A 72,089-nucleotide genomic window follows, 5' to 3' on the forward strand; every position below is an offset into this window, starting at 1 on the left:
AAAAAATATATATAGAACGAAAGAAAACGAAAAAAAAAATTTGTTTTTTTTTTTTTCATTTTATATACGTAATGTACGAATAAGGCCTTACATATAGTCTCTCTTTAGATCTTAAGCATATACAATATATATGTATATATATATATATGTGTGTGTATTGTCACGACTTTTTCACTCCCGGAGCGGTCCGGGACGTGTGCCGGATCAAAAGGGGAAAGGAGAGCGGGATGATAGGCCTCTCCGGTGATTCTCTCGCACCCCCGACACTTCACGAAGCGATTCTCTTGTTGGGCGCCAGACGCGTAAATTCGCGTCCGCGAAATCGCGAGAAACCAAAAACGAGACGCAAAACGAATAAGTCGGTGTGCGAGGGAATGGCTGGCTCGACCTAATAGCAGGGCGGGGTTGATGAAGGGCAGCGCAGTATTCGGCGGGGTGACGCCTAATTAATAACGAATGTCGTAACTCAAGCCATTAACAAATAAAGAATAACATTTATTCTGTAATGATCCCCGGATGAACAGTAAATGCCAATGGGGCTTTCAAAACAAAAGCAAATAGCAGGTGGTAGATAACGCGGGCGTCAAATTTCGAATACAAAATATGATAACGCGGACGCCAGAAATAAACGGAAAATTACGTTAACTCAGTATACGCGCGGAAGGCGCAGCAAGAGAACGTGTGAGGAAAACTAAACTTACAAAATCATCGAGATCATATAATTTCACAGCTAACAATAGTAGAAAAGTTCGCGGGCAAATAACATAGAATATCGGTACAAATTACGACTGACTACGACATAACGGAAATAAACGCGAAATAATAGCGCGCAATACCGCGAAATTATAATGCGCCACGCTTGGAGCGCGTGAACGCAAGTTTCCAAACCCGTGCCGGGATTCTGTCGCCAAATAATCTTAACCTAACGCAAATCATAATCTTAATCTACCGCAAGTAATAATCTTAAACTAACGCAAAGAATAATCTTAAACTAACGCAACGAACGCGACGCGAGTAACGTCCCAACGCAAGAAGGAACGAACGCAACATGTGATATCGCCAGGGATATCCTCACGCGAAGAATAAAGGCGCCGGGGCGCTCGACGAAACGCGAAATACTAAACTAACGCGAGAAAATATACGGAAGTACCGCGAGCAATATTATAACTAACGCGAAATGACCGATTTATCCTAACGCAAGAACTGAGATTACGCCAGTGATTCTGATCGAACGCAACACACGCGATCGTCAGCGATCGTCCAACGCGAAAAATGATGCGCCGAGACACTCGGCATAACGCGAAATACTCGACTTAACGCGAGAAAGATACGGAATTACCGCGAGGGATAACGAGACGCAACATTAGGTCGACGCGAATGGTATCTTAAGGCGAACCACAACCTTCCGCGAATAATCTCTCAACGTAGCCGATATCGCGAGGATAGTCTAAATGTCCGAACGCGAATCGTGAGTAACGCGATTACACCAACGCGAATATCCCTCTGACGCCATTAATTACGCGTACAGAATCTAAGGTTCGACCGGGCGAAATACTACGCCTAACGAGACACGCGGTCGTGGACGTGAAGGGCGCGAGAAATGGCGTATTCGCGATATCGAACGTCGTCATCGACGCGCCTACCGCGATCTCCAGAGGTTCGTATATTTCGATCGCGATCCCACGGCCACGAGACCATTCCGGTGCCCCTCGCTCTCGCTATCGATCGCTAAATACGCCTTGTCGGCGAATACGCTAATTATCGCGAATTTTCCCGAGCGAGAGCGCGACCCGGGGAGCGGTGTCGTGGCTTTACATAATATGTTACCGAGGCAACCTCACCGTAGGCAGATCCTCTCCCGAGGGTCCTCGCCGTCGTCCCAAGGGTCGCGACGATAGCAGCCGGACGTCGTACTCAGCTCCGGAATGCGACTTAGTGCGGAGACAATGCCGAGACTTGATTTTCGACGTGCGTCGATTACCGAGGACGATTTACGAATGCTCCCGAAATTTCGCTCGATGGCGGAATCGATAGCGCACCCCACCCCGGGCGTACGCGGCCCCGCGACGTTGGAGCGCGGACCAATGAGGGGTGAGCTCGCAGGCTCGCGGCGGATTCGTGCGTAGGGCCGTGAATTACGGCTTTCCGCAGGGCGCTAAACGGCCCTTCGCTCGCGCGGCAACTTTTCCGGGATTCTTCCCGGCGGCGGACGGGACGTGTCTGCTTCCGTGTTCCTTCCCGCACCGGTTCGGGAATGGTGGCCATCCATCCCGGAATCCGGTCAGCAGTGTGAGGAGGACAGATGGGCTGATTTTTGCCCCGGCGTCCCGGGGCCCTGCCATTATGGGTCCGCCCGCCGCTGTTTCACGCGCCGCGCGCGTGTTCCTGCGCTCCGTCGCTTTCGGCGGCCCGCGGGTCGCTTCGATCCGCTTTCCGTCGTCCGAGCTCTCGCCGTTATCCTTCTCGTCGACTCCGCGTCCGCTTCCTCTGTATCCTCTCAGGAACTCCAGTCTCAGCTCGGTGAGGCGCCACGCAATAATACAAAATAAAAGGGATCAGTATATCGTAACGCAATGACTAATATGCCCCTGGAGATCTCGCATCGATTCGTTGAACCGTCCTCGGGCGTGAAAAGGTCGCGAAACCCGCGCCTTGTGACGGCGGCGGGGCGCTGCAACGATGCAGCGAAACTGCAACGTCACAGTATATAAATATATTCCTTTTCCTTTCTTTCTATAATCTTAAGTCACATTCATACTCTTGTTTAACGTATTATACTCACATTTCTTGTAATATTACACATTCTTCTTTTAGTAACTATACACGCACATAAGTATATATACATATATACACCCACACATACATATATATATACGAATATGTATATATTTTTTTTCTTTTGGGGGTAATTATAACTTTACCTCCGTACGATATTCACATCCAAAACTTATATGTATGTATACTTTACTATCTTAGCATTTCTAGTAATAGAATCATAGACATTAAGAGTTACCTTTATAAGTATACGCTCCAAAAATAAGTAACACAAATTAGAGGCTAAAACCATTTTCCCTGTTTTACTCTCTCCTCTAGAAATAAAAAAAATAACAATAATAATAATAAAAAAAATAATAATAATAATAAAACAAAAAAATATTATATATGTATACAATTATACATATTTGTTATGCAAGTACTGCCTGGCCGTCGACTACGAAAAATAATCCCAATCAATTACCTGATCAAACTCCTCTAAAAGAATAATATCTCGAACGGGCGGCGCACAGTGGGTCGAAGCGTAGGAAATAGCGGACATAGAACCAAAAAATTGAATTATCGAAATATTTATTTTTTTTGCAAATTCTTATAGTAAATTTGTTGTAGATTACTGAAATAACGTCATTCACTCTGAATATTTACGTATTTTCCGTACAGATGTACGATAACACAGGTCATCCTTACATATGTAACTTCTGCGACTTTTCCGCGCTAATGTTTCAGGTTGCCCTATCTGTAAACGGTGTTGATGATCGAATGCACGTTTTTTCTACGTTATTGTTCATGTTTTAAGTAAACAAAAATGATATAAAAGACAGTTTATCGCATTACTTGAATATTTTCCGGGACAATATCTGATCCATGAGAAAAAGTACGTGTTATACAATTTGTAATTAAGTTATAAAAAAATGTTTAACATTGTTAGGATTCTCCATAATTTTATCGTATACAATAAGCCTTGTACTACATACCTATGGCGATATCAAGTGCCGCTAGGTGCCGCTTAGCAAAATATATAAAATTTTCTGAGCGAAAGTCGCAAGATTGCAAGTATCGATAGCGAATACTTGCAATCCCATGCCGTGTAATGAAAATGTAAAAGTTGTGGGTACTTTTTTTTATAAAAAGATAAATTTTCTATGACAATAATGATGATTTCATGATAATAAAATTACTCTATAGTCCCAGCGAAGGTTTTCAAGAAATAATTTTGTTAAAAATGGTAAGTATTACCGCTGGCATTTGCTAGGTATTTCTTACCTGCCCAAGATGCACCACGTGGAGGTTGCACAGTCGGATTTGCATCTCGTGTGTGTGTGTGTGTGTGTGTGTGTGTGTGTGTGTGTGTGTGTGTGTGTGTGTGTGTGTGTAAATCAAAGATTGCAGACTGTAGTGTTAAATTAAAAGTTGCAGTGCCTCAGGAAACAACTTGTCTTTCTTTTTTAAATTATCCCGTGATCGAAGACTCAAAATAAGAGGATCAGAAGTAACTAATAACTGATGTAAAACATCTTCATTTGTCGCTACTCTATTTATCTTGCGTTAGTGTCCTTCTCTGTATTTTCTGAATTCTTTATTCCGAGCTTCGCTTGCCTCTTCTGATAGGGCGCCTATAGGAATAGAGAAGTTGGATATAATTTCTTCTCCATGCATTAATAATTTATGGACGGATGAAGGCATATTGTACCAGCCATAATGATGGACAAACAATCTTGCTGTTTCTATGGCATATTTTCTGAATTTCTTCGCGTCTATTGCTTCCCCGCATGAAATTGTTTGGAGAATTATTGCAAATCGTTTGATTAATTCTTTATCTAATCCTGTAATTTCTGCAGTAATATCAATTTCAGAAAAGAAACGTCTAGCCGTGTTCCATATCGAATTTTTGCTTCATGTGTCATACAATTTAACATTCAAAAAAAAGCATATTTCATGATTTTTTTCCGGCGAAAGTATAAAAGATACGAAGATCGGGTTTTTCGCAAATAAAAGTACGTATTTTGGAGTGCATTTTCTGATTTTTGTTTTTTATTTGCGATGGAAAGTACTTCCCCTACAGCCCCTCGCCCTAGGCCCTGCATGTTTTTGCGGTACCGGCGGAATCTCCGAGCTGGTTCATCTGAAGACAAAGAAACAAAAAAGGTTTTAAAATTTATGATATTTTCTAGTTTTATCGGATGCTTTTTGCAATTTTTTAATTATTTCTATTTTTAAGAAACAAAATAAGAATCACAAAGGAACTGGAATCACTTCCAGTCCGCCATTTTGTTAAAAATCAAAATTTCGGAAATCCCATCCGATGGGAACTAGAAAATGTCATAAATTTTAAGACCTTTTTTTATTTTTTGTCTACAGATGAATCAGCTCGGAGATTCCGCCGGTACCGCAAAACCCTACATGACATGCAGGGCCTAGAGCGAGGGGCTGTAGGGGAAGTACTTTCCATCGCAAATAAAAAACAAATATCAGAAAATGCACTCTAAAATACGTACTTTTATTTGCGAAAAACCCGATCTTCGTACCTTTATACTTTCGCCGGAAAAAAATTATGAAGTATGCTATTTTTTTGGTCCGAGAAAGGTATATGCCCTCTTAAACATTGTATTATTATTTACCTCTTCATATAATTAGACATTACAAATTTATATTTTAATTAAGATAGAATACGGATATACAGTTATTTATTACATCTAATAAAACATGAATTATTATACCTGTAAACAAGAAGTTCGCCCATCCGATGAACGGTTTCTCGATACTGCTGCTGGAAATCACCAAGCCTAGGCCTCGTAGAGAAGTGCCCATGGCAGTTTCTGCAAACGCATTTTTAAAAATATCGTGATAATGTATTATCATATATATTTCAAAAGTATCTGGGGCTGTAAAAATTATATACGAATCAGTATTTATATGTTGTAATTTTGATACTTACAATTTAAAGAATTTGATTTTGGTCTAAATTTTATTTATCAATAGGAATAACATTTATATTTAAAATGTACAGTTCTAAACACATCATACCACATATTGCATTCAGCGTATGTTTACTAAAAAATGGCATTAAATCTTTTACAACTGTGCTTTCTGCATTTTTCAAAGATTTGGTCATGTTTTCACCTTCCTCGATCAAAATCTGAATAAAGAGCTGTAATATATTAAAATGAAATGTGGGGGTTAATATCTTTCGTCGTGAATGCCACTTGGCGCCTGAAACATAAATAACATATTGCATAATTGTGTGATAACGATGTGCAGTGAGACATATATATATTTTTTATTTAATTTAAAATTTATTGATTTTTAATAACCATTGAATGTTACACATGTATTCTTTTTGTGATATGCGTTTAAATTTTTGCGACAACACATCGTGTAATAAAACGTGTAAGAAAGAAATTTTTCGTAATGCGCTTATTATCTTTTTTTATAATATTTATATTTAATGTGATTATATCATTTAATAATTTATTTTTTTCTATTTAATAATACAATTATTTTTTTCATGATTGATATGAGATGTTGTGAACATATATGTATGTAAATCTAATTACTATTAATATTAATCTAATTCAAGATAATCGATTTGGAAGAAATAAAGTAAAATTTTTTTAAGATTGAATTCTCTTGCGTAATAGAATATATCTATTTATATTTAATTACATAGAATTTTTCTGTTATCAACAAAATTGAAACTTAAAACAAAATTTAAGAAGAAGCCAAAGCAAACTTTAATAAAGCCTATACCATTATTTACATTAATATCGGTATGTTACCTCCATTAGTGAGAAGACCAGTACCGAACCAAGGTTGTAAATTATCGTAAATAAAAGTTTTTTCGATGTGTTTTGTGCTGTTTAATATTGTCTGAAATTGCAGAAGAGATATTAAGTTAAACGTTATTTAATTCAGACGCCATTTAAATAATTAATTAATTGATTTCAAGAGTTTAAATATTCAATCATTTCTGAGAGATGAATGAAGAGATAATCATCTTTAATTTTAAATACCCTATTAAATTATATTTTAGACTTTTGACGAATAAACATATTTTTTCAAAATAAGAAAACATAAAAAAGTAAACATCGCCAATATATCAATAATTAAAATAAAACAGAATAAAATTTCTTTCATATTTCACCTCTAAATCATTCGGATGACTGACGGATGCAGGAAAAAAGAATAACCATATTTTTATAATGGGATAAAACTCGTCAGTTAATGGTAACCAGTAACTTCCATTTTTCTTCTATAAAATATATGTATATGTTTATTATGTAAATTCACGGAAATATTATAAATATTGATCAAAATATGTATGGTTGACTTTATCGTTATATTTAATGTACCTAGATATTTCATTGTTCCTCAAATAACTTCAATAATCAGAAAATGAATGTTATTGCTTAAAAATATTTATAAACATAAATAATTTTTAAAAGTAATCAACGTGCAATAATATCAATAATTATATATCTCAAAGAAATATATTTGCAAATATTATATCTGAAAATTTGTATGCACAGGCGAATATTTATTTACGGGAATATATTGTATATAAAATTATAACTTACCTCGTGAACCAAAATATTGAAATGCATTTCCAACAATTGGATAACCTGATGGTCCTGGTATAAGATTGATAAGTCGCCCCTTTTTTCCATGATAATGCACATAATAATTAGATATCAGCAGAATAAGGATAAGTAATAGTAATATAATAGTGATCACTATTGGCCGACGAACTAATTAGCCAGTTTAAGGAAATTGCGATTCCTTCTGATGTCTTTTTTTAATATCTAAAAACTCAATTGATTAGAAATCAACACATAAAAAGGAGGGCATGGAGCCACAATAGGGTGTTCTCGTGCCGTGACTTTTAATTAAAATAATATTTTAACAAATGTTTTGGTCTATTATCAGACCATCTTTAATGTGATAAGTTAAGGTAACACAAAGACCGGTAAATAAAAAGATAAGATAAACGAATTAATCGCATTAGTTCTTATCGCTATATAAAATTCGAATCAAACGCATATCCTATTTCTTCAATGTATAAAGATCGAGGAGTAAACTGAAATGAATTACGGCTTCACAAATAATAACATGTCATCGAAATAAACGTGTAAGAAAAATGTTTTCTGAATATGTGCATAAGTGATGAGATGATTAGATATAATGTTCTATGTAGAGGGTTATGTTGTAAAATTTTTACTAATGTTATTAGTTCATTGTGACATGTTGTTATTTGTGAATCCGTTATTTATTTCAATTTGTTTCTCGACTTTTATACTATGAAGAAATAGGATGCATTCGATTCAAATTTTATATTGTAATAAGAACTAATGCGATTAATGCAATGTTTTGCGGTTTTCATTTACATCCCCTTATGTTTACTCGTCTTTACGTATTATCTTAACTGATTAGACTATAAAAGATGATCTGATAACAGACCGAAACGTTTGTTAAAGTATTATTTGAAATAAAGGTTACGAGCACCCTGTTGTGGCACTATGTCCTCTTACTTTATTGATACTTTATCACTAACAATTTTAAAGAGATATAATGTAGGGGAGACCGGGGCGAAGTCGTCACTATTTTTTCGGTGCCGATTTTTAACAACAAAACAAATAATTTTAGTAAAATACCGTTGAAAAGAGTGAACCCTTAGGATACATTTTATTAATTATTTTTTGATAGAAAAATGGAAACATTAATTAAAAACACAATGGCGAAAATAATTACAAGAAAAGCGCACACGCTTATGTGCCCTACGCTAGCACGAAATGCACTGTTTTTCGTCAGCTCTATTCTGTCATCTCTGAGCACACGCAGCACATATTATCCAAGTTCTCGCCGGAATCCGACCACTGCTGCTTCTTTGACTTTGATTTTCGCTGGAAGCCTCCATGATATGGCTTGGTGACGACTTTGCCTCGGACACAGAGTTTAATCGCTCATAAAATATTAGAAATCAACGAAAATAAAGAAATTTCACTGGATTCGTGTTCAGCATGCATTACTCTTCAGAATCACTTATCTCGAGATTCGGAGAGAAAATAATATTTAAAATATTTAAAATTTTCGACGCGAAAAAAATTTTATTTTTGACCTCCGAAAACACGTTTGTCTTAATGAAAATCACGACATGGCATATAATCTCACTAAACTTCGTTGGTCACATGGGCGTTTACCATAAGTAGCGTTTACAATATTAATGGCGAGTTCACACAACATACAGATTTCGAGATAATTGTAGTGACGACTCCGCCCCGGTCTCCCTATTATTTATTTTATTAAAAAATGCATGTGCATAACAACGTATAAATTTAGTAAAAATTGATTTAATTTTTAAATATTTTAGAGATATTACATTATTAAAATTGTTTTCGTTACTATAAAGTATGTCACGATAAACTGATGTTCTTATATTAAACGCTTGCGAGTGACTGATTAGTTCTGGTACTGATCTGTTGACTATTTCAACTATTTGCTTTTATGATGTTTTGTTTGATTTGTTAAATGACTTGAACAGTTTTAGATAATAACAAACGTCTAAAATTTTTTATTAGTGAGCTTTTTATAAATTGTTTAAATAATTGCTTATACAAGCAATATCTATAAATAATATCATAATATCACCAATACAAAGGTTATCGGTAGCGAAATGGTTAGAACCATTACGCGGTGTTACATATGATTTGCATGATTGATATTAAAAGGAATGAAGAGATTAATATGGGATAATAAATGTTCCGTATCTATTTATACAACGATCTGAAAACTTCTTCAACTTTTTTCGATTCCTTTTCTTAGTGCTGCAATGTCAGCACAAGCAGTAATATAATACACTTTATAATAAAAAAAAAATAGTTTTAATATTGCATAAATTGTGGTGATTGCATCGTCACCTCTTCAACCGCCGGATATGCTTTAGAGTCTAGAGTCTAGAATCTAGACACTCATACATGAAAATTTCAAGAGACACGTAAGTGTCTCGCGTTAAGTTCATGCGCAGCGCGAGACACTTCCGCACGGAAAAAAAGGAATCGTAAAATATGGATGACTAACATTTTTTGCTGCAAGAGCTATATTTTTCGCAATATAGTATCAAAAAGTTTTGCTACTATTGCTAAAAATATAACTCTCGCAGCAAAAAAAATATTAGTTCATATTTTCTCTGTGGGCAAGTGGTCTGGGTCAGAAACCAAAGAGGTCCAGTCAATAGATTCTAATATCTGAAAACAACATGAAAAATATTATTTGTGATGTTAAAAGTAACAATACTGGAAAAACTTAGTTTATTCTCATAAAATATACGTTACCTGCATTTTCGTAAAAAAATAGGTGTACAAATATGACACAAAATCATGAGTCGTTACACTTTTGTACGCAAATTGACCCAAATAACATTTAATAAATTTTTCGAAAAGATCTTTCGATCTTCCTCCACCCAAGGCTTTTAGTAAAGCCTTGGCTCGACCAAGAATATGTACCCCTTTTCGTAAGGTACATATTTGGTGGCCTCATCGGGCAACCTACCGATCAAATTAGTTGGTCGTAAGCACTCTAGCGGACCAGTATCGGCAATTGATTGAATCTGTATAAATAATATAGTTTTAGAAAATAATGCAGTAGAAATACTGGTGTGTGTGTGTGTGTGTGTGTGTGTGTGTGTGTGTGTGTGTGCGCGCGCGCGCGCGCGCGTGTGTGTAAAATATTATTTTAAATATTATTATCTAGCAACATGCTTATTTATTTCTGCAACTTTATCTAATCAAAATTAATAATTTACCATGGCTCTCAAATTGTCCATATCTCTCATGACAATAAACTGCCTCATATGTTCAAGAATTACATCGTTTAATATTGTTTTATAAATGAACATACTAAAACATTTATTCAGCCACAAATCTTTATAATTTGCAGACGTAACTGAAATTCCTGCCCAATGTTGAGAAATGCTCCGAGCGATCGGAGTACTGATCAAAGAAATATCTCCACTAAGTAAAGTCGGCGACAGGAAAATTAAGCACGGACATTCTATGTCGAAATGTGAGACACTTGGTGGAAGCACGCATATATCAAGGGTATCTACAAATATTGTACTACATGTGTAAAATAATAGTAAAAAAGAACAAGATAATTCACAAAGTTAAAGTACGTTATATACAAATGTATATAAATTTGAATTAATAATTTAATTTATATTTTACCCCAGTGATAAATTCCACAAAAATCTCTGGCAATCTGTAGAATTTTTTAGTTTTTAGATATACAGAGTGAAAGAACTCAGTTAAAGAAATATGCTCATTTTCGGTCCATAAACCGATTTTTATCATTCGAACGAAGTTATTACTTGAACCAAGTCTTTTGTACCCCGTAAGTTACCCACAACTATATTTAATTACCGCGTAAGAAGGTATTGGTGTCTTTTGAGAATATTCGTATACGCATTCTTTTGAAATCAATGTACGTTTTAAAGACGCAGACATTAAAACTTTAAAACCTAGTGGTGCTATAATCAGTTAAACACATTTCAATAAAAATTAAATAGAGAACATTTATTTCAATTAAGATAATACATAAGAAAATACAGACATATTTTAAAATATATATAGGGGAGACCGGGGCTAGACCGTTAGTTTTTTTTCGGTGCCGAAATTTTCGATTTTTTAACAACAAAATAAATAATTGTAGTTAAACGTGGTATACCACTGTAAAGAGTGAACCTTTAGCTACAAAATTTATATAGGAAATTTTTATCTACGTCGCTTTGTTTAACCGGTATAGAGCAAAAACGACAACGGTGCAAAAATTGAAATCTCAAAAATGCCGGGGTTTAACCGTTACACTGCATTTTCAATACATATACGTACATCTAATCCTGAAAAATGATAGGATACATCTTAATAATTGTTTTTTAAAAGAAAAATATAAAAATTTATTTAAAATTTTTATGCGAAACGTTATTAAAAAATAGTTACGAGGGTTCCTCTTTCCGCAGAAGTCACTCGCCCGACTTGTTTCACTCCTCGACGTCCGATGACTCTATTCGGTGTCTGAATGGTTGTAATTCCCGTCTCATCCATATTCCATATGCAGTGAGCCCGAAAATGCCTTGGAAATGCACCCGGACTGCTTACTGACGGATTAACCCCAAACACAAGTTTCAGGTTTGATCGCCCACGAAATATTAGACATCAACGATAATGAAAAAACTACACTGGATTCGTGTTCAGCATGCATTACTCTTTATAATCACGTACCTCGAGATTTGGAGAGCAAATATTATAGCAGATATTACAAAATTTCCACGCGCAGAAAATGTAACTTTCACCTTCCGAAAACACGTTTGCCCTCGTAAAAATCATAACACGGCAGGTAACCTGCCGAAACTCCGTTGGTCACATGGGTACCATAAGCAGCGTTTACAATGTTAATAGCGAGTTCGCACAATATACAGGTTCCGAGATATTTGATTTTTCGGATTTACCCCGTTAGCGGTCTAGCCCCGGTCTCCCCTACTGTTACCGTTGTCTTTGCTTACGCGTTTTATTTTATTTACTAATTTTTTTTAATACTCTTATTAATAACAAAACTATGGGTAAGGACTTTCGATAAATTCAAAAAAGGTTAATGTGGCTATAAGAGTCGACGCGGATGTTTGTGCGTATAAATTAAATTATTATTCTTCTTCAACGATGTCGTTTTATAAACAAAATTTAAGGAATCTTATTCTTATTTTGTTCTTAATAAGCGTTCTTCTGACTTTAATTAATTGCTTCATAAGTTTCACGATAAAAAATCCAAAAATAGATTAAATAAATTTAAAATACAAAAACTGTTGACGCATCATTTTAGCCAGCGTATTCAAAACAATTGGTAAGGACTTTCGATAAATTCAAAAAAAGTTAATGTGGCTATAAGAGTCGACGCGGATGTTTGTGCGTATAAATTAATTTATTATTCTTCTTCAACAATGTCGTTTTAATTTATACGCACAAATATCCGACTCTTATAGCCACATTAATTTTATTAATAATATCAAAAATATTTAGTCAGAAATTAAGAGAAGAGTTTTTGGATTTTTACGTATATAAATAAATACAAAAAATTTAAAACCCTGTTCCCGCTACAAAGATTTTTTGTGTTCCCTGTTCCTGTTCTTCAGCTCTTTTAATTTAAAGGTAAATAATAATTTTATTTAAGTATATATATATGTATATATATATATATATATGTGTGTGTGTGTGTGTGTGTGTGTGTGTGTGTGTGTGTGTGTGTGTGTGTGTGTGTGTGTGTGTGTGTGCGTGTGTGTGTGTGTGTGTGTGTGTGTGTGGTGTGTGTGTGTGTGTGTGTGTGTGTGTGTGTGTGTGTGTGTGTGTGTGTGCGTGTGTGTGTGTGTGTATGTGTGTTTGTGTGTGTTTGTGGTGTATGTATAAAAAATAAACAATATTTTATACAATATTTATATATTGTACAAATTGCATCTATGCATACGAGAAAATATTTTTAAAAATTTGACTTACACCACTGTGGTTCTTTTACCCCTCCATATATATAATATATATATATAGAAGTTGACCAAAAAATTGCTATTTCGTCAAAATTCAATCAAAAAGAGTTATTTTGAATTTTTGCATACTGGATTTCTTGTTAAAATTCTAATCTCGTTGTTGAAATTCTAATCGTAATTGCAACGGGAATTTTTCGGTGCACCACTACGTTCATTATCGTCGGCTTGCGAGAGATCTTCTAGAGCAGCCATATAGAACCACGGTTTAATTTGCATAGGAACGTATAATCTCATCGTTCGATTGGTTTTTACGTCCATCGGATGCTGATATCAACCGCGACGTTTCCGTTCATCCTCGACATTCAAGCCGACGAGGCGCACAGTGTAAAAAATCGATAGCCGCCTCGATTTACTATGACACACCGCCGCTACGTGCGTCTTTCCACGCTCGCCGAAGCGGAATCCGACTTCCTCGTCCGGCTCGCCATGCGCCAGTAGAAATTGCCTCGTTGAAGCTTCGGGAAGACCAACGACTACCGTTAATCTGTTAGAATATCGTAAACCAGCTAGCAGTCTAGCTGGTGCAATATAAATTCAGAATCAACGCCAACTGGTCTGAATTAATTAGATTATTAATTTTAGTAAATCGCACACAGATTATCCCAAGAATTATTCTCCATTAGCTTACAGAGATTAGTAGATGGTCGACCTAAAGCCATCGTCAACTAATGTGAACTGAATAAATCATCCGTTACTGTTGCCGATTAATTGTTCGATAATAAGAATATTATCATTACCGTTTGGGTCAGTTTGCCAATGGCTGTCATCACCACTACACGACGACGATCCGATAATCCGACACGATTTCACGGTACGCGTCTTGACACGACAGTTATTGCGTTTTAGAGATCGCGAAGGCGGGCCGCACGGTGATGCGAACTCCTGGCCGACCGAGAAGCTTCCTGCGCGTACGAGTTTTTTTTGCGGCGTGTTATTGAGAAATAAATTATAAACCAGACGCAATTACGCTATATGTAAATATTCGGTTCACAACGATAATATTGTACAAGCAATAGATTTTGTAAAATAAACAGTTAAAGGCATTATATATAAGTTCAGAAATACAGAAGTTATATTACTTATACATATACATATATTGTTAAATTAAAACTTTGCATCTGCATTATTAATTAAAACTTTATACATGATTATATATGTACAAAAAAAATATTATAAATTCTAACTCTTACATTTTTTTAACGATAAAACTTACATATATATGCCTCTTCTACATATTTTTGCATTTGCTCATTTATAATGTAGAACATTGATACTTTCTACGACATATTGGCATGTTAAGACATTACAGCCTTAAAATAAGATCTATAAATAATACTATAAATACGGGTTTATGAAATATCTTAGACAGAATCTGAATAATTAGAAATAAATTGTTGTATCCTTAGTGCGCTGTTTGAATTGATTCCCAGGTATACCAACCTATAAATAACGATGTCTAATGACATTATATTACCTTGAAGATGATTGCGCATTTATGATGATTATTATTCACGACGATAGCATCGCGCCGTACACATTACCGCTAATTAAACGGAAACATTTTACAACAACAAAATACGCCGCTAATTCTACGTGTTTATGTATAAATTTTATATGTGCAATTGTTTCTTTCCGTAAGAAACATATAATAGAAAAATCATAATTACTGATATAAGACAAAAGTCAGATCTTTTCAGATTTTATTCATTCTGATATTATCAAACAAAAATGATAAGATTGTAACGGAAAATTTTACATGGAATGTTCTAATTCGTGATCAAACTGCGAATTAAACAGAAATCCGTGAAAGCGGTTTACAGCCTAAAATGTTAATTTTATATTGTTTATAAATCAGGAATGAAAACAAATGCAAAGTCGTATGATAAAAATAACAGTATTCCTCTCAAAGAACATTTAACAATTTATTTAACATTACTAAATTTATCATTACAAGACTAATTATAAAAAGACTTAATAGTGCTTAAATAATAATTGAATGATAAATTTGGTAAATCTAAGTAATAATATTTTAGGAAAGAAAGAGAGAAAGAGAAAGAGAGACAGAACTTATTTTTATAATATTATTTTAATAGAAATATAAGTCCTCATACATACATATACATGCAATTATAATTTTTCGTAAACTATAATTTTCGTAAACTGAAATATTTAAAGCAATAATATTCTGGAGATCATATATTCAACTAGAATTAAATATTACAAAATAAAAATATCGAGGAATTATTATTGCGTACTTAAAATTGCATTCGTAATTATATTATGTATTATGCAGTTATGTATGTCAATCACTTATCAATTTCTGACATACATTTTTCAAATAATATATGTATGAATCACTAATATTAATATAAATTTAAATTAAATTTAAATGTCTAATTTGAGTTCTGTGTCAATACTACTATACTAAATTAAAAATTTCAAAACATTTTTCCTTAGGCAGATCTAAATTCGTAAAAAAACCGCAAAAAATAAATAATGATCTATACTTTTACACAGTTCTAATTAGATAAAACAATTTTTAGTTATTAAGCAGATATAGCCAGTCTAGTATTAATTTTTGAGTTCTAGAGACTACTATTATACACGAATCATACGATTGATTTGTCACGCTTACAACAAAGCCTTTTTTGTTAAAGCTGAACTGTCTTCTTACATACTATGATCGATATTAATAATAATTTTTGCGTCAGTTATTCTCGTATACCTATTACGTTTTTAATTGGATAACACTGTGTATTATTGTTTAATTGCGAATAGCAATTAAAAATTGATTGCGAGTTATAAAAACGTGCACGTTGATTAAACTAATCGTTAACAATGATCGTTACATAAAATCCCAAATTAATAATCCCCTTGTTTGATGTATAAATAAATTCTGCTTTTGAAAAATTAAAAATTAAACTTTTTGTATTAATCTCAAAAAGCGTTTTGTATTATAACGGCATACTTACACCTTTAATAACAATATAAAATAGTTTTATTAACTTTTAGAATAAGTAATCTTTATTAAAGTTAGATATAATCTAACTTTATAATATAGATTACATCTAACTTTATCAATATGATATATAATGTATTATGCATGATAATTATAAAGTATGTAGTATAATAGAAATATATTAATTATTATGGTAATTATAAAATATAATACAAATTACTATACTCTTTTAATTTACAAAATAAATGGATTGCACTAATACACCCTGTATATCGCATACACTTGTGTATATATACGGAGTAAGAATATCTATTTGAGGTAGTCCTAATAATAGCGTCTAAACAAGCAGACGTTCGATAGAAGATATAACTAACATACTTTTTAATTGTTAATTTAAATATTAATTTCGCTTATCATGAATAATGAACAAGATATAAAATATGAAACACCGATACAAAATTTTTACGCCGGACAATCGATCTTTATTACAGGTATTTATCAAGTGCAATGTATTTAATATAGTAAAATATTAATTTTACGAATTAAGGCTACTAAATGTCTTGTTACGTCAAACCCCGGAATTTTTGAAATATTAGGTTTTGAAGGATAGCAAGGGAAAGGCTATCTAAAGGAGGGGAGATAGGAAGACGTAACTAGATCTTATCGTATCTCGGGTGCACGCTGGAAAAGGCGCGTGCCTCGAGACGAATGCACGTTTCGGGAAACTCCAGTCATGGGTCAACGTCCAGAAGGGACGCTATTACGCCTACTGTGAGTTTCGTGCACTCGTGGTCCTATTTTTGGTCAAGGAATTTAATCCATATAACCAGGGATCGGACCGTGTACGATTTTCGAGAAAGCAAGGGAGCTGAGGACGAGGTCTTATTCTAATAAATGAATGATATTCATTTTACAATTAATATACATTTATTAATAACGAAGGTATTTAGACATTTATTATAAAAGAATAGAATTTATAAGCGGAGTATGATTATAACAGAGAAGTAGGCAAATCATTATATACGCATGTGTATGTATGTGAGGTGTATGTGTGTGGGAAAGGCGCGGGTGTTACAATGGTACGGAGGTCATCGAGCAGGATTTTGAGGGAAAAGAATCTAAATTAACTTGACATCCTGCTCGGATTATTAATGAAAAATTTACATGGAAAAGAAAGAGAAATTAAATAGTGTAATGTACATATGTACATATCGAGGATCATGTAAATTGAACGGGGAAATGAAAACATTTATAGTAAATTAAATGTGGGCTGTATGTCAGACCGCAATAAAAATAAAATAAGCAAATATGTCGCGGTTAAATGTACATAATTATTTAATTATGTACATATATATATATATATTACAAATCTGCGGTAGAGTTGAGACGAAATTTGAGAAATGAAATCGGAGGATCCGAGAATTCGATAGACTTTTTGTAGGAGAAAAAGTAAAGGTGAGAGAAAATTTGAGGAACTTAATACTTGCTGGCCTTTAGCGTTTTCTCTTCTTGACGGAGTTTCAAGATCTCGTGGCTCTGCGGATCGGTGGTGGTTTCCATCGGCATGGTGATTTCGTGTTGAGACTTAACGCGCACAGAATTTAGTTATAATAAAAATAAAGGCAACGGCATGGGGCGAGACCGGAAGCGATAGTATTATGAATGCCGTTCTGCGCGGACTCTTACTGTCTATGATTTTGGAGTGAATCGGTGTCCCGCTGTCGCGGTTTATATATGATTTTTAGGGATGGGTTATCAAGGAATATGTCTCAACCTTTTGGTGGGTGACCTGTTTTTCGATGATGACTCTTGTTAGTCATCGATTGAAAAACATGTTTTTCTCACGGATCGAGACGCTAGATTTCGAAATTTCTATTGTCTCGTCTTTATCTGTTATCGTCTAGCGTGAAGTGTTTTTCCCGAATTTTCCTTGGGAATGTATATGACGGCCTGACCGGCTATTGACCGGCGGCGCAGGTTTCACAATTAATATACGTATTTGTTTGATTTGATGTCGGAAAGACTGGTGATTCATTATCATCAGTAACCTGCCCGCCGATCTACAAATATTATTCGGTTCTCGTCACCCCAAAAATAATTCTGTAAGAAAAACATCTTACAAAAGGTTTTATGAAAGAAGGACATCGCGAAGTCCACAGGACGTAACAGTCTCTTTCTCTTGCTATCATAGAAATATCTTCTCTTTATGGTAAAGATAATATTAAGATGATCAATACATTGATCTTTATGTTGTGATAGTATAAATATACGAAATGCATTATTAATTTTATTATTAATAGAAAATTTGTTTAGAATGAATAATTAATGTATTTCTATAAACAGTATACTCTTGTTCACTGTTAAAAAATCTTTAAAATAAACTTTAAAAATAAACATCTAAAATTGTACCAAGTTTTATTATTGTCTCTTTTCTGTTATACTGAATGTAAATAATTCTTTTATATATGCATATACTTTGTAAGGGGCAGAAAGTGTATATAAAAATATAATATTTGTAAGTCATGCGTAATTTAAGCAAATTATTTTTTAAGTTATTGTTCATAAACTTACTAAACATTAATTTTTTAATTAATAATAATACTTTAATATACATTGTAGAAATATAGTTTTCAAGATATCTTTACACAATACTTTTTACACAAAGTAGAATGCATACAGCTTTATTTTGTTAGGAAGTATCGGATTTCTCGGAAAGATCTTAATCGAGAAACTATTACGAAGTTGTCTCGACATTTCCACGATGTACTTATTAATACGGTCGAAAAAAGACAAGAGTCCCGAAAGTCGACTGGACGAAATGTTTGAGAGTTTGGTGAGAGCAAAGAAAGCGATATCGAACCATGATGTATTCGTGAAACAATTTGCTGTATAAATATATGTAGCTTTATGACCGTATGAAAAAAGGAAGTACCTAATTTCCGTAAAAAAGTCGTGCCAATCGTAGCCAATCTCGATTTCGAGGACTTAGGGTTGTCGGAAAATGATAAAAACATTTTAATATATAAGGTACACGGAGAAAAAGTTACGGTTGCTACAACAGAATAATAATGTTAATTTTCGCCCATCCATACAAAAGGGTTATGGAAACCATAGTACTATGGAAGTGACCTATATGGTTGCCCTAACCTTAGTGAGGGTAGCTACTATATGGATGTTGCAACCAATGAACAAATATTCACCCGACAAAAAAAATTATTTATTTCGAAATTTTATTACTATTTTTTAACTAAATTTGTTTCTTAAGATGCAGTCTATGATTATAAATATTTTCTCGTATTTGAAAAAAACACTTACCTTGGTGGGATTCAAACTCGGGACCTCTGGATCGTGAGCCAACTGCCTTACGTAGTAGACTACTTCTTAATTTAATGTAAGTGTTATATATAGTCTACATATGGCATAACCAGCGCAAATATATAATTTTTCAAAAATCATCTTAAGAAACAAATTCAGTTTAAAAAGAGTAATAAAATTTTGAATTGGATATATAATATAATATTTCTTAATGTCGGGTGAATGTCAGAAACCAGTGTCGGCTCATTACGAAATTTTGTGTTCGTAAATATATTTATGAAAAAAGTATATTTATAAAGTTAAAACATCCTTATCAAATCCACTTTATTCTATGCAGAAATTCTTTTGCGCGCGCAATGGAACTAACCTCTCAATCATGCAGTGATTCAGTGCTGTACCGTGCAGCTATATCTTATGGATCTCTCAACCATAATATTTGTGCTGCAGACCACATAAGAGAGATAGCAATAATTCTTTGGTTGAGGCAACCATATACGAGGGTATTGTAACCGAATGTCACGTATCGTAAGAACTACGGTTATGAAAACTGTATAAATGAGCATATCTTAACAGCTACATTCAATGTAATATCAATTTAACTTGAATTCACATACATTTCTTTTTCAATCATAGAGAATGTTGTTGTAACAACCGTAGCAATTTTCTCCGTGTAAATAATTCTAATTATTCTTGTTACTTTCTCGCCTATAAAATATATCTCGATGCATAAAAATTTATCCTGTACACACACACACACATATATATACACGTATACGTATATACGTACACACATATACTCAAAGGCTACATATTTTATGTAAATCTAATTACACATTAAATAAGCTTCCTCTCTATTATTCTCTTTCTAAACATTTCAAATGTTATAGTGAAACGGAATATTTATTTCAGGTATCCATAATTTTTCACCTTGTACGCTAATGTACGCTTTCAGGAAAAAATCAAATCTCAAATACAAACAAATATTTACGCTACCGATACCATTTTGCGCATCGCCAAACTTATGCCAAACTTAAAAGTAATTCTTCCTTCTAAGAGTAAACATGCGCTGATGTACACAATGTGTAATTATGTCAATATTTTTATTTTAATATTTACTCTGATACTATGTATTTTAAAGTCAGCTCTGTATATTGTGTTATATAGAAATAGTTTCGCGTATCTAACAATAATACAGCAAATAATTGCAACTATACTTTAAAAATAATTATTTTTATCGTTATTAGATATACACATGGACCGGATAAGAGTGTATAAATATAGCGTATCTGAATAATTTATCATGGTAATAGCTTTGCTCGTAAAAAAGAGGTTTTGCGTCACTGGCGATTGTATACTATAATAATTACCTGAATTGAATAAAAACATCCCACGCGATTGCTATTAAAGCGTTTCCGGTGAGATCAACAAGATGTCTGTGAAGTTGGCACATCATTTTCCAGCAGATCAAAAATAAAAGGGAGTTCTTGTCGCATGCAGTAGTCGAGTTCTATAGTTCCTGATACTTTTTAGTAATAGTTCTGGTGATTTTACCCAAAAAACAGTCGATCGAAAAAATGATCTGCTAACTTCCCGTAGCAGATCATTTTCTAGCAGATCAGAAATAAAAAACAGTTCTTGTCGCATGCAGTCGAGTTCTATAGTTCCTGATACTTTTTAGTAATAGTTCTGTTGATTTTGCCAAAAAAAAGTATATTGAAAAAATTATCTGCTAATTTTCCGAAATCTCGGAGTTCCGGCTTATTTAAAATATTTTTCGAATAGTTCTGAGCATACTGAAGCATTTTCTAAAGAGTTCCCGACACTAGCAATGTTGTATGATTGTTTAAAAAATTAATACCGCCCAAAAACCGAGTACTTAGAGAGAAAAGAGTGATATGCTGTACGAAATGTAACAGTTCCGGTTTATCTAAAATATTTTTTGAATAGTTCTGAGAGTACTGAAGCATTTTCTACAGAGTTCCCGACATTAGCAATGTTGTATAATTTTTTTATAAATTAATACCGCCCGAAAGCCGAGTATTTAGAGAGAATAGGGTGATATGCTGTACGAAATGTCGCAGTTCCGGTTTATCTAAAATATTTTTCGAATAGTTCTGAACATACTAAAGCATTTTCTAAAGAGTTCCTGACACTGGCAATGTTGTATGATTGTTTAAAAAATTAATATCGCTCGAAAACCGAGTATTTAGAGAGAATAGGGTGATATGCTGTTCGAAATGTCGCAGTTCCGGTTTATCTAAAATACTTTTCGAATAATTTTGAACATACTAAAGCATTTTCTAAAGAGTTCCCGACCCTGGCAATGTTGTATGATTGTTTAAAAAATTAATACCGCTCAAAAACCGAGTATTTAGAGAGAATAGGGTGATATGCTATACGAAATGTCGCAGTTCCGGTTTATTTAAAATATTTTTCGAATAGTTCTAAGCGTACTGAAGCATTTTCTACAAAGTTCCCGACACTAGCAATGTTGTATAATTTTTTTTATAAATTATTACCGCCCGAACCGAGTATTTAGAGAGAATAGGGTAATATTCTGTACAAAATGTCGCAGTTCTGGTTTATCTAAAATATTTTTCGAATAGTTCTGAACATACTAAAGCATTTTCTAAAGAGTTCCCGACACTAGTAATGTTGTATGCTTTTTTCATAAATTAATTCCGCTCGAAAGCCGAGCGGTTAAATTTTTTAAACGATTATACAACATTGCTAGTGTTGGGAACTCTTTAGAAAATACTTTAGTATGTTCAGAACTATTCGAAAAGTATTTTAGATAAACCGGAACTGCGACATTTCGTACAGCATATCACCCTATTCTCTCTAAATATTCGGCTTTCGGGCGGTATTAATTTATAAAAAAATTATGCAACATTGCTAGTGTCGGGAACTCTGTAGAAAATGCTTCAGTACGTTCAGAACTATTTGAAAAATATTTTAGATAAACCGGAACTGTGACATTTCGTACAGCAGATCACCCTATTCTCTCTAAATACTCGGTTTTCGAGCGGTATTAATTTTTTAAACAATCATACAACATTGCCAGTGTCGGGAACTCTTTAAAAAATGCTTTAGTATGTTCAGAAATATTCGAAAAATATTTTAGATAAAGCGGAACTGCGACATTTCGTACAGCATATCACTCTATTCTCTCTAAATACTCGGCTTTCGGGCAGTGATAATTTATAAAAAAATCATACAACATTGCTAGTGTCGGAAACTTTGTAGAAAATGCTTTAGTACGCTTAGAACTATTCGAAAAATATTTTAAATAAACCGGAACTGCGACATTTCGTACAGCATATCACCTTATTCTCTCTAAATACTCGGCTTTAGTTCGGTATTAATTTATAAAAAAATCATACAACATTGCTAGTGTCGGGAACTCTTTAGAAAATGCTTTAGTATGTTCAGAACTATTCGAAAAATATTTTAGATAAAGCGGAACTGCGACATTTCGTACAGCAAATCACCCTATTCTCTCTAAATACTCGGCTTTCGGGCGGTATTAATTTATAAAAAAATTATACAACATTGCTAGTGTCGGGAACTCTGTAGAAAATGCTTCAGTACGCTCAGAACTATTTGAAAATTATTTTAGATAAACCGGAACTGTGACATTTCGTACAGCATATCACCCTATTCTCTTTAAATTCTCGGCTTTCGGGCGGTATTAATTTATAAAAAAATCATACAAAATTGCTAGTGTCGGGAACTCTTTAGAAAATGCTTTAGTATGTTCAGAACTATTCGAAAAATATTTTAGATAAACCGGAACTGCGACATTTCGTACAGCATATCACCCTATTCTCTCTAAATACTCGGTTTTCGAGCGGTATTAATTTTTTAAACAATCATACAACATTGCCAGTGTCGGGAACTCTTTAGAAAATGCTTTAGTATGTTCAGAACTATTCGAAAAATATTTTAGATAAACCGGAACTGCGACATTTCGTACAGCATATCACCCTATTCTCTCTAAATACTCGGTTTTCGAGCGGTATTAATTTTTTAAACAATCATACAACATTGCCAGTGTCGGGAACTCTTTAGAAAATGCTTTAGTATGTTCAGAACTATTCGAAAAATATTTTAGATAAACCGGAACTGCGACATTTCGTACAGCATATCACCCTATTTTCTCTAAGTACTCGGTTTTTGGGCGGTATTAATTTTTTAAACAATTATACAACATTGCTAGTGTCGGGAACTCTTTAAAAAATGCTTCAGTATGCTCAGAACTGTTCGAAAAATATTTTAAATAAACCGGAACTCCGAGATTTCGAAAAACTAGCAGATAATTTTTTCAATGGACTTTTTTTGGCAAAATCAATAGAACTATTACTAAAAAGTATCAGGAACTATAGAACTCGACTGCATGCGACAAGAACTCTTTTTTATTTTTGATCTGCTAGAAAATGATATGCCAACTTCACAGATATATCAACAAAGACAAAATTTGTAGGGATATAAGGATTGCATACGACTAGCGGTTCATTAGCGATAGATGTTCAGACTTTACTGGATACACCAAACCTTCAAAACTCTATTTATCTTTGCTATCGTTTGAATCATCTGGATTATATTTATAAAAGTATTTACATAATTTTTACACATTTTTTACACATATTATTTTTCTTCTATTAAATATTCATCTTAAGGGGATATATTACCTTTCTTAGAGGGTGGCATATCTTTTCAAGTTTATGATCTTAAATGATCTTCAAACGGGTTTAATCGTCGCTAACTGTTTATTAAAAAGTTATTAATAAACAAAATAAAATTAATAGACAAATGTCGAACGTAATATAATCTTAATTTTACTAAACATAAATTTTATTATGTGTATCTATATCTATTGCAAAATAAATACGTAGGTAGTTGAAAGGCTTTTCTTAAATAAACATGATAAGATTATTGTACAATTCATATAATATAGGGGAGACCGGGGCCTAACCGTCGCCGGGGTTGAACCGTCAAATCAAATATCTCGGAACCTGTATATTGTGCGAACTCGCTATTAACATTGTAAACGCTGCTTATGGTACCCATGTAACCAACGGAGTTTCGATAGGTTACCTGCCGTGTTATGATTTTTACGAGGGCAAACGTGTTTTCGGAAGGTGAAAGTTACATTTTCTGCGCGTGGAAATTTTGTAATATCTGCAATAATATTTGCTCTCCAAATCTCGAGGTACGTGATTATAAAGAGTAATGCATGCTGAACACGAATCCAGTGTAGTTTTTTCATTATCGTTGATGTCTAATATTTCGTGGGCGATCAAACCTGAAACTTGTGTTTGGGGCTAATCGGTCAGTAAGCAATCCGGGTGCATTTCCAAGGCATTTTCGGGCTCACTGCATATGGAATATGGATGAGACGGGAATTACAACCGTTCAGACACCGAATAGAGTCATCGGACGTCGAGGAGTGAAACAAGTCGGGCGAGTGACTTCTGCGGAAAGAGGAACCCTTGTAACTATTTTTTAATAATGTTTCGCATAAAAATTTTTAATAAATTTTTATATTTTTCTTTTAAAAAACAATTATTGCATGTATCCTATTATTTTTTAGGATTAGATGTACGTATATGTATTGAAAATGCAGTGCAGACTGTTATACCCCGGCATTTTTGAGATTTCAATTTTTCCACCGTTGTCGTTTTTGCTCTATACCGGTTAAACAAAGCGACGTAGACAAAAATTTCCTATATAAATTTTGTAGCTAAAGGTTCACTCTTTACAGTGGTATACCACATTTAACTACAATTATTTATTTTGTTGTTAAAAATCGGCACCGAAAAAAAAACGGACTGTTTAGCCCCGGTCTCCCCTACTGAAAGTGAATATGGGAACACAGCTATTTTCAATAATTTTTTTAGAGATGTTGCCACCAAAATTTTTATTTGGCTGTTTTTTGGGTGGTATGTGTTAGCACTATACTTGTTAGTAAAAAAGACCCAGCTTTTATAGTATAACTTGAAAATAATTATTTTTAATTATTTATAATTAAGCCTGGCGACTAATTCCCCCGAGCAATCGAACTGGCAATTTATTTGCATGTTCCTGAGTGATCAATTATCAATATCCGATAAAAATTAAGACTTATACTATTACTTGAAAATCCGTTTTTTTTCTCACCTGCGTACTTCTAAACCCCCCAGGTACGGCCAGCCAAGTGTTCGGATTATCGAAGGAGAGTCGTCCACGCAGGTTAAAACGGAAAATCGTATTTTACAAAATCACTTGGCCAAAAGTGTCGTCAGCTCTCCGACTATATACGGTGAAGAGAGTCGGGATTCAAGCTTCACACGAGATAACATCTGACAGGAAGTAACGCGCGTAATACATCGAGATATAATCAGCATCGCGAAAAACAGGCAATAATGAATTCAATTATCGACTTAATGCGGCCTTTTTAAGAGTGGAGATGGAAGAGAAGAAGAAGTGGAAAAACATCATACGAAGCGAAAAAACTTCTTGATCGCAATAAATCTCTTACATGGTATTCTTAAAAACGGAAACAACATGTTATCTTATTGTCAATCGCTGAATATTTTCATAATTAAAGGCCTTGAGACTAAATTGAAAAAAATTGTAATCAGACGCGTGAAGATTGAAGTCCATATGTTACATAAATTAAATGAATAGATTCTATTAATCTAAATCTTATCGTTAATTTAGGAAAACCGATTTTAATTTAATTTAATTTAATTTAATTTAATTTAATTTAATTTATTTTATTTTATTTTATTTTATTTTATTTTAATGTAACATGTGCCACATATCTGCATTTTCAATAAATACAAAAAACTTATATTTTATTAATTTTATATATAACTTATATCAGATGCACGCTCATATATTATCGCTTATAATTATTCAAATAACTTCAAAAAAAGTTCAAGAAGTTGAAGGATAATACATTTATATTCCAGATCTATAGCTTTACAATCAAGTAAAAATAGAAGTACCACAAAAACTTTACGCAAAGAATCATGCCAATTTATCAATAAGTATTATTTTCCCGAATTACATCCAGAAAAGATAATGTTTATTGATTATTTAAGATTTATTGAAAATTATATTACATGATAAGCTTATAAACTAGATTACAATATAACAATATTTAATTAAAAATGATTTATCAATAACAAATTGAAAGAACGGGGCTAGCAAACAGAGCTAGGAATGCTTGAGTTGATTTGCTATTAATTTTCTATTTGATTGATATATACATAGGCATTGATATATCGAACTATATGATGTACTTCTACACGCGCGTAGCGTGGACTTAAAAGCTAGTGTATTATAAATTAGTAATAAGAACAAACGTTTCGACCTTTAATATGGTCATCATCAGTGGCCAATGTACAGATGTTTCGAATTATTTAACTGGAGAACGCAAAACTTAGATTGATTACGCATCATAATTAATTGCAACAAAAAAAACTTAGGCAAAATGTTTTGCCAATTATTATTTAATATTATTAAATAATTCAAAATATCTGTACATTGCGCACTGTGATAAAAGCCATATTAAAGGTCGATACGTTTGTTTTTCATTACTAATTTATAATATAAATCTTAAGGTGATGCTGGAGCCGTCTGTATTACCGGCATTTTTTGTCGGAACGTAGCGTCGTATTAATTTGACAGAATTAAAAATCCTTCTCCAGAATTGCAGTACATACATTAATGATTCAGGGGAACTCCGATTTTATATAGAAAACGAGAAAAAATTACGAAAGTACAGATTTCCTTATCCTACTCTTATCCCAATATGGCGTCTCGAGTTGCGGCGAGCTGTCAGCTCGTCACAAGATGTATTTCATATAAGAGATATACCATTGGTACGAACGCAAAAACAAGTTCCCCTGAATTGCACAACAATAAAAACATCGATAAACCCCCCAAATCAAGATTTGGAAGCGTAATATAAAAGTATGATATCGATGTGTATCGTGCGTATGTGTGAGTGCAATGTAGCGTGCTATCCTTGTCTATATCTTTGTCTATACAAGGACAGATATAGTCGATAACATAGAAAATGGTAATTTTGTCGGTTATACAGACGGCTCCAGCATCCCCTTAAGTACTAAAATCCAGTTTTGTTAGCCCTGTCCTCTCAATTTGTTTATAATAATGCAAACGTGCTAATATTTACTTTTACATATTTATTTATTAATTTCTATTTAAATGTTGTTATCAATATATGCACCTCCTTTGTCTTGGTTACTGCTTTATAAAGTTTTGGTATTTGTCAAACTAACTTCGTTAATGTTTCTGCTGATATTTTATTCCACTTTGTGTTTTACTTGTAATTTCTTCCATGTATTTTCTTTGTTTGTAAAAAGCAAAAATTTTAATAAATAAAATAATAGCATAATACAATCGATTTAAAGATAATTAGAAAGAGTTTAATAAATATTGTCTTAATAATTTAAATTAAAAATATGAATAATTATAACCAATATACAATAAAAATAGCCTAATTAGCAGTAAAGACTTTTTAATCGACTGGCAATGATTTTAAATCGCTGCAACTATTACAATCGTCACGACAAATCGTCACGCATTTTCGACCATGCGGATTGTCGCAACGATTACAATCGTCATGACAAATCGTCACGCACTTTCAACCATGGATTTTGGTCATTCTAAAATTGATGCAATTTAGATGCTTATATTATAAGCATTGTATTTCAATAATTTATTTTTAGCAATAAAATTAATTATTTAAATAGGGGATGCTTATAATATAAACATATCTAAATTACATCAATTTTAGAATGACCAAAATCCATGGTCGAAAATGCGTGACGATTTATCATGACGATTGTAATAGTTGCAGCAATTTATAATCATTGCCAGTAGGGTCGATTAAAAAGTATTTACTGCTAATTAGATTAATTATTAACTGGCGAAGTATAAATGTTACTTATTCGGTTTTAATAAAAATAGCGTCAATTATTCTAATAAAATGTTACGTGTGCTAACAACAGTATTACACTTACTTGGGTTTAATAATTGAAGGAAAATATCTGTCGTCCTCAAATAATTATTTATAGGCGCTATAGTATATACACAGTACAAAATTTTGTGTATTTTTGTTAAAAATGGACCTTGTTATAGTTTTTGTGTTAAAAATGTATTTACTTATTTGTTAATTTAACTAATTTTGATTAGGTTATCTGATTTTTTTGTGTTAAATTCATATTTAAGTAAATCAAAAGTAAAAATAACACATTTTATATTTAATCGTAAGATTAACATAAAAATAATGTATGTTTTGTTACAAAAATATCCTTTTCATTTATATTTAATATTATACAGATGTCTGTTGTACATACAAAAATGTTAAATTAACATGTTTTTTATTTATATTTAACATTATACAGATGTCTGTTGTACATCAAATTTTCGTTCACATATCATCAAACTTTTCTTTATTTTAATTGTGTTAAATTATGGACATAATATTTGTGTCATAATTTGACATATTCACATTATGTTAAATTAACACAAAAATTTAAGTGGACCGTTTGGGACATGTGATTTATGTTATATTTAACACAAATTTTTTTACTGTGTATGTTATGGTCAAAATCGAATATGTTATACTCAAAACTCGAAACGCGGCATTCCTAGGATTGACTGGCCAAGTCTGCGGAAGCGTCCAAGCGTCTTGATTAAACTAGATTCTAGAAATAGATTGGGTGATAGATTAGTTTTTTTTATACGGGAAAGGGGCTCCGCCTGTGGAACTTTCCCACCTATTTGTGTACTGTATTGTGTACACGGCTTTGACCATCATAACATATATGTAGAACAAGCATTCATTTATAACCGTCAGTCTTCGAAGCAACATCAAGTCAAACAGACATTTGATCTAGAAGATTAGAAAATTGAGTGGTATTTATTTCTTAATTTCTATATTAACTTCACATATAAACAGTAAATAAAACATGGAAATTGAAGCACGCAGAACACCGATACAAAGCTTTTACGCCGGACAATCAATATTTATTACAGGTATTTATTACAGAAGTGCAATGTATGCAATCAAGTAAAATAATATTTTTAAGATAATTAAAAGGCTATTAACGTCTCAAATATTCTTAAAACGTCTTTGAAGCTAGTATTTGGCTATCATTTGTTCTTCCTCAGAATAACCAAAGGATATCCTAGGATTAAAATGTCCACAAAATTTAAATTATATATTTATTTTGAATGTTCCTTGAATTTCTCCAAAAGGCATTTTCAAATAACATTTCGTGCTATCTGGTACATATACAGGGTGTTATGTAATATGCGGACCAGTGCTCGTGGGCAGATAGAGCGGGTAAAATTGAAAAGTCCTTTACGTTTTGTAAGTTTCTCAATAATTAATGAGAAATTAATTAATACAAATATCAGGAATCAGGATGCGTCGGTGCGATTCGACGAAAAGCTACAGCCCAACGTTCACTTTGTTAGGCGCGTAGCGAGGCATTGGGAGGAACGTTAAATAAATAATAATGGTTATACAAGAGCGACATTCGTGCATTGTTACTTACAGAGCACTTTCTCCTAATATTTCGCCACGCGCGTGTAGCAACGTGACAGCCTGTATATGTAGGGTGCTTCCGCAACATACACATCAGTATGACGGGTTGCCCATTCGAGCAGGCGCGCATGGTCGTTCACAATTGCGTTGACTTCGGTGCATCACCTATAATCACTCGTATATCTTTTTTACAATAAAATGAACTTTGTAGCGCCCGAAGTTGCAATACAATTGTGACGGATTTCCGTAGCAGTAACGTTAAAACAGAAGTCGAGATGACAATACAGGTTATGAAATAAATTTTATTAAAAAAACGAAAGACATCTTCTCTCTTACGAAAAAAGCTCGTACCATAGTCCATCATAATCATTATATATTATAATTTTATTACTTAAATTATTTTTTGCACACAATGTTTATGCACAGGACAAAAGTCAGCAATTAGCATATGTGTGCAAATTTAAATTATAAGTCGGCTAATAAATTTCATTCAATGTAAGTTTAAATAATGGCATAAATCACCCTTAACAAATCTTACAATATTTATTTTGTTACATTAATAAATAATTTATCATTAAATTGATAGTTAATTTAATATATCAATACTAATAAGCATTATATAATTCTTTATATAAATGATGCTGCTGCATCTTAAAAATCTTAATCTTAATCTCGTAAACAAGAGGTTTATTAGTATAAAATACACATTTTAAATATGATGCTAATGAATAGTTTATATAAGACAAATTATCATAATATTTAATGAATACTTTTCAGTAATAAATTCCTTGTAGATTTATATGAGATTCAGTAGCATTATTTACATAAAGATGTTTATTAGCATCAGTATATTGAATTAATTATTAATGTTAATGATGAAATATTAATATTCTGAAATAAATGTTGTTAGACATAAGGTCCGCTGATAATCGTTTTCCCAGCTTTCTTTTTAAGAGAAAAATAAGGCATCCCTCGTTTGTCACGTTTACTTTATAAAATGTATTTTATACCTTGTCACTTTGGCTTCTGTTTTAACCCTTAAATGCCACCCGGGGTCCAGCCGACCCCAGACCCTTTAGAATGATATATTTTCAAATGTTCCCGCCAAATATGGAGCTCATATTTATTTATTTATTATTTTTTATTTTTTTGATTTTGGAGCCAACATTTTAACTGTTGGCGATCTTAATTTTTTATACTATGTTGAAATTGAAAGGAGGGGGTTCCAAAAATGGCCGTTTTGTGCTCCGCTGGGAAACCTGTGAAACATTTTTTTCCACCTTATTTAAGGTTGAAATAAGAAGGAAATAATAGTCATTTACCCAGGAAACCACGGGAAATATTTTAAAATCTATAATAATGTGTTTAAAACGTCTGTTAAAGTAACTGTGTTTGAGCGGTTTGTTGCGGGTTGAGCCACACACACACACACACACACACACACACACACACACACACACACACACACACACACACTAATTTAATTTTACAAATCTAATTTAAATTTAATTAAATTCAAATAAGACCTTTATACGTTCTTAATGAGGCTTTTAAGGCACAGCGCGCGCGCATCTGGGGCTGGATCCTTGAATTTATTCGCAAGAAAAACGTATGCGGAAATTCTGCTCTTATAAAAAAGTTGAAAGTTGATTAACTAAAAGCCATGCGATCAACTTGCAACTTTTCTGTAAGAGTAGAATTTGCGCATACCTTTCTCTTGCGAATAAATTCAAAAATCCAGCCCCTGTTGTAGCTTGCCGAAATTTTGCGGTTTCAATCAACAGGCAATGTTTTTCAAACGTTTTGTAATATGTGTTTAAAACTGATTTTCAAATATTTTTCAAACGTTTAAAAAACATTGTCTGCTAATTAGGATAATAATGGGATTAGAGAATATGGTATCAACAGAGAATGAGTTATAAGATAAAAAAAAACGTTTATAAATTACAATTATTGTGTTTATATTGGTTTGCTTTAAATCCAGTGGTACAAAAAGAAGATAAGTAAACTTCTGATAAAATTAACGAAATGCGCAACACTTGCGCAGTAATCGAATACATAAAAACAAATATTAATCGCTAGCAACAAAAAGATTGATGCAGTTGCACAAAATATTAATCACCATAAAAACCAAGAATACAATTTGCTAGCTCAAAAGAATAAAAATAGAGACATTTTTTATATACTTAATCAAACTGAACCCTTATGGAAAAATACACTCAACTTTTGGTGTTAACCGTTAAAAAAACACCATAGAAAAACTCTTAAAGTTGGGTGTGATTTCGGACCAATTGAAGGTTAACCATCATTTGAAGGTTAATCTTCAATTGGCGGTCCGAAATCACACCCAACTTTAAGAGTTTTTCTTCGGATGATGGTTAACCTTCAAGTGATAGTTAACCTTCAATTAATGATTAATCCTTAAAAAATGACGGTATAAACCCTAAAAATATGAACCCTCAAATGAAAGTAACAAATATGGCGTTCCAATGAGAATCTCTTAAGGAGGGTGGTTAGTCAAATCAATTTGATAAGAATTAGTTCAATGGAGAATATTCGTCTATGGGAATCTGTCGTCCATATATGCCAAAGTTGAAGATAATCGTCTGCATGGTTGTCGAGTAATTAATTATTGAAGTTATACTCTTGTCTCTCTCTTATACACGGGCGACACAGCAAAAATGTTACCTAACCTGTAATGTAACTCTCGAAAGCATATTAAAAATGATAATAATTTAGTGAAAATAGGTGCAAATAACTCTTTACATATTTAGGAAAAACTTTCTCGAAGACTGAAATGATTCGTCTTTATAGTTATCAAGAAATTGTAAAAATAAAAAAAACAGGACCACATTTATTATTTCCACATTTCAATGTGGATAATAACGTATTTGGGTTTCAATTGTACAAACAACTCTTTTTAAACCTTAAGAAACAGCAATTAAATGCATTCCACATATTTATTTGCTAAAATTCGTTTATTTCACGCGACGAAAATCTAACCTATATGCTTTCCCCTTGCCGCGCCGCCTGCCTCGCACCGAGAACTAACCAACCTCCTTAAGGACGTTCTCCGGTCCTTATACTAGAGAAAATCGATTTTCTTTAGATTTTCTTGAAACTGTGAATATACGTTAATTTAGGTGTGCTTTATGCGTGGTATAAATTTCAGTACCTCTTCCGGTATAAAAAATAAAGATACTGAGCCTCAAAGTTTCAACTTTTACTAATGAAAAGGTTTTTCAGGCCAAACGGTAAGAGATACGAGGTTGGCCAAGAGGACCAAAGTTGTTCCTCTCGTCGAGTTCTATAAGGAAAAAATGCCAAAATTAAAAAAAATTAAATTTAAAAAATTTTTTTGGTAAAAATTGAAACTTTGAGGCCCAGTATCTTGATTTTTTATACCGGAAAAGGTACTGAAATTTATACCACGCATAAAGCACATCTAAATTAACGTATATTCACAGTTTCAAGAAAATCTAAAGAAAATCGATTTTCTCTAGTATAAGGACCAGACAACCCCCTTAAGGACGTTCTCCGGTCCTTATACTAGAGAAAATCGATTTTCTTAGGATTTTCTTGAAACTGTGAATATACGTTAATTTAGGTGTGCTTTATGCGTGGTATAAATTTCAGTACCTCTTCCGGTATAAAAAATAAAGATACTGAGCCTCAAAGTTTCAAAAAAAAAATTTTAATTTAATTTTTTTTTAGTTTTGGCATTTTTTCCTTATAGAACTCGACGAGAGGAGCAACTTTGGTCCTCTTGGCCAACCTCGTATCTCTTACCGTTTGGCCTGGAAAACCTTTTCATTAGTAAAAGTTGAAACTTTGAGGCTCAGTATCTTTATTTTTTATACCGGAAGAGGTACTGAAATTTATACCACGCATAAAGCACACCTAAATTAACGTATATTCACAGTTTCAAGAAAATCCTAAGAAAATCGATTTTCTCTAGTATAAGGACCGGACAACCCCCTTAAGGACTCCGCTCGCTGAACCGGATTCCTCGCCTCGATCCTCCCTCTCGGACGCTAGCTGCCGCAGCTCTCCCTTTCCTGGCGGTGAGCTCTCCCTGGTGATCTCTCGCTCGGTTAGTCTCCAGAACACGCGCCGTAACGATCAATCCGTCAAGAAAGAAATAACGGACTCGACACGTTCGAAGAAACGTAAGCAAGTGCGGCCATGACACCTAACGAGTGAGGAAGGAGGCGGGGGCTCTTTGAGAGTGGCGACTCGCGCGTCGCGCCATCTAATGTGAAACGATCGGGCGTTGTAAAACGCGAAAAGAATTCGAGCGCAATATCTGAACAAATTATTTAATTTTTAATAAGTCCAATTATTAATATTTATTTTCATAATTGAACTTATTTTTTATTTTGATAAATGTAAATACAAATATCTTATTGTATTAATATTTAATATTAATAATTTAATTAGTTGCTTAATTTAACTTCTTGTTTAATAAATGAGCGGATGTAGTACTGAAAATGTACCTATTATATAATATTTTAATTTTCAAAATTGTCAAATTACAAACAGGAATTTTGTTGTGACTTTTACAGTTATAAAGTAACTATTTAATAGAAATGGAAGCCTAAAAAAATTAATATTGTAACGCAATTATTATAATGCTCAAATTATAAAATATTTACATTATCCATGTCTGTCAATACAATATAATTTTTTATTCATATTGCATTCTATATAATGGCAATGTTATTATATATTTGACAGGCAAATCAAAATAGCTTTGAATCGATATCGAAATGATGAAATATCCATGTCTTAACAGAAAATACATAATTTGCCTGTTTTTCGATACATATATATTTAAAATGATTAAAAACCCACATAGCATGCATATCAAAAAGACGTCCCGAAGATATCCCGAGAAGATATCCTATCTCCTAAATATATCTTCGGGATATCTTCTGGACGTCTTTTTGATATGCATGCTATGTGGGAAGCCAATGACCTACATAACTAAAACTGAAATTATAAAATATATGTACGATGTAGACAGTATAAAATAATTAACATAATTAAACATGCAGATTTGTGGTTGATAATGACAAAATTCAATAATAAACCTATAACCTAACAGACTACAACGCAAGACTAACATAACTCGCAGGTTTATTAAAATCTTATGAATCACAATTTTTGATTAAATATGAATATATGATGGGTCAATGGGAACACTTTCAATTAAATAAAAATTTAATTTGGGTGTTAATTAAAATTTTATTTGTTTCAAATACAAATAAAATTTGAACTCAGGATGGTTAGATGCTTATTAAATATTAATATGATCCATATATGCGCCTGGACAAGTTAAATCCAATAGCAAGATCTTATTTAAATTTAATTTCGATCCAAATTTGGAACATATTTAAATTTAATTACTTTTATATTCAATATTTGGTTTTTATTTGAGTTTAATTTTGTTCATATAAATAACTAATATAAACCATATTTAAAACATATTTAACTCTTTTCCGCGGGGTCTTTCGTTTTCTTAATAAAATTTATTTCATAACCTGTATTGTCATCTTGACTTCTGTTTTAACGTTACTGCTACGGAAATCCGTCACAATTGTATTGCAACTTCGGGCACTACAAAGTTCATTTTATTGTAAAAAAGATATGCGAGTGATTATAGGTGATGCACCGAAGTCAACGCAATTGTGAACGACCATGCGCGCCTGCTCGAATGGGCAACCCGTCATACTGATGTGTATGTTGCGGAAGCACCCACACGTACATATGTATGTCACTTTGTTATTTTGTCTTATAGGCGGTACTGGTTTTGTTGGAAAAATATTGATTGAGAAACTGTTACGAAGTTGCCCCGATATTTCGACGATATATCTGCTGATACGTTCAAAAAAAGACAAGAGTCCCGAAAGCCGATTAGATGAAATGTTTGAGAAACCTGTGAGTATCTCGGAAACAATATTGGAACGTGATGTGTATTTGTAAATAATCGCTATTCAAATTTGTAATCCATATAGCTTTTTGACCGAGTAAAAAAAGAAGTACCAAATTTCCGCAAAAAAATCGTAGCTATCATAGGCGATCTCGATACAGAAGACTTCGGATTGTCAGAAAATGACAAGAACATACTGATAAATCAGGTAATTAATTCAGATTATCAATATCATTAAATTGTCTATACTACTACATTCTAATACAATAAATAATGTATTGCATATATATATTTATAAAAGCATTACATTTTACATATATTTAATTATAATTATCGATGCAATTAGAAATAAATTGTGCACCTTTTTCTAAATATCTTTCCTACTTAAAGCATGTATATTTATTATAGGTATCCATAATTTTTCACGTGGCAGCAAATGTACGGTTCTTCGAAAACATCAAAACTGCTACGATAATAAACGTTAATGCTACCGCTACCATCTTAAATCTTGCAAAGCACATGCTAAATTTAAAAGTAATTCCTTTTATCTAATATGTGTTCTAGTAATAATAATTGGCACAAATTATTTATATTTTGCAATTTTCACTAATTTTAAGGGAGAAACATAAATTACGCTTAATGTTTATCTTGCAGTCATTTATTCACGTGTCAACAGCCTATGCGAACTGCCATGTGAAACATATCGAAGAGCGGTTCTACTCATATCCTATTAATCACAAAGACCTTATTACGTTTACACGTAACTTACACGAGAACATAATTGAGGAAAAAATATCTAGGTAATTCTTTGATGCTCAATGTGATAAAATAATTAAATGTATATTAATAAAGAAAGATAATCTATCGTTTGGCTAGAATCAGTTCACAATGGCCGAATACATATACATTCACGAAAGCGATTGCGGAAGGACTTCTGAAAGACGAAAGCGGAAATTTGCCAGTAGGAATATTTCGACCTGCAATAGGTAACAGAATAATTATAAAAACTAGCAATTTTTTTTGCTAAAGAATTTATTAAATAATATTTATATTTAATTATTTTCAACTTCTTTGCATAATTATGTGCTATAAAATTCTATAATTGTAAAATAATAATAAACAATCGCGGATGTGTGTGTGTGTATGTCGCGTTTAGCTAACAATAAGTTTGATTCTCGCGAATCTACAAAACCAGGAATAATTAAGATTTCTTTCAGTTTCATCTAGCGCCGAGGAACCACTTGTCGGATGGATAGATAACATGTATGGGCCACAAGGTGTCACGGTGTCTTTTATGACTTGGTATCACAAGATTTTTTTCTTGTAATCCCGATGTTAAGGCAAATATAGTGCCCGTCGATTTTACGGTAAATGCTTTGATCGCTAGTGCGTGGAACGTCTATAATCAATTCAGGTATGATGAGATATTTAACCAACATCTAATTTACATAAAATTTTACTCCTATTATTTTTTGGAACATCAGATTAGAACATCAGTTAATGGCATGATAATGGTTTAACTTCATAAATTGTTTAGATTATCTTTTAAACATAATTTTTAATGACTTATTATACATATATATATATAGATTTCTTAATGATTGTTATAAACTAACATTATGAAGATATAACAATTACCTAAATATGAAAGGTAACATATCGAAATAGCAAAAGAATTAGCTAGTATTCAGTTGCAATTATCATTTACCTGAATATATCATAAAAATATTCTATAATAAAACTATTCCAAAATACTATAGTTTGTAGGGGGGAAAGCATATTTTTAAATAGCATGTTACACTTGGGCGAATATGTGTATTTAAATATATTAGCTTACAATATTAGATATTACCGTAATCACAGAACATTAGCATATGATTATAAATGACTCTGATATGTAAAGAATTATAATGTACAACATAATTATGTTTAAATAAATTTATCTTGTAGGAGAGGCAAGGATACATTAATTTATAATTTCGTGTCACCAGTCGATGGACCTACTTGGAATGAATACCGTATTGCATTTGTCGACATAAATAAGATGTACCCCTTGTATGATGCCATATATTTTCCCTTTATGGTTTACGTCCCACATAAAATACTATATAGAATTTGCGTTTGGCTCGGTCATTTCCTTCCGGCTTTACTTATAGATGCTGTAAGCATCTGTATAAATCGTAGACCAAGGTATTATCACGTAAATTTAAATGTCGTTTCTCTTACTTGAAGCATATATTACATAGTTTGTATCGAAACCAAATAAAATTTTATCTATAATATGAAAAATTATAATGGTTTTATATGCATTTCAGAATGTGGAAGTTATGTAAGAAGGTCGACAAATTTTCAAACGCGATTCAACCGTTTTGCACAAATGAATGGAGTTTTTCAACTGACAATGTTCAAGCGATGTGGAGTCATCTGAGTGAGGAAGATCAGAAATTATTTCAATTCAGTATGGTTGGATTTGACTGGACAAAATATTTAATTGATCATTATATGGGCATACGTCTCTATCTTCTAAATGAAGATAACAGTACTTTAGAAATTAGTCGTATCAAGTATAAGAGGTAACAAATCTTTTTTTAATTTATGATTAATTTTGTTAGCTTAAGTTAATTTTTATTAATAAAAAAAATTCTTTAATTTTAGACTTTATTGGATACACCAAATACTGAAAATTGTTTTAGCCTTTGCCGTTCTTTGGATTGTCTGGCTCGTATTTACAGTTATATGTACATAATTTTTACATGTTTGTTTTATATGTATGTTTTATATGTATTAGTTTCCTTTATATTGAACACACCTAGTTTAAGGAATTTCTTTCTAATGTTGCATGTATATCTTGCCAAATATATAACTCAAAGTAACTTTTATATAGATTTAGTTATTGTCAATTGTTTGCTAAACAGTTGTTAACAGATAATAAAGAATTTAGATGCTATACAATCAAATTAGAATAAAATGTCATTTACAGTCAGAGCTTGGATCTTAGTAGCCTAATATTATTTCTGTGTGTATACATAGTATGTATTACATACACAATACACATATTTTCCAACCTTAGTAAAATCCCTTTTCTCTTTGCAATAAATTCTTTACATAGTTATTTAGATGCTTAGCATTAAAGTTAAATCGATTTAATTAGAAGGGAGAAAGGGGATTTTATTACTCCAACGGGAACTGTATTGTAAGTCTGATTTAGTCGGAGCGCAGTTTATTAAGGTTGGAAAGTATGTGTATGTATGCACACAGAAATAAGATCCGAGTTCGGACTGTAAATGGCATTTTATTCTAATTTGATTAACAAATAAAGTTAACAATAAATATTGAATACAATTTAATTTCAAATTTATTATATATAAATTCTATATTATAATGTACAATTATTGGAAAATAAATGCACTTAGACAATTGAAAAGTTTTTCTCAAATGTAAACGTGCAAGCCTAATAATATTGTTCCACCTGTTGTGAGCGAACCGGTAATTATACAGCACCTAACAACAGCGAATTGCTTACCGTAAGAAATTCAACCCTAGCGACTGAAACCTTAGTTAGCATTCCATCTGAAAACCTGGTTGCTCGGGCTCTATCCGATGCAATCCAACCCCGAAGCCAAAAAGCGCTGACAATTGAAGGTTACGAATCTAACTCGGGAACAATCCGAGTTAGCAACTGGACATCGAACCGACTGTAATAAAAGCCGCCGATAGGAAGATCGGGCGGGCAATTTCGCGACAGTACGCGTACCCGTCACCCGTGCTGTCAAATGATTCACGCATTATCTATAAAGACCGAATTTTCTAACTATAATCGGATTTACAAGAAATAACTCGGAACCAGATTAAAACTTATTTCCTTTTATTAAATTTGCATTAAATTTAATCTCGAGTGTTGACCATCTCCTCTCTTCCGCGGATTAACGAACCCCTGAATCGGGCCCCGAACATTCTACGGCATGGCACAATTAACACACCCGCGCTGAGAGGGCCATTAGGTTCGAACCTGATCGAGCTGCTATCGGAAGAAATCGTAAAGCATTCTCTTTACGACAAGCCGTTGTTTGCAAATGGATAGTTTAGAAATTCGAAGCTGAGCCATCGAGTCATTTGAACGTACTTGCTAATATGTTATGAGAGATTTATAAAAGCGCTGCGAATAAACATATATGTTTATCTCAAGAAGCTTTCAGTTCTCATTTCTCCACGCGAACGTGAATGGTTGCGTGTGCGGAAATGCGAGCGAGTCTCGGGCGCAACAATGCTATATTCCTAATTAACATAGTACGATACAAATATGATATAAAAAGATTTTATAAATATAATTAAAAACGCTTTTTACTATTAAATATTTATAACAGTTTTGTAGAAGTTTTCTTTTAATTTTTTTTTTAATCAGCCTCTTTTAGTCTGGCCTACGTAAGAGGTATCGCAATTTCTACAACAAATTTTGTATGTAACATTATTATTTGCAAAAATTTTATTGGTAAAAGTTATAACTAGATATACCGATTACATTTTTTTAGTCTCTAGCATAGTTATTTATTATCGAAGCAGTTATAGCAAAGATACTTTATGGATCTGATATTTTTTGTATTTGATCGTATAACATCAACTTGTTCCACTCAAATAAGATTGTTACACAATCTCAGTTGATTTTTAGATGGACATTAGCTTTTAAATCTGTTTTTATTATAAATAAAATTAAAGTAATTTTGTGTTAGAGATTTCGTGATGTTGTCATCAAAATTTAAAACAAATTACGAAGTGTATACCAGATATTTGACTGTTCAAAATAAAGTGGACCACCCTATATATATGGGAGTTTTTATCAGCAGTAGACGTTTTTTTCCTATATTTAAGTCTTTTCAGTCTTCGGAGTGACGTCAAGGCAAACAGACATTCAATCTAAACAATTAGAAAAATGAGTGGTATTTATTTCTTAATCTCTGTATTAACTTTACATATCATAAACATATTGTTGCGCTCGCCGCGTCGCTCTATCACACACTCACACTCTCGCGCTCGCACTCCCGACGCTCGCGGAAATAAGGGAAAACACTGCGGATGTAAAGGAAAACAATCTCAATGTTTATTTACGTCGCGATACAGAAGAGCGTGGACACACGTCCGATCGGTCCAGCAGCTCCAGACAAAATCCATCAGCTGTTTCATTTAATCAATAAATCAATATTTAGCTCGTTACTAAGGACATGCGTTTCGCATCTTAAGGGGGTAGCCTGGAGTAACGGCTTCAAAAAATCGATTTTTTTTTGCTTAAATCGATAGTATTCTATCTCTAGAATACGCTCCCTAAGCCCTAAGCATGAATTTAGATTTAGATTTAGATCGTGCACAAAGCCTTGGACAACAGTATACCCACCCAGCACCTCTACACCCGGACGTAGCTAAAAGTATATTACCAATATACCAAGATTTGTCGAAGAAAGAGCTGCTCGAAAGGTGTTTGGGTGGGCATACCCAAAATGCGAACGAGAGTTTTAACTCTACTGTTTGGTGGTTTGCTTCAAAACACCTCCACTGCGGCCGGAAGATTATAGAGATTGCTGCTTACATAGCAGCTGGAATATTTAACGAAGGCTATCTGTCCGTGCTAAACATAATGTCAAACTTGGAAATAGTTATTGGGACAACATGCAGAGATTATGCCGACAAAATTAATAATAGCCGTACGACCTCGCAGAATCGTCGAAGCACCAGCATTACTCGCGCACTAAAAAATATAAATAAACAACGGCTGTTGGAGCAAAACGAGCTGCATGAAGAAGTTGAGGGGATACTATATGGAGCAGGAATAGCAGATTGACCAAAAAGTATAGGTAAATCAACAATAATAAGCTTTTATCAACGTTCTTTCTTGTTCGAAAACTTTAAACGCGTTTTTCTCAAAACCATGTTTTTGAAATTTGCGTACACGATAACTCAAAATATTCTTGATGGATCGAGTCCTTTTTTTTTTTTAATTAAAGGTAATTGAATTGCCTTGAACTTATACCTATAATATGTACTAAAAATGTTGTTTAAAAAAAGTTATAAACAAAAAAAAGTGCAAAATTCATGCAAAAAACAAAATTTTTTTTTCAAACCACCATTTTTAAAGTTCTTTATGATAAAAAAAATCTTTTTTTTGGTATAACTAGAAACTACACTCATAAACTTTACAAAAATCTTTGGTTTTTTAATTTCAGATCGTTCTACGGGATGCTAGAGTGTACGCAGTTGAGGAAGAATTTTCGAAACCACCTTCGTATTTAATTGCATAACTTTTGTGTACTTACATATATTTATTCAAAAAAATTAATTTGAACACTTTAATATGTACACAATAAATGGTGTTAGTTTCAAAAATATATATTAAATAGTTTCTTAAAAAAAACATCCAGAAAAAGCGCTTGTTTTTGGCGTTCTACTCCAGGCTACCCCCTTAACGGAAAGACTTTCCGTTGCACGCTTCAGCTCGGAGCCCGAAAAGCATACCGGGCGGCACGCACGCAACAATATCATAATAAAACATGGAAATTGAAGCGCGCAGAACACCGATACAAAGCTTTTACGCCAGACAGTAAATATTTATTACAGGTATTTTTAATATGAAAGTGCAATGTATGTAATAAAGTAAAATAACACTGTTTAACAAAAAATTACTTTTTTTTAAACAAAACTAATTGTTTCCAAATTGCAATCCCGTTTGCCAAATTGCTCTCTCACGTCACAATTTTCAGAAATTTGCAGTTAAATTTGCAAAAATAAACTATTTTAGTGTATTTTCGTAAGAAACAATTATTCTCTCGTTCTTGTGCTTAAAAAAATTTTTTGTTTGTTGAATAACGTTATTATAGTAACAACGCGAAAAATTGTACAGTAAAAGGTTAATTGTTAGAATACATAATTCAATTAATGCAAAACTGTTGTTTCTGCTAGTATCGCTCATTCTTTAAAAACTTTTTCGAAATACAAATATTATTAAATTTCTGCGAATTAGTAAAAAAAAATAATAAATATATTTTTCAGTTTCATCTACCGCTAATGAACTGCTCGTTGGATGAAATAACAACTTTTTAGGGGAAATAGGGATGACAGTGTCTATATCAAAAGGTTTTCATTTGATTTATGCTATGCAATCCTTAAGTCCCGGTAAATTTTGTTTTCGGTGATCTCACCGGAAATCTTTAATTACGAGCGCATGAGATGTCTTTCAATTCAGGTAATTATCACAGATATAATCGCCATGACGCAAAATCTCTTTTTTACGAGCAAAATTATTATTCCAATGAATTATTCAGATACATTCTTAATACATATTAATACATTCTCATCTGATCCACGCGTATTTGATAGCGATAAAAATAATTATTCTTAAATTATGATTGCCATGAAATTATTAGATATGCAAAACTATTTCAATGTAGCATACATAGTGTCAGAGTGCAGAGTTATAGCAAATACATATAGCATCAAAGTGGATGTTAAAATAAAATATTGCTCTGATTACACATTGTGAACATCAACGCATGATTATTTCGATACATGAAGAAACATTACATACGACTCAAATATCTTTAAATAGCTTTGTAGGAGAGACAAAGACATGTTAATTTATAATTTCGTATTGCCGGCCGGAGTTGTGAACGCTTATTGATACAGTCATGACGCGATGTGGATGTTTTTGATAGAAATAAAATTATTAAGAAAAAAAGTTTTTAAAAAAATTAACAGTTAGCCTTATGTAAGCGGGCATAAAAAAATAATTTAAAAAATCTAACTTCAAGCCTATTTCTAAAAATTTTAAATTAACATTTGGTCGAAATAAGCTTGGAGTTAGATTAATTTTTTATGCGGCGGAGCCTCTCCTCCGCCAACATAAGGCCAACTGTTAATTTTCTTTATAATTGTGTTTCTTCAAACTTCAACATAGACGCGTGCAACGTAAACGTGAAAAATTATAATAAACTTATAGTAAATTTTAATTATTTTCGTAAATTTTTTTATAGACAAAAATGTTTGTTTTTGCCTTTGCCGTCTTTTGGATTGTCTGGATCGTATTTACAATTATATGTACAATATGTACATAACTTTTACATGTTCATTTTATATGTATGTTTCATATGTTTTAGTTTCCTTTATATTGAACACCTTTAAGAAACTTCTTTCTAATGTTGTATATCTTGCCAAATATATAACTTAAAGTAACTTTTAGACAGATTTAGTTGTCGTCAACTGTTTGCTAAAAGTTGTTAACAAATAAATAAAGAATTTAGACCGTCATGTTATACAATCAAATTAGAATAAAACGTCATTTACGTCAGAGTCATTTACATCAGAGATGTGTATATATATACACATGTTTTTCAATCTTAATAAAATCTCTTCTCTCTCAATTCGCAATAAATTCTTTACTGTTATTTAGATAATCAACTTAATATCAAAGTTAAATCAAATCGATTTAATTAGGGGGGGGGGGGAGAAAGGAGATTTTACTACATTGTTGGAAAATTTTTATAGTTTTGTTAAAAAAGGTCCTTGTTAAAATTTTTGTGTAAAATAATCAACACATACATGTGTAGATTTAACATATGCCTGCTATGTATTGAACTTAACAAATTTAAAATGTAAAATTATTAAAATAATTATTAAAACAATCTTAACTTTAACATAAATGTTATGTTAATTGTACACATAACTAACCTCAAATTACGATCAGAATTACATTTCCTTTCTGTTGAAATATTTTAACATAGTATCGGTGTTACCATTTAACACATCCATATTATGTTAATCTAACACAAAAATTTGAGTGGACCGTTTGGGACATGTAATTTATGTTATATTTAACACAAATTTTCCAACAGTGTAGTCCAACGGAAACTATGTTATAAGTATGTGTATATATATGTATATATACGTTCACGAAAGCGATTGCAAAAGAGCTTCTTAAAGATGAAGGAGATTTATACCAATTGGAATATCTCGGCCTGCCATGTAAATAGATTTTTTATTAATTATAAGTATTATTTATAATATATTAGACCTTAGCAGATTTATTTTTATTTAAAAGTTTATTATTTTTAATCGCTTATACAATTATCCGCTCTGGATTACGGCATCGTAATTAATAAGTGCAATGTCAACTTTTTCTCATTATTATCAGAACAATGTTATTTTGAGCATTTTAAACGCTGTCTTCCAAAAAATGTGAATTATCAAGATTAAAGCTGAATAAGATGTATATTATCATACGCAAACGTATTTCTAATACACATTATGAACTTCAAAAGATATATTTCTATTACATGTAATTACGTGTAACTATTATTATGCTTACATTAAATAAATTAATACTAAAATAAAAATTTAATACAGAAATAATATTTTGCGATAGTAACAAAAAAACGATAATATGTAGTTATATTTGTACGCAAATTTCTGCGAATTAGTAAAAAGAAATAATAAACATATTTTTCAGTTTTATCTCTACCGCTAATGAACCGCTCGTCGGATGGAATAACAACTTTTTAGGGGAAATAAGGATGACAGTGTCTATATCAAATGGTTTTCAAAGATTTATGCTATGCAATCCTTACATCACTGTAAATTTTGTTTCCGGTGATCTCACCGGAAATCTTTAATTGCGAGCGCATAAGATGTCTTTCAATTCAGGTAATTATCACAGATATAATCGCAAAATCTCTTTTTTACGAGCAAAGTTATTATTCCAATGAATTATTCAGATATATTCTTAATACATATTAATACGTTCTCATCTGCTCCACGCGTATTTGATAGCGATAAAAATAATTATTCTTGAATTATGATTGCCATATGCAATTATTTGCTGTATTAGATATGCAAAACTATTTCAATATGGCATCCCAGGTAGCACATACACGTGTCAAAAATGTTTTATAAGAGTTTTACCGAAACGTTTTATAACCGATTTCTAGAAACGTTTCTCATGAGTAAAAATGTCCATTCGAAAAACGTTTAATGGAACGTTTCTTTTTCGATAAAATAACGTTTAAAAACCTATTATAGAAACGTTTTTTTAATGATAAAAAAATTTTTTAATTTCTACTTTTTACGTCTTTTGAACGTGTTTATGACGTCTTTGAGACATGCGTGAAAATGTTCTAGAAGCTTTATGGATATACCATCTATAGCGTCTATTCTTTTTCGAAGAAATTCCTGAACTGGTGCACATTCGTGCAATAAGTTAGAGTGAAACAAAATATACTTGTCTCACTCTAACTTAGGTATATTACAGTTATTACACTACTGATGTGCACCAGGAAGTTCTTCAAAACAGAACAAACATATAAATGTACTTTCAATGGCTACGTTCAGCAGAACGTTTATTTTGCAATTGTTGGAAGTTTTCTAAGCTCAGATTTGTCCGATGACAAATAGATTAAGACCGATAGGACAAAATTAATTTAAGTAAATAAGTGGATATATGTGCATGGATAAAATGATTTTATGTTGCGCATACAAGGCGATGGAGCTATTCCTGTGACAACGTTGAAGCGATGTAAAATTGTCTAAATAAGTAGGATCAGCAATTATTTAAAACATGAAGAAATTGGCTGGTAAAATTATTTTGTTAAGGGTCGACAGGAGTCATTTATTACTAGAATCGTAAAATCCGTATTACGGCCAAAATAATGAGAAAATAGCACTTTAACTATGATATTCGTAATCAGCATCGCCTTCAAGCTGCTACAGAGCGATTTTTTGGAAAAATAGTCAAAATAAAATTTTCGAGTTTTTATATAAAAACTTAAAAATTTTATTTTGACCATTTTTCCAAAAAATCGCTCTGTAGCAGCTTGAAGGCGATGCTGCTGATTACGAATATCATAGTTAAAGTGCGATTTTCTCATTATTTTGGCCGTAATACGGATTTTACGATTCTGGTAATAAATGACTCCTGTCGACCCTTAATCATTAGAAAGGCAATACGCTTTTTTATACTCATCAACAAAGATGACAATACTTTAGAAATCAGTCGTATTAGACATAAACGGTAAAGATTTATCTACAATAGCCGTAAGAGCAGCAAGACGTAAATAGTAGGGGAGAGTTGGCAATTACCGAGCCCCTAAGAACCGAAGCGTATATCTAAGCTCAGAAATGCTTCAAAAAAACAAACTGTGCAGTTTTAGATAGGTCATTTATTTGGCTATCCATATATCATAGCAATAATCTTGAAAGTTAAACACAAACTGAAATATTAATAATTTTTCAAAAAATGAGAAAACGCGGTATTATCAAACTGGTCTGATAATATCGTGACCAGGTCTGATAAAATCGTGCCCAGTTTAATAAAGCCGTACCTATAAAAATTACTCTGGCTTCAGCCAGTGACATGAAGTAGAACACAATAACAAAATGTTTTTTTTATATTTATGCATTAATATCGTCTAGTAGGTACCTACATATAAAAATAAGTGAATGCGTTAACAAATAACGATCATTATAAATTCAAATCAAAACTTAAGCAACGATCTTTTCTGTAAGCACCTTACATTGTAAACTAAACAGTCTTGGTAACTCTTAACACACAATTATCGTTATACCTATGAGTATTATACCTTGGGCGCGAAATTATCAAACTCAATCATTTCACTTTACAACCTTAAAATATATAGGAAAGAAACGCGTGTTTCTAAAATCACTTTGCAACCTAATTTTATAGTGTTTTAGCCTATCAAATCCGTCAAATTTATTTCTCTAATGTAAATATTATATTACTCACCTCTTATCGAAACTACCAGCAAAATTGCAACGAGCAAGCAGAGAAGCTTCCAGAGCGCACTGTGTTTACATGGACGGCCGGAACGCATTGACGGCGCATGCGGGTGGGGTATTTCGTGTTACTCTATGATATTAACATCATTGTAGGCGCGTAATACTAATAGTTATTGAGATAAACAATGGCGCGGAATTGTCAACCACGCGGTAATTGCCAACTCTCCCCTAAGCTATTGACTAATGGAATTTTTACAGTTCAAAAATAATCGACCATAGTTGGTCAATTTTTACTGCTTATGTCTTACGTCTTACAGCATACTCTTACGATATTGTAGAATGAACTTAATAAATGTCTCCTAATATTGGGTTAATTATTTATCTTAATTTTATTTCAATTTTTATTAAATTTTAATATAAATTTCAGACTTTACTGGATATGTTAGGCTCAAAGACCGGAAACGCTTATTGAGCGAAGAAACCGATCACAACGCGTTATGGACGCTTATTGATACAGCCATGGACGCGATGTGGATGTTTTTGATAGATATACAATTATAAAGAAAAAAAAATTATTAAGAAAATTAACAGAGTTAGCCTTATGTAGGCAAGCATAAAAAAATAATCTAACTTCAAGCCTAATTCTAAAATTAAAACTTTAAATTAACATTTGGTCGAAATAAGCTTGGAGTTAGATTAATTTTTTATGCGGCGGAGCCTCTCCCCCGGCAACATATAAGGCTAACTGTTAATTTTCTTTATAATTTTGTTTCTTTATAATTTTATTTTTATCACATCGCGTCATGGCTGCATCAATAAGCGTCCAGAACGCGTTGTGAGCGTTTTTGAAATTGCCACGATACGAACTTCGCGTTGTGGCCTTTTTGTGTATGCCAGAACACGCGTTATGATCAGTTCTTTCGCTTAGTGAGCGTTTTCGCCTGACATATATACAAGTACGCGCAAGTACTTAGGGCTAGTTAAAAACTTCTCGGATCTTATGTTCCTACAAATTATTTTGTTTTCAATTATCCGAGATGTAAGTATTTATATTTTTACAAGATTGCTGAATGTAGGCAAATTTGAAATATTTACTTAAACAATAATTCAAACTTCAACATAGACGTGAAACGTAAACGTAAAAAATTATAATAAACTTATAGTAAATTTTAATTATTTTCATAAATTTTTATAGACGAAATAACTGCTCGAAAAATATTTATATTTTAATATTTGTATAAACTACGTTATAAAACGCCATGCGTTGGACACAATAAACACTAACATAAAATAAATGTAAGATATACTGGGTAAGAAATGTATAAAAATAATTGTGCAAAATAGCCATATAAATAATTTATTATGAATTAACCGTTGCGGAATATCTGTTACAATCCTACAAAGTTAATTATGTTAAAAATTTGTCATAATCTAAGAACAATAGTAATATTAATAATTACAATTATATAAATATTACAAGAAAAGTGACAAGGTTAGGAACACAAATAAATTATAAATAATACGTAAAAATATAACTTTTACAATATAGATGATATGTGATTAAAAATAAATACACAGTTGAAAAATTTGTCTTAAATCTATATATATAAGTCACGTCCGTCTGTCTGTCTGTCTGTATGTACGCGAACTACTCATTCGTTAGTGGACCAAATTTTTACCAAAAGTATATGAAATAGGGGTAGAATTTTCCGGGGATGAAAATGTCGTGGTTAATTTTTCGTTACCGATCTTTTTGAAAACCGGTTCTGAAATTTTTTCAAATTTTATAAGAATTAATTGACCAAATCTCAAAGAATTGTATATGAAGTAAGGGTAGAATTTCCTGGGAAGTGCCATAAAGTGTATTGTTTTTTGTTGCCGATTTTCTGGAAACCGGTTTTTCTAATTTTTCTAATTTTTCGGGAAATAATTCACTGAATCGCAAAGAATTATAGATCAAACAGGGGTAGAATTTTCCGGGGAGTGCTATAAAGTGTATAATTTTTCGTTACCGATTTTTTTGGAAACCGGTACGGTTTCTAATTTTTTTAATTTTTCTAATTTTTTGGGAAATAAATGACCGAATTTCAAAGAGAGAGAGAGAGAGAGAGAGAGAGAGAGAGAGAGAGAGAGAGAGAGAGAGAGAGAGAGAGAGAGAGAGAGAGAGAGAGAGAGAGAGAGAGAGAGAGAGAGAGAGAGAGAGAGAGAGAGAGAGAGAGAGAGAGAGAGAAAATCTGTTTTTTCTCTAAAGCAATGTGCAATCTATATCTAATTTTATTAAATTTTTCAGTTTTTTCTACCCCTATTTCATATATAATTAATTAAGATTTAGTTAATTAGTTCTAGAGTTACAGATGTTTGAAATTTCGGAGAATCCGTACATAAATAGAACCCTGATAAAGTTTGATCTAATTAACTAATTTTCGATCTATTTCTAATTCTATTATATTTTTCAGTTTTTTCTACCCTTATTTCATATATAATTCGTTAAAATTTGGTTAATTAGTTTTTGAGTTATAGAAATTTCAGTAAACTTGACTGTTTTTTTTAACAGAAATTTTAAAGAATTATTGAGAATCCGTACATAAATAGAACCTTGATAAAGTTTGATCTAATTAACTAATTTTCGATCTATTTCTAATTCTATTATATTTTTCAGTTTTTTTTACCCCTATTTCATATATAATTCGTTAAAATTTGGTTAATTAGTTTTTGAGTTATAGAAATTTCAGTAAACTTGACTGTTTTTTTTAACAGAAATTTTAAAGAATTATTGATTAATTAACCAAATTTTTTTAAAAATGTCTGTGGTTGCTCTAACTTCTGCAAATATTGAGATATCGGGCTGTTTTTTTTTAATCGATAGAGTATCGTTTAAAGAAGGTTGGTATTGAATTTGGCAATGATCGGTAAATGGGTTCTTTTTTAAAAAATTTTTGAATTTTTTTTTAAATGTCCGTGGTTGCTTTAACTTTTTTAGGAAATTTTGAGATTGCTCGCTCGCATCTTTGTACAGCGACCGTTCAAGAAAAACAACTCGAAAAAGAGATTGAATTTTGAATGTGAGAAGCCGATTAGCTTGAAACTTGGTGACATTTATGAGTATATGTTCGGCTCAGAAAATTGGAGACTACATCTCGACTACATCTCGATACAATTGAAATTCCTCAGAATTTTATATCAAAAGAATCTCTTATTGCTGAAATTTTTGGTGATAGAATCACCATGGAACAGATTAAAGAAAATTCAGATCGAACGATTCTTTGTCCTAAGAATGAGGATACATTCAAAATTAATGACGAAATTCTTTGTCTAATGGAAGGAGAAGAAAAAGAGTATCTCTCAATTGACTTTATTGTAAGTGATGATCCACAAGAGCAATTGAATTTTCCAACTGAGTTTTTAAACTCTCTGACACCTTCTGGATTGCCAGTTCATCGACTTAAAATAAAAGTCAGTGCTATAATAATCCTATTAAGAAATTTAAATACTAAAAAAGGACTCTGTAATGGTACAAGATTTATTGTTACTAATTTGAAAAATAATTCAATTTATGCAGAGGTTTTAACTGGTCCTGCTCGAGGACAGATTGTCTTTATTCCAAGGATAGATTTAATTACAAGTGATTTGGAACTGCCATTTAAGTTTAAACGAAGACAGTTTCCTATTCGAGTGTCATTTGCTATGACAATCAATAAATCACAAGGACAAAGTTTAGAAAAAGTTGGGATTTATTTGCCACATCCTGTATTTGCTCATGGTCAACTTTATGTGGCATTTTCTAGAGCAACCAGAAAGGAAAGTGTAAAAATTAAGATTGATGAATTAAGCAATCAAGGACATCTAATAGAAGGAAGTACAAAATGTTTTACAAAAAATGTAATATACAAAGAAATTTTATAAATTGAAAAATTATAAAATTGTATAAATGAATAATATAATAATTAAAATGTTAATAAAATATATATTTAAAAATTTTTAAATAAATTACATGAAAAATTATAAATATTAAAATTGTAAAAGTAATTTTACAAATAATAATTAATTTTTAGTATGAGTGTAAGTGTGCAATCGGTGCACACTTAAAATGTGCCCGCGAAGCGCGGGCCGAAACGCTAGTTTAACATAAATCACATGTCTCAAACAATCTACTCAAATTTTTGTGTTAATTTAACATAATATGGATGTGTTAAATGGTAACATTGATACTATGTTAATATTTCAACAAAAAAAGAAATGTAATTTTGATCATAATTTGAAGTTGTACATTTGACATAACTTTTATAATGAAATTAACACATAAGAAATGTTTTTTTTTACATTTTACAAATGTAACAAATCAAAAAGAATGTTGTTTTTAATCTTATAGAGTAAAATCAATATTCTTTTTCAGTAAATTTTAACACATTTAATAAATATGTACAAAATTGTATTATTTTAATAATTTTACATTCTATATTTGTTAAGTTTAGTTAACATAGCAGACATGTGTTAAATTTACACATGAATATGTTGAATATTTAACACAAAAACTTTAACCAGCAGATTTTTTCACAAAAGCACACAAATTTTCCAACTGTGTAAATATAATACAAAGAGACACTTAAACTTAAGATAAAGAATTAGTCGCGCTACAATTATATTTTTTGTTATTTGTAATTTATTTTTGTAGTTTATATTTGTAGTTTATTTTTGTAGTTAGAATAGCGCATATTATGAGTCCCAGATTTCTTTCAGCAATCACAGTTTACTGAATTCTACGTGACAGTTTCTTCCCTACCCAAATGGAAAAAAGAGGAAAAATGGGTCATTCACAACATCTAATTTGTCACAGGTATACTACCATTAAATATTATAATTTATTCTTGCCTTAGCATTTTATCTTATAATGTAACATAATGTTTAGTTGAGCAAAATTAGCATGCAATAATGTCCTACTTTTGAACGATTAGAATTAATACTACAATAATTATTTAGATTAACGTTTCCCTCTCCAATAACTTTAACCTTGACATATATGTATCACTCTAAGCAACGTACAAAAGGTTTTAGCCATGGAGTGGTTCTCTGGATAGCATTGTACGGTTCGGGTTTTCAACTTTTCACGCTAACCAAGGTCCATCACGATCCGTCCCTCCACTCCTCCCCCGCCTATATGTGTCTGTCTATACACACAAATCAACAAATTACTTTCCTTAGTATTGAGACAAACTGTTATATTCTTTAGTTACATTTGTTAAGAACTTTTTAACAAACAATAAGCGACGACTAAAACTTGTCATACGTTATTCAGAGTGATACACTTGACAACATATGTCAAGGTTAAAGTCATTGGAGGAGAGTACGTTAATCTAAATAATTACTAATATATCAGAATAGATACATGTAGAATGCATATGTGTAAATATACATATATGCATTCTACATATATTAGTATTTGTGTGTACATGACACATATATACATTTTATGGTATTTATAGTAGTTATATATGTATGTTATAAATATGCTTAATAGAATTTAATGATAAGTACGTATAATATTTTGATATATACAACTTACCATATCAAGCAACGTTGCATTATATATGATTAATGATATTGATTAATGCTGCAGTGGTACTGATTTCTCTAAAACCAAAACATATTTACAATTAGTACATATCATAATTTGCCACAATTATAGATAGAATATTTATGGAAAAATTATTATTACGATGGTTTGATGTAATTAAAGAATGATAATATTTTTTCAAGATCGACTTCGTTCTTAGCATGATTTGCAATAATAAAATGGAAAATATTAATCCTGATGTTGATGGTTGCATTTTGTCTTGATTCCACAAAATTATTATAGTAAAGAAAGTAAAATATCAGACGCATAATATAGTCATCTTGAGAACAAGGAAGAAATTCCCAATATTTTTTGCCACCAATGTCTGACGATAATTCTGCAAGACGTAATGTGTTCGAATCCGCAGCCAAAAAACCTCTATAGTATGTCCATTTCTTCCACTCTGGTAAAATTCTACGGTTTTAAAAGAATAATAAGAGCATTTATAAGAATGGCGTATTGTTATCGTGCGTAAAAAACAATAATTTTTAAGAAACTTTATTTATACAGAAAAATTATAATACTTGTTTGATTCAGGATGTACTAAATGTTGTTATAACTTAAATTTAGCCTTTTGTAGGCACTCAGACAATTCGACTATACACGCTCATTTTGCGATCTCCTGTCTTAAACATTTAGTGAAGTCGTTTTCCATTGGACGATCGTCAACTCCTAGTATCTCCAGAAGCTTAATTAATATTTCTCTCATTGTTTCCTAAAATTATGTGAATTTTTTAATGTTTAGACTGGTATCGTCTTAAACTTCTTTCAGCACAACTTTTCTACGCTTAGTATCGGAAAAATAATTCTAGGTTTAATGCTGTACAAATAATGTATAACGTTCAAATCATAATGTCGGGATAATAGTTTGATTCGAAACTGATATTTTCTCTTGTAATTAAATTATGAAGAATTGTAATAGAATCTCTTTAATCGTATATATCACATTTGAAAATTACCTAACAATTGTCGATATATATAAGTAAATATCAAACATTCTCTGTATTAATTAATTATTATGTGTGCTTAATTAATTAATGTATTTATTAATTTATATCTGATATTTATATCTGTTGCTCGTCACCTTAACATGTATAAAATTAATTTTCTCTTTTGCCAGTGGAAGCACACTCGATATATATTCAAACACTTTGAGCATAGAATACCATGCTACGTAATCTGTCTCTCGCGCTAAGTATTTTGCGAGTCCCCAGAATACAGATTCATTAATCTGACGTGTAAGTAAGAAATGAAACGCGTCATCAATCACTTTAGCACGATTGATAACACTTATATTTTTATATTCTCCAGAATTTAGGTACTGCGAAATTTTGCGCAAGTTTTCCAATTCATAATAGACGCGATAATATCCTGTTGTATAACAGAAGAAATTTAACTGATAATTATATATATATTCACGTAGTTAAATATATGTAAATAATATTGTAGTTAGTGTACTACAATATTCACATATATTTGGGGTATTTGTTGGACATTTATATAAGAGACATACGATTATAATAAAAAGTATTCGGTTTCGGAAAATGATCACAAGGATTGTGATATTTTTCGATGCCGATATAATAACTTCTTTATAATTTAATATTCACCAGCTTGCTGAATGTCGACCATTATCCAACCATCTGTTGCAGTATGTTTCTTATACGAAGACGGATTAAGCACTGTTAGCAGTGTTAGCCATATTTTATCGGCATATTTTATGGAGAACTTTGTCATTAGACTTATGGGTATCCACCATTCACCGTAACTATGACTCGATGCATTGAATTGCGTCAACCCTCCTTTAAAAGAGTCCTCTTGTGTTCAGTTTATAACAGGATAATATGTTTGTATATTATCCAATAAAAAAAATTACTCTCCATGTAATATTTAGACCCTAATGAATGATTAGCTAAACGTTCTTGTGTAGACCAAAGTTCTTTGAGAGTCAGTGAGCTAGACATGATAGAATTAAAAATTTATCGTTATTGACAGTAAAGAATGGAATGCAGTTATATATGTGAAAAATGATGGAATAGATAGGAAATTATGAAAAAAATAAAGATATAAAGAATTTAATAAATGGGCTGATAAAAAGTAAAAAGGAAGATATAGTTAACATAAAAAGTATGTAAGTAAAGAATAAGAGAAATAAGCACGAAAGACAAATATTTAAATATAAACCTATTTATATATAAATAGGTACCTATATTTAAATATAGGTATATACACCAAGTAATGCAAAAAAGCAGTACATAGATTTTATGGAAATATGACAAATACTGTACTTACTGTATATATGTCTGTATTTGTTTGTATTACTCACTTATTGTGCAGACATGTGCGGACACTTTCTTGAAACACCTTATCAGTAATTTCATTTTGGAGCATTCGCAAAACAATGATTACTATAATCATAAATGAGTAAATTGCAATTGAATTTGTTTAATCTGAATGTCCTTCTTACATTAATTTTTGATAATATATGCATTTTTGTAATTTTTTTAGAAATAGAGGCTGTAGCCAAATATGTAAATATTAATGAATTCTTACCTTTCATGTAACGGGGAGAACTAAAAGTTGAATTAATCTTCGACAGATTATGAATTTGTGGAGGATTTATATCAAAATGATAATCCAACTGAAGAGATTTGTACTGACTCTGAACTATGAATAAGTCCATTATCTGAGAATTATTAAAAACCTAAAAACAAATTTTGTAATTACATAAAGACTGGATTACATACTTTTATTGTGGTTTAATGCTGCTATGCTCATTATTGCAATCTAAGTTTTGTTATTTTAATAAAACAGTTTATAATTCATATAAAATTATAAAAAAGCGATATGACTGCAAGATATTAAATATTTGTTAATATTATTTGTAAGAGGTTATTTTGATGTTTATGTATTATCTCACGCTCATACAGTGTCTGTTTGAATTTTGTTTCTTACTACGGATTTTCGAAGAGTATAAAACATAATCTATTCTCTGATCTTATGGACGACAATTACATAAATATTGCATTGGACATGTTTACATTCTAGTTAAATGTTGCTACGCTCATATTGTCATAAATGTTTCTTTTTTGTTTTTTATAACTCATATTACAAGTAAACATAATTATTATAATGAAATGCTACACAATTAGAAGATTAGATATTGTCAAAGATATAGGTAACAAAGTCTTCTTCCAGAATCTTGATATTATCCTGCGTTTAACGTACATGAAATTATTAGCTCTTTTTCTTATATTATAAATTTTCTAAAAGTATATGAAACAAAATTTATCGGTATTCTGGGCTTACGGAATAAAAACAACTTAAAGAATTTTTAAATAAATCTATGACATTTTTGTGTTTTTGGAAATAAAAAATTACCTTAACGACAGCTTTTTCTCCGAATATAGCAAGACCGTCGTGTAACCAAAAATGAGACCACAAAGTTGGGCTGAATAGCTAAACAAACCATTGATATGCTATTTTTGGTGTTATAGAACGTGCGATTTCTATTTTGCGCATAATCGGATCTAATTCATCCTCATCATAGATAAGATCTGCTTCCCTGATAATTATTACATAAATGCTCTTATTTGTAAAATCTGTCTTTATTTAGAATATATTGTTATAATTTACTGTACATACGTCGTCTAATATCTGAAATTATGTGTTACCTGCGAAAGACAAGTCCCCATTTCGACATGCCGTTGTGTGGAAAATTTGGAATTGCAAAATAATCCATTTTTGGAATCTTTGTTCCATTAAATTCAGATTCCAAATGCAACGTGATATTCTCTATAACTCGTTTAGCGTATGTTATTGACTGCATTCTTGAGCACGTTTTGCACCATAAAGTGATGTTTTCGTTAATGCGAATATGAGGGAAATTAGTCAAAATAATCGAAACTTGATAAATGGATATTGGAGGAGTAGTATGAAAGTGTGTCATCATTAAACCATCGTCATCTATATAATAATCTAGTATCGGCATGTTCGATATAGCCGTAAAATTATGATGATGCTTTATGGAAATGTTAAACGTAGTCTTTAAGTACGGATCATCCCAACAGGGAAACAATCGTCGAGCTCCTTCCATTTCAATATATGGTGCTACCAACCATCTAGAACAATATAATAATTTTTATAATTACCTTAAATAATATATGATGTAATAAAAAATTTTAATTATTGTAGATTTAAATAATTTCATCGACAATTCAAGTAGGATTGTACAGCTCTCTAGCATAAAGATATAATTAATTAAATGTTTTAATTATATTGCTTACAGGGTCTTACTGTTAGGATAAGTCTTACAATATGTCACGAAAATGGGTTCTGAAGAACAATATAGAATGTTTACATCATAGATTTTTGTACAAATATGTATAATATATCAACATTTACGTACATCGTGTTCTCTTCTTTGTTTATGTAGGAACTTCTGACCAAGGTTTCTGCTTTATTATCAGTAATCCAACTGTGAAATTTGAATTTTAAAGTGTAACGCCCAGGATATAGCAAAGCGTCGAAATAAAGGTCTACATATTCTCTTTTAAAATTAGATGTAAATTTCGCAGGTAGGGTTATGTGGGGTGATGTGCAACACTTTCACGCGTTGCTCGGAAAACATATCCAAAAATCAAATTCTTGAATATATCATGGCTGTATAATGTAGAGGAAGGAAAATACTAAAATTCTGCGTGATTAGATTTTCAAAATTTTAAATTTTTCCTAAAAATTTTTCGAGTTTTCAAAAACGTCTGTTTTAGCATTTTCAAATTTTCTTGGGGTGATGTGCAACACAGGTAAAATTAAGGTAAAAAATGCATGAATATTGACATCAATCGACTTAAATGTTAAATTTGGGGTTCTTAAATACAAATTAATCGAAATCTGGTGAACAAAAAATTTCACTGTGTTGTAATCGACCTGAAAAAAAAATTATTTTTTATTTGATTTCTTATTTATTTATCGCTTAAAAATTAATATAATGAAAGGAAAAACGCAAAAAACTTTATTTTTCATCATCTGAATCGCAGTTGTCACAAGTAAAATAGTTGCGACCTTGCATGTCGACACATTTCACATCATGTTGCACATCACCCCAAACACGCTATTTTGCGCGGACTGGCATGACACCAACACAATGTAAGAAAATCACAAAATCGCTTTGGATTATCAAAAGTACTTGAAAAACTAACAATATAAAAATATTTACCTATAAGATGACTAAAACCAATTCACGAAATCACTATGAATGTGAAAAGCAAAAATTACATTCAGCTCGAGAAATTTAACTCGCTTTTCGTACAGCAAACCAGGGTGCGTGCTATCTCGCGAGTTATTTATCTAAAACAAGGTACTGTCAACACAAACAGATGGCAGTATGCGGTTCTGCCAAATGTCGACATGCAGACCAGGAATCGGAAACGTTGCACATCACCCCATGTTGCACATCACCCCACACAACCCTATATAAACTGTACCATTGTTGTCAATCAATATAATTTTTCCCAAATGCTTAACCAGGTTTGATGTATGGAGTTTTATATTTTGCGTAGAATATGAGATATTGATGGCTATACTGGATTCACCGTAAAGATGAAAACTGCCATATTGTTGTTCTATATTTCACGGGTGTGCCATATTGGAATCATATTTTTCGAGACTTAGATGTAGTTCTATATCATAGTGCACCGGGACCATATCAAACGGTAATTGGAATTGTTTTGGAATGCTTAGAATTATTTAGCTTCTCACCGGTAATGATAGCTATTGTGGTAATCAATATTAAGCTGCTACTTATTTGTGCCAGATTCATATTGAAGCAATTTCTATTCCAATTACCTGCCGGAACATTTTTAGTAAAGAGAGAATCGACTAATGCTAACGCACTTAGCACCTAGTTATCTATGCTTAGAGACCATTGGAATTATTGCATGAGAAATCATTACTGAAACATAGCTATTGCACGTACACTTGTTCTAACTAACAAAATAACATTGTCAATTTTAATTATATATATGTTTTATATTGTGACGGTTGTGTTTATTATATTATTACAACGATTATACTCATCAATATAGTATCTGTATATATTATGAATGCGATTTCTCATAGATTTCGAAACCGTTCAGAATACGTTTTTAAAAAATGCAGATTTATACAGGTCGGAAATAAATTCTTTGATTGCAAAGAAAATAATAATAAAGACGAAAAGTTATTTTAAAGATTTTTGTAAGCAATAATTGTGTTGTAATATATATGCTGAAAAAATCTCCGAAGAATTTTCGATAAATTATTTCTCTCTATTAGTTCTCCCTAATATATAAATCTTTTCGATAAATTAATTTTGTTAATGATGGGAAAAATATTACGGGTTCAATATATTAGGTCTTGTATAATGTAAAAATACATGAAATATTGAAATAAAATAGTTATATCATATGTATATCGTTAATATATGTATAATTTATTTTTATGTTTCTAGTTTTAAAAAATCTCATCAACTTTTTAACAAAAAAAGTTTCAAGTGCAAAAGATTAATTGACAAGCATAAGCTTATAGGACGGTCGGTGAGGGGGGAGGGGATAAATGTACGCAAGCCGCGTAATATATGCAACGTACAATCTATTTATTATTTACAACAACGTAGCAATGTTACGTAAAACCACATCGCGCTTCGTCTAACGACAGGTCGCTTATCACACAGTTTTAAAAAATGGCGCGCGGTCGTGCCGTTCCGGGCCAGTCGGCGGCCGCCGAACGCGACCGAACGCGACCGAATGGTTACGCGCCCTCCGCGAGTACGAAAGTGTAACGGAACGGACCGGGACCGGGACTGCCGGGAGCCGGGAGCAGCCGGAAGTCGCCGCGCAACGCATAAACGCGAATCTGTTTTCGCGAATCGTCGTTCATCCGACGGACGATCGCTCGAATCAGCCGATCCTTCTGGTAAGTAATCTCGACGATATCCAAGGCTGTCGGCGCGAGTAATCTGTGCGCATATTTTTTCACAACACCTCCACGGAAAGTTCGACTTTCCATGCCTGTAGAGAGGGGCGAAAGTGGCCAATTTCACGCCAAGGCGGCATAGCGGGCGGAAAGTAACCATTTTCCTCCCTAGGGAAGAAAATTGATACTTTCCGCCCGCTATGCCGGATGGAAAGTATCAATTTTCTTCCCTAGGGAGGAAAGTAAGCCCTGGCGTGAAATGGCCACTCTCGCCCCTCTCTAGGCATGGAAGTCGAACTTTCCGTAAAAGTGTTGTGAAAAATATCATGTGCACCTCGGGTCAAAAGCTTTTTCAGACTCGTGTGATTTGCCGCTGAAAAACGCTGCTTTCTCCCCTTGGTGTACAATATACTATTACACGTATTTCCATCTTTTGCAGCTGCGTTTCGACAGCGCCTTTTTCCCCGACTAACCGTGCGAACGACGCAACCGTACTCCGGGGCTGCAATTACGTCCCGTCGAGTAACGAGCTCGATCGTCAGGCACCCAGGGTGAGTCTTACGAAGCTTCTTTTTATCAGCTTTGAACGCCGAAACTGGAATCGATCCGTATCGATCAAGTCACGTAAATCAGATACACGGCAATACAAATGGCGGTGACGCGACGGCGCGCCGTGATCACCAACTTTCGCAAAATCGCTGCAACATGTATCGAATACGGCGGTCTCTAAGAAGCAGTCACGATAACCGCGTAGGTATCTCACAAACATAACGTACGAAAAAAATCACGAGATGATATTTTGAAGATGTTGCTTCGTAATATATAACAATAAGTTCCTCCGAGCAACTCGGAGTAAATTACTTCCGAGCGAAAGATAGCGAAGGATTCAAATTTTATGCAATTAGAAATCTAAACTCTTTGAAAATTAAGTTTTATGCAAGTAAGCGGATAGATTTTATTTCAAACGAAATTTTAATTATGTATTCCGGAAAAAATGTTTATATAAAATTATATATACATAAAATATGTGTTTATATATTTTGTTAATAATCTCTGTTTGTACATATAAAAAAATAATACTAGAGTAATTGAAAAATAGTTTTAAAATTATTTTTGCATTGTTTCTTTTATAAAAAGTAAAATTGCGATTAGATTATATAATATTTTGTATATATAATTATATATAATTACATTTTATATATATACGATTATCACATTTATATATAATTATATATTTTTTTTTCTCTTTTTGGCAAACTTAACTTTTTGTAAAAAACACAATGCGAAAATTATTCTTTAAATTATTTTTTAATTCTTATTATTTTTCTTGTACATACAAACAGAGATTATACAAGACAATATATATGGACATATTTTCTATATAATTATAGCATATAAAAAATCTTTTTCCGGGTATACTTAATAACGAAAATATTTAATGTCAGATATTTACATTTACTTCCACATTAATATTTTATTTTTCTATAAAAAATTTTTCTTTCACTAACAAATTACTAAAATTGAGATTCAAATTCATCGCAAAGCATCCAAAATATCATACCGCAATTTTGGAACATCCTGTATAAAGAAATATTAATATAAAGCTAAATAGATAAACAATATTAAATAATATCGATTAGTAAAGAACTTTTTTGCAAAATTAAACAAATCTTTAATAGAAAGGATTCAAAATGAAAAATAATTTATTTTATTTGTAATTTCCGTGAATTACGTACTTTGGTGGAATCTAACCCGTAATCAGTCGTAGTCGTTTGCATTCGACAATGTTTTATGAGGTTCAGTGAAATCTGTAATGTACGAAACGGTTTATAGATTTTCATAAACGAATAATCGGTTTCGCGCGTTTTGCCATATACGGTGACCACGCATACGGCGAGTCCCCAGACTTCCGTTACACTTTTACATCGCACGTTCGTATTCGTTCTGTTCGTCGTGGCGGCAATTCTAACGGCTTCTTACAATGTGAAATTTTATTGACATGAACGTGGCGAACGCCCATCACATATAGAGATACTTACTTATCGCGTACATGCATACACAGAACAACCATACACTCACGTCGCTTGTGTCGTGTGCGTGTAATTGCGTGTAGACGTACGTGTGTATTATACAATACGTATATGTAATGACACGTGTCATAGCGTAGCACGTTCAACGTGACGCGGAAAAAAAAAAGAGAAATTGATTAACATTACAGTCCCATTGTACCATCTTGCTCTATGCTAAACGTCTATAACGTCTATAACGTTATTCGGTGAATCGCCTCAGGAGTAAACGGGAGGAGATCGAATCATTTCAAGTATATAGGCAGAAACCCCGTTGCCTCGTCTTAGGTAACGGTTATATACGTATCCGGCTTGCCGCGGTCGTTAGATCCTGAGATTTTACTTCACACGTTCACACGATGATGAGAAAATCAAGCCACGCGATCACCACGCTCTAAACGTGCGCCGCGACCTCAAGCCGCGTTAGTTTAGAATTGATTCGAGTATTAACTAACTTGTACATTTCGTTTCTCTGCTATTTCTCACTTCGCCGAACTCTTTTCAGTTCGGTAGCGCTCTTTACGTCTTGTCGGACTTGACGTTCTCGGCGGTACGCATCGCCGACGTAACATCCTCTTCCCTCACCGCGATTAAAACGGAGTTTTATATGTAGGAACAGAGTTATATACGTATATATGTGTGTATAGAATATATCCTCAATCGTTATATCTCGGAACCAACGGTAAAACATTCGTGTTCAAATGATTAATTATTACTTCGAGGAAAAGTTATCCAAGAGGAGCGATCCTCTCATGCGTGGAGCACGTTTTCTAAAATCGTAACAGCAACTAATTCGCGCGTTCGCGTTTGAACGCTAAATCTCGCCCGCGAGAACGAAAATTTGTCGCAACAGTAACATTACAATATAATCGCGCGCCCTTCTCGTTTATCGTCACGTCGTCGCCGCACGAGAACGACGATGCGCATTCACGTATTTTGCATTCTTCACTTTTTCGCGTGGACAGCCGAAAGGGTGGACGGATAGCTGCCGCGGCCTTTGACGGGGGGGGGGGGAGGGAGGGTGAGTTCTTCTATCAAGTTTTTACACGAGAGTGGACGAGTTTTGCCCTCCGATTTACAAAGCGAACCCTGTCTCATCATGTATCTGATGGATTGCACCGGCCGAAAATATCTATGTACACTATTGCGGTCTTACACGATTAAGGAGGATCACGAGCCACTAAGCCTCGACTATTGACTCGAGTAAAGATGGGCAGTCGGATACTCGCGATCCTTGTGGTCGCAAATTTAAATGTTAAACTCGGCAGAATGAATAACGTCAGAATTGCGCGATGAGTATGAAGAGAATAGTTAGTTATAGATTTTGCAAATAAGTACGAGAGAAAACATCTCCTTTCATTCAAACATTTGCGCTATTTGTAAATTGGAAAAAGTAATTACGGTTGCAATGTTTTTTTTTTTTAAGGACCTTATGCCGCTCTAAGACGCCGCTATATTTGCAATGTAGACGGGGAGTTGCATTAAACGATTAAAACATTAATCGCGCGAGACATTCAAGTGCGCTAGTTGGGAAATGAGATTGCGATAAGGATAGCAGCGGGCCCCGTTCATTTTGAATTAATTAAATTAAGTGCGCACACACGGAGAAAATAGCGGATCGTGATCCTCCTCGACGCACACGTTGTGCTCCAGATATGTGCATCCTCGTGCCATATCCCCGGTCGTATGCACATAGAATATATATAAATTCCTAGTCATATATGCATATACTTACTTCATACGCACGTGTACACATTACCTGTATGTACACATAACGAATGCAATTGCACAGAGAGACGCGCGCACATACACCCACAGACACGCATTCCTGTGCGCGCACACACAGATATATATATATATATATATATATATATATATATATATACAACGTGTATATATAAAAGTAACTTCTTCGTAACATACAATAAATTTTTCTTTGGCACATCTCACCAGCTGTTATATCCATAGAATTACACCTATCTAAGTACGCGCATCCGTACATATATATATATATATATATATATATATATATATATATATTATATACATATATAAATATGTATATATGTATACATATATAGCAGCTTGTATTGATTTCTAATATTCGCCGAACGCATACGTGCATAACGTCGGTCCAGATGCATTTATAGTTTCGTCACAGGCATCTTCGCGCTTTTATACCGCGGACGTAATCGTACGAAGATCTTCGAGAGGGTTTAGTATTTCGAGACGAAACGCATTTAATCTCGTTATTTAAGAGAGCTTGTATCCGATTAGAACATAAGAGCGCGCTCTTATATGCTCCGCTCTGACAAATTTATGAAAGTAACCACGTTATCAGTTATTATACCGTACAGTAATGAGAGAGAGAGAGGGAGAGAGAGAGTATTAAGCTTTATAGAAAGTACTAATTTATGAGGTAAAAGTGCATCCACACCGACATTATTAATTCCGTATCGCCCAAACATATCTCGCTGAAATACGTACCTACCGGTGATACGTACTTTACGTATACTATATAATATATACGTTTTATCTACATTTAAATGTACTTTCCGAAATAGACAATTTAGTGCGCGCGCGCGCGCGCACGCACGCGCGTTGTCGACCCTAACTATCTCTAGAAAATTATATAAGAGGAACGCGATTAATCTGCATTATTTATACAATATAAGTTTTATGCCGCTAAAACGTTAAGTGCCGCGCCGAACGAAGAGCAGGCTTGGCAGGCGCACGCATCTGCGTGGGAATCGCACCCTCCCGAGCTCGCAATATTCTTCCAAACTCCACCGATAGATCTCTTAAGCTTTTTCCCTTCGATCTAAGATTCCTCCTGATTTTTAAAGGCGACTTATCGCAGAGATACGAAGTGTGTGTTTCGTTAGAAATTTGCAAGAATCACACAAATGAGAATTAAAAAAAATCTAAAAGCCGCAATTGATCCTCTCGCAATATCGCGAGAATCATTTTTCAGGAAAAACAAGAGAAGGAGAAAATTGCGATATCTTTCAACGAGAGCGCGACTCCGTGGACCCATTCAGAAAATCCGGCGCGCAGTCGGAATTAAATCATCGATTAGGACTTCTTCGCGTATGTTTGTTCTCTCTTTGTTTAAATAATATATATCCACATGAACAAGGCACTCTCTGCTCGACAGAAGGGTTTCTCTTTTCGCCGGATCCCTCTCGTCCGCGCGCGTCGAGTAAAAGTCTCTACAGTCGTATCGAGCTTTCGTTTTCATTTCGAGCCATTCTCCTTCCTCGAAAACGTCGAGTAAAAAATGGTCGGGGTGCACTTTAGAATATTTCGATAGGAGCTTCCGCACGCGTCCCGGGATTTCGTTGCGCCGAAAACTCCGGAATTAGGCTCTAAAGCTGGACAGATCCTCCTTATAAAGCTGACGTTTATTTTTTTACCGAGACCACACGATGACATTTCTCCGTTGTTCTTCGTTCTTCATCTTCTCTTCCGTCTCCCAACGGTTCGCATAATCGAAATCCGTTATACTTTCGAGAGAATGTCATTTTATTTGACCAATAAAATATTAGTAATACTTTGTAATATAAAGATATTATACAATAGAGCGAAACGAAATGGCATCTGCTATCGCCATGTGTGCTTTCAAATTTTTCCTTTCCTGCTCTTTACTTGTTATCGTATTTTCTATGAGTTCGCTGTGTATCCGACAGCATATTGCAGAAAAATCTGCAAAAGTGCAATAAGGAACAACTTGAAAGCTAGAAAAAGCGTTAATTAGTAGATGCCATCATTATATTCGCTTGTACAAAGTAGAACTAGAAATTTCTACCGCCGTTCATATGCACGATTAATTTCGACTTAATTAAAAACTAATAGCGATAGTGTACAAAGTCATCTTAAGACGAGCATCATATCAGAAAAATATCCGTTTAACGCGAATTCATTGAGACATTTTTTTCTACTAGGCGAGTTATTGACGAGATTTCAATTATTAATTTGTTTGATCTTAGAAGCAACTCAAGAAGGAATGCTCGTGCCGAATGAAGACAGACGTGACTGTTATTATGAATCATTCGCTCGACTTAATCCTTTCACCTCTGCGTTGTATAATATTTTTTAATATGTAATCGTTCAAAATAAATAATTCTTTTTTCATCTCTGTTATAAAAGTGCAATCATAAAACGTGCTAGCTAGACTATTCTAAAAATCGTGTCACAAGTGTGAAATAATTGATTTTTTCTAAAAATAAATAAATAAATAAAAAATGTAGAATAAGTATCCTTTGCATACAATTTTGCTAATAATGAATAAAAACTGCAGATTAGATATCTAAAGTTTTTAGCATTTACAATATTTTGCTTCAGTTTCTTTTTTTGTTTAAATATCATATTAAAAATTGTGTATTCGATACAACGCGCTTGTATTTAACGTGATATCGAAAGAAAGAATTAAGGCGAGACGGAATCAGCAACGCTATCTCCTTACGGTACGAACACGAGCCAGTGCCAAGAGAATCTCGCCCACGGGCAGATCGACGTGCGTTATAAGGGAAAGCACTTGGTCCGTTTCTGAGCAACGACCGATCGGCAGTCGACCTTAGAACCGAGGGTGAAATTCTCCGGCTTGACGGTCTCTTCAACGGAAATTTTGCCGAGTCGCTTCTTAACGCGGAACGGCGTCGATCGGGGCGATATGATCTCGTAGAGATCGCTAGTTCGTCCTTGGACGTCTCCTTTGGGACTGTTGATCTTTTGATCGATGGGAATGGCGATATCCACCTCGGCGCAATGATTCTGAGTAGGCTTCTTCGATCGTTCCTCCTCCGTCGGCTCGCCGACCAGATCTCTCTTGTTCGTCTCCTCGGACGGAGAGTTGAAAACGCTCGAAGAGCAGCTCTTGGAGTCGCAAATCATGTCGGGATAATCGTCGGTCTCCCCGCTTTCGGACGGCAGGTCCCTCGCGGAGGCCAAAGAGATCGCTCTGGCTTCCGGCTTCTGAGGCTTCTCTTCGTCGGCGTAGTCCAACGACAGACACTTCTTCTCGAACAGAGCTGGCCCGGGTGATCTCTGATTGGTTTTCGTCTCGTTGCACTCCTTGTTCTCTTTGTCCTCCCGATTCGCCATAACTTTACCCTCTTCCGTGGTCTCCAGCGAATTGATCATCCTCGACGGACGTCGCACGCTGTTTTCCCGCTCCACCGAGAGACAGAATTCCTTGTCTGTCAGTAAAATACGCTTCGGCATCCGCACCGGTTTCTGATCGAGATCCAGATCCTTCTCCCAGGACGGAGTCTTCAACAAGCTCTTCACCTTGCGCAGTTCCGTCAGCAGATCCATAGTTTCCTGCGACGGTTCGTGAAAGATCCGTCTCTTCGGCCGTCTGATGGATGAGTTCGTGTCCGACTCTTGATCGGGATGATCGATTCCCTCCTGCTTTCTCAGAATGGACCTCACCGTGCTCTCTTGACTCTGATCTCGCTTATCCACGGCAGTTTCGCTCGCATTCGTGTCAGCCGGTGCAACGTTCTCTGTCCCAGATATGATCTTCGGGATGATGTCAAGGTCGCCTGGTAAAAGGTTCAGTCTTTCTTGTCGACTTATTGCTCCCGGAGCGGCCTGAGTGCGCCGTTTGAAAGCCGCGTAACTCTCCATGGGTATTTCCTGCAGCTTAAATTTGTCCTGCAGTTGTTTGAACGTCTCCTTCGTGTACTCTCGACGAGTCGCCAGCGAATCTTCCGACGAGATCTCCCGCGTTCTCCCGATGTTGTCGGTCATATTCCGTGCGGCAGTGACAAATGAAAGAGCGTCCTTCGCCAGGAGATTGTCCGAGGAGATGCCCCGCCTTTCGAACTGATTGTACTTGATGGATCTGCGTGTATTCTCGACCGTCTTGATATCTCCGACGAGCGATTTTCTGGTCTTCGTCGGCGAAAGAGTTCCTCTCTCCAGAGCGTTACCCCTAGACTCGATTTCGCGATCAGGAGAAACACTCGAGATGGGCCTCTTCGTGGGTGAGTTCGGTGTGCTGTCGTCGCTACGAACGACTTCGTGGGAACCCTGAAAGAGTCTGCGGCGAATCATAGTGGCCGATTCCTTCCTCGTTCGCTGCGCTCTTCGCGGCGAGTTGTTCCAGCTGTTAGTCTCACCCGGCGAATGGTTCAAGCACGTGGTAGAGGATGATATAATCTCCTCGCTCGTCGTCACTCGGCACTTCAATAACTCGGCGGTCACGCTGGTCGGTCGCTTCTCCAATTCTAACCGCGACTCCGTTCGCTCATCGCCGTTGGCGTCCGTCGGCAACGAGCTCGGACCTGAGTCCAGCGCATCGTCTAAAGAGATGCCGTGTCGTTCCTTCGACGGTACAGTGGACTCCAGATCCTCCGTCTCGAAAGAGCACATTTTCAGCAGAAACTCTTTACCCGAACGTCTTCTGTCGAAGGTTGTCGTCACCACTTTTGAGGTCTCCTCAGGTTTGCGTTGTACCTCTTCTAGACGGGGAGTAACGGGCGTTACCTCTGGTATTTCAACGTCTTCCTCGATGGCAATCTGTTCGATGGCCATCATTTCGTGCCTGATGTTATTCTTCGCCCCGTCGTGGTTCTTCATCGCGTCGTTCGTCCTCGTCCTAAGTTCATTCTTGCGTTCGTTACGCGGTATGTCGAAGATGAATTTGTCCAGAGTCTTGGACGAACCGATCTTATCCAGGAACGGTCTCTCGACGGCTTTGCTGGGCCCGATTTTCTCCAGATAAGGCTTGCCGATGATCCTCGGCGCCAGTTTCGCCAGGAACGGCCGGTCCTCCGTTTTCGAGATGCCGATCTTCCAGAGGAACGGCCTCTTCTTTTCCTTATCTTTGACCTCGAACGAGCGATCGCTCAACCGATCGTTGCTGTAGTTCGACGAATTGTCGCTGCTCTTGGAACGGGCCCGCTTGCTCCGCGTCGCGTACGGCGTGAGCGGGGTTCTGGGCGTTCTTGGGGTGAGAGACGGGCTTGGTTCCACGTTCGGGCAGGTTTCGTCTAGTAGCGCCATCGCGGTCTTCAGATCCATACAAGCCTTCCGTGGCATCGACACCGCCGGCTTCGGGAATTCGCTCTCGATGCTGCTGTTTCTCGTCGAATTTAGATCCGGCCTGCCGTCCCTGCCATCGGCGTACGAGTACGAGGGATACGAGCTCCGATCGCCCATCGGTCCCGGCGAAGTATCGGTGGTCGGATAATCCTCCAGGTACCAGGGTGTCACGCCGAGGTCCTCCGGTCTCGAAGCGGGACTCTGCGGCGCGCCCTTGCTGACGGCGCCTTTACCGCCAACGGTCTGCTGTGGCTGCTGTTGCTGTTGCTGCTGCTCCGACTGACTCTGCTCCGTACCACTCGACGACGGTGCCGTATCGCTGATCGACACCTCGTTCGATGTGCGACTGAACAGAGGTCTGCGATAGGTGGAGCAGGTAGCGAAATGTGGCGGTGCCGGCCTCGCGGTCTCAACGACGATACGACCCTGGGCGCAAGGCACCACCGGCTCCCCGTCCACCGGTGCTTCCTCCGGGGTCAACGGCAGCGCTGCTCCGCGACCGAACTCGATGAACCACAGCTCGTCCCTCAACTCGCATTCTCACTTCTTTTCATTCATGTCTTTATTCAAGTAGTGCAGTACGTAGTGCAGGACCAGGTCGTAGCAGTACTTGTACTCCGTCTGAAAAAAAATTATTTTCATATATCTTTTGTACTTTATCTTTTTATCTAAATCAAAATATCTCTAATAAAAAAAAACACGTCATTATAATATACGAAAGATATTATATTATAATTTAAGAACCGAGTGAGAAATTAAAGAACACTATATTGCAACTTTATTTGTGATTTAAAGAAGTACCATGTTTTCCACAAGCTGGGGCCTGTGTCTGCGCACAGTTTTGACGGCTTGGAAATGTCAACTTCTCCATGTTGAATAACCTGCTCTATGCACGCGTTGGCGGCACAATAGACGCCGACGCGACTTCGGCCATCGGGCGAAACCACAGCTACTGGTCCGTAGTCCGTCCGTTGCCTCCATCTCTCAACCATATTCATGAGCTCTACTAAACTATTTGTGGAGGTGGGCACTTTGTGGCCCATTGGCCAACAAGTCAATTGGAACAGTTGCACGGTCTTCGGCGGTGCTTTCACTCCCGCCATCAATTCCGTCAATGAGACTATTTTCTTGTTTATCCTAAAAACCTGAAAAACGTAATTCGTAAAATTGAAAATAAGAAGGAGTATTATCACCGTGCATTTTTTTAAATATATATGCAGATTTTTTATGAAGATTTAAATAAAATCTGAAAATTGAAAAACTTTCGGCGAATCGTGCGTCACGGAGATTAGAAGATTAGTTCTCACCCAAGTTTTTATGTTGGTGTAATGGTTGTGGCTGATGTGATCAATCGTGAACACAGGCCCGTATTTCTTGGAATGTCTTCCTTCCGGCCAAAAGCTGGGAAAATTCGCGGATGTCTGAGGTGGCACGCACAGCACCACCACCGCGGCGCATTCGTAGTCGTAAACTAGAGACCAGAATTCACCGCACGTGTGTCGAAGGGGCCATTCCGTTACGATATATTCTCTCGGTTTCGTGTAGCCCTGCGTGGCATGACAGTGGATAAAGTTCCTTGCAAGACACTTGGCAGCGGTTGCCGAATGTACCGCGGAAAAACGTGACATATATATTTCGACGTGATTTCGACCCGCAGTCGCAGAGCTTTTTATATTTTCGACATTTGTCAAAACTTTATTAACGTTTTTAATATATTATATATAATATAGATCGGATTTTCAAAGGAATTTACGTCAGTTACATAAACGCTATAACGATTAATTTCCGTTTTAATTTATCAACGTGATGTACTTTGTACAAATTTCGTTAAAAGTTTATATCTAAATTAGGAAAATGCACATTTCACAACGATCTAAGAAAAGTTAAAGGTGAACCAGTTAGGGTGATTTATTTTACTGACTTACATCCACAAAGACGGCGTTGATGTAGTCCGTGAAACTGTTGCCCTGAAAGCTGGTGAGGTACGGTCGAAAGTTGTCCGCTGTAACAAAGGGGGAGATTGATTTGTGGAAAAGCTATTTGTCGAGGCTTTGCCGGTCGCGCAAGTTGAAACTCACGTGGAACTACCAGAACGTCTCTATTCTTCTCCCTGTTATCGGCCCTGTGTCCACCGGCGCAGTCGCCGATCGTGAAAACGCGGCGTCTGCTTGCAAATCTGCTCATATTCTCTTTGGTATTCGTTTATCTTAGTTATCGGATTCTTTACACTCTTCTGCTTCAGACGTTGCGACAATTCCGCCACGGGAAACCACGACGTACCGCACACGACAAACTCCTCGAGCGTGTCGTACACAAATTTGTATTGTTCCTGTATGAACGAACGCGTGTACCGAGATATAAGTTATCATTATCAAAATATACTATTAATAATCAATTTCCGAAAGAATATTAGAAAAAGGATTAATGACGGAGAATTTATTCGTTAACTTATATAATTATCAAAATAATTCAAGTTTCTTGAGAAACAAGAACCCTTAGCAGAAGAGAATAT

The 72,089-nt window shown here is 33.9% G+C and overlaps 2 protein-coding genes, 4 long non-coding RNA genes and 2 pseudogenes across 22 annotated transcripts; 3 read left to right on the forward strand and 5 right to left on the reverse strand.

The window, feature by feature from the left end:
* Positions 1 to 474: 474 nt before the first annotated feature.
* Positions 475 to 26,239, reverse strand: LOC139784498 (cytochrome P450 4c21-like). Of its 16 annotated transcripts, none has more exons than XR_011721580.1 (8): positions 13,308 to 14,381; positions 7,350 to 10,375; positions 6,917 to 7,024; positions 6,552 to 6,642; positions 5,800 to 5,985; positions 5,493 to 5,657; positions 3,239 to 4,388; positions 475 to 3,089 (listed from the first exon to the last, which is right to left on the reverse strand). XR_011721580.1 is itself a non-coding variant. In XM_071723673.1 (8 exons), the coding sequence occupies exons 3-8, from the start codon at positions 7,449 to 7,451 to the stop codon at positions 5,128 to 5,130; spliced, it is 894 nt and encodes a 297-aa protein (XP_071579774.1). In that variant the 5' UTR covers positions 7,452 to 7,574; positions 9,149 to 10,375; positions 13,308 to 14,389; the 3' UTR covers positions 5,113 to 5,127. The 16 variants fall into 16 exon arrangements, 15 of the variants coding, with proteins under 15 accessions (XP_071579787.1, XP_071579784.1, XP_071579774.1 ...); XM_071723673.1 differs by lacking the exons at positions 475 to 3,089; positions 3,239 to 4,388 and adding an exon at positions 5,113 to 5,369 and having other exon boundaries at positions 7,350 to 7,574; positions 9,149 to 10,375; positions 13,308 to 14,389; XM_071723680.1 differs by lacking the exons at positions 475 to 3,089; positions 3,239 to 4,388 and adding an exon at positions 5,113 to 5,369 and having other exon boundaries at positions 13,308 to 13,809; positions 14,092 to 14,388.
* LOC139784500 (uncharacterized) lies at positions 25,013 to 25,488 on the forward strand. Its single transcript, XR_011721581.1, has 2 exons — positions 25,013 to 25,122; positions 25,222 to 25,488. It is a non-coding gene; the product is annotated as an uncharacterized lncRNA (long non-coding RNA).
* Positions 26,240 to 26,697: 458 nt separating the features above from the next.
* Positions 26,698 to 28,949, reverse strand: LOC139784501 (uncharacterized). Its single transcript, XR_011721582.1, has 2 exons — positions 28,664 to 28,949; positions 26,698 to 27,987 (listed from the first exon to the last, which is right to left on the reverse strand). It is a non-coding gene; the product is annotated as an uncharacterized lncRNA (long non-coding RNA).
* Positions 28,950 to 29,195: 246 nt separating this feature from the next.
* On the forward strand, positions 29,196 to 39,551 carry LOC139784496 (fatty acyl-CoA reductase wat-like; annotated as a pseudogene).
* Positions 39,552 to 45,655: 6,104 nt separating this feature from the next.
* Positions 45,656 to 53,706, forward strand: LOC139784495 (uncharacterized). The gene is made up of 2 exons (XR_011721579.1): positions 45,656 to 45,808; positions 52,634 to 53,706. It is a non-coding gene; the product is annotated as an uncharacterized lncRNA (long non-coding RNA).
* On the reverse strand, positions 53,360 to 57,063 carry LOC139784494 (uncharacterized). 2 transcript variants are annotated; one of them, XR_011721578.1, is made up of 7 exons: positions 56,889 to 57,063; positions 56,061 to 56,211; positions 55,834 to 55,915; positions 55,118 to 55,463; positions 54,032 to 54,222; positions 53,610 to 53,921; positions 53,363 to 53,524 (listed from the first exon to the last, which is right to left on the reverse strand). It is a non-coding gene; the product is annotated as an uncharacterized lncRNA (long non-coding RNA). The 2 variants fall into 2 exon arrangements; XR_011721577.1 differs by having other exon boundaries at positions 53,360 to 53,921.
* Positions 57,064 to 61,750: 4,687 nt separating this feature from the next.
* LOC139784491 (uncharacterized) lies at positions 61,751 to 69,974 on the reverse strand. The gene has a single exon (XM_071723670.1). The coding sequence runs from the start codon at positions 69,692 to 69,694 to the stop codon at positions 67,049 to 67,051; it is 2,646 nt and encodes an 881-aa protein (XP_071579771.1). The 5' UTR covers positions 69,695 to 69,974; the 3' UTR covers positions 61,751 to 67,048.
* An 88-nt stretch (positions 69,975 to 70,062) lies between these two features.
* LOC139784492 (receptor-type tyrosine-protein phosphatase kappa-like) overlaps positions 70,063 to 72,089 on the reverse strand; it is a 6,775-nt pseudogene continuing 4,748 nt past the window's right edge.

The sequence above is a fragment of the Temnothorax nylanderi genome, unplaced genomic scaffold, assembly GCF_030848795.1.
Source record: "Temnothorax nylanderi isolate EJ_2023f unplaced genomic scaffold, tnyl_v1.0 TNYL_tig0636_pilon, whole genome shotgun sequence".
Lineage (NCBI taxonomy): Eukaryota > Metazoa > Arthropoda > Insecta > Hymenoptera > Formicidae > Temnothorax > Temnothorax nylanderi.

Coding starts and splice junctions, on each gene's coding strand:
- LOC139784498 (XM_071723682.1), bottom strand. CDS start 7,451: ATGTGCATTATCATGGAAAAAAGGGGCGACTTATCAATCTTATACCAG. Junction 6,643..6,916: donor GTCATCCGAATGATTTAGAG/GTGAAATATGAA, acceptor CTGCAATTTCAG/ACAATATTAAACAGCACAAA. Junction 5,986..6,551: donor TGGTCTTCTCACTAATGGAG/GTAACATACCGA, acceptor TTTATGTTTCAG/GCGCCAAGTGGCATTCACGA.
- LOC139784491 (XM_071723670.1), bottom strand. CDS start 69,694: ATGGGCGATCGGAGCTCGTATCCCTCGTACTCGTACGCCGATGGCAGG.